The sequence below is a fragment of the Cygnus olor genome, chromosome 2, assembly GCF_009769625.2.
Source record: "Cygnus olor isolate bCygOlo1 chromosome 2, bCygOlo1.pri.v2, whole genome shotgun sequence".
NCBI classification, from domain to species: domain Eukaryota; kingdom Metazoa; phylum Chordata; class Aves; order Anseriformes; family Anatidae; genus Cygnus; species Cygnus olor.
In genome coordinates this window covers 26,116,308-26,188,396 of record NC_049170.1, presented here as the reverse complement: position 1 = coordinate 26,188,396, position 72,089 = coordinate 26,116,308, and the positions used below count along the sequence as shown (strand labels likewise).

At 40.4% G+C, this 72,089-nt stretch overlaps 2 protein-coding genes and 1 long non-coding RNA gene across 5 annotated transcripts in view; 1 reads left to right on the top strand and 2 right to left on the bottom strand.

Moving 5' to 3' along the window:
* Positions 1-15,425, bottom strand: part of CASD1 (CAS1 domain containing 1) — a 33,230-nt gene extending 17,805 nt beyond the window's left edge. Inside the window, exons 1-5 of one of the 2 annotated variants that reach the window (XM_040549606.1) lie at positions 14,177-15,425; positions 4,426-4,522; positions 3,718-3,838; positions 2,507-2,551; positions 685-747 (exon numbers count right to left, since the gene is read on the bottom strand). In XM_040549606.1, coding sequence (XP_040405540.1) covers positions 685-747; positions 2,507-2,551; positions 3,718-3,838; positions 4,426-4,522; positions 14,177-14,309 — 459 coding nt within the window. In that variant the 5' untranslated portion in view covers positions 14,310-15,425. The remainder of the gene's footprint in view (positions 1-684; positions 748-2,506; positions 2,552-3,717; positions 3,839-4,425; positions 4,523-14,176) is intronic. The other variant, XM_040549607.1, reaches the window with a different exon arrangement.
* LOC121066198 lies at positions 14,506-18,091 on the top strand. Its single transcript, XR_005817567.1, has 3 exons — positions 14,506-14,628; positions 17,273-17,426; positions 17,903-18,091. It is a non-coding gene; the product is annotated as an uncharacterized LOC121066198 (long non-coding RNA).
* A 9,396-nt stretch (positions 18,092-27,487) lies between these two features.
* On the bottom strand, positions 27,488-64,501 carry COL1A2 (collagen type I alpha 2 chain). Of its 2 annotated transcripts, none has more exons than XM_040549604.1 (52): positions 64,276-64,501; positions 62,410-62,420; positions 61,771-61,788; positions 61,081-61,119; positions 59,471-59,554; positions 58,072-58,128; positions 55,776-55,820; positions 55,630-55,683; positions 55,260-55,313; positions 54,835-54,888; positions 54,234-54,287; positions 53,900-53,953; positions 52,233-52,277; positions 51,935-51,988; positions 51,779-51,823; positions 49,844-49,897; positions 48,025-48,123; positions 47,898-47,942; positions 47,695-47,793; positions 47,106-47,159; positions 46,897-47,004; positions 45,979-46,032; positions 45,777-45,875; positions 44,905-44,958; positions 44,414-44,512; positions 43,629-43,682; positions 42,862-42,915; positions 42,682-42,735; positions 42,530-42,583; positions 41,673-41,717; positions 40,705-40,803; positions 39,873-39,980; positions 38,921-38,974; positions 38,293-38,346; positions 37,717-37,770; positions 37,572-37,625; positions 37,360-37,467; positions 36,304-36,357; positions 36,158-36,211; positions 35,128-35,289; positions 34,092-34,199; positions 33,550-33,657; positions 32,878-32,931; positions 32,671-32,778; positions 32,403-32,456; positions 31,951-32,058; positions 31,294-31,347; positions 31,060-31,167; positions 30,383-30,629; positions 29,763-29,953; positions 28,467-28,709; positions 27,488-27,907 (listed from the first exon to the last, which is right to left on the bottom strand). In XM_040549604.1, exons 1-52 carry the CDS (start codon positions 64,343-64,345, stop codon positions 27,761-27,763), a joined length of 4,095 nt encoding a protein of 1,364 aa, XP_040405538.1. In that variant the 5' UTR covers positions 64,346-64,501; the 3' UTR covers positions 27,488-27,760. The 2 variants fall into 2 exon arrangements, with proteins under 2 accessions (XP_040405538.1, XP_040405539.1); XM_040549605.1 differs by having other exon boundaries at positions 61,081-61,116.
* Positions 64,502-72,089: the final 7,588 nt, after the last annotated feature.

Sequence of the window (72,089 nt, the reverse complement as noted above, 5' to 3'; positions counted from 1 at the left end):
AAGGTGTCTTGAGGGAATTACAAATAAGGTAGCAAAAGAATCACCATTGGCCATTATTAAATAAAACCAAGCTATTCAGAGTCCAAAAAAGGAAAGAAAACAAAAAAATGAGTTGCCATTCTGTTAACATTTTATTCTTTATCAGAATTACATAATCTTACGCTGAATAATACAACCATCTATAAAATAACTGCAAGACACAAAATAAATACTACATAATTTGCAGGTAATATTGAAAAAAATCAAGACATTTTTAATTTTCCAAATTGCCTTTGTCCTTCAGTTTATAACACTCAAACTAATGCAAATATCAAAATGTCTCGTAACAGAAAAACATAGCCACAGAAAGCACAGACCAAGACAGCCACCAAATCAGAGTAAAACCGTTTCAGCTCCTACTGGGATGAATCAACCTGCCCCTAGGAATTTTTTTTTCCTCCTTGTTTTGGTGTTTTTATTGGCTCAAGCAAAGCCATCCATGGGAGACCATGAGATGCCAAGAAATACATATGACAGCAAACATGCCCCTTTCATTTTCATGTCAAATTTCAGATCCCTGGTACATAACTGACTGAATATAATGTCATACACTGCAGTTGTTGACCTCTAATTAATTATAATCATGTTTCTTAAAAAAAGAGGTCAGCTGCAATATTTACCTAAAATACACAGTTTAAGACCAACCTCAGTCCAAGATTTGATGCGCTGCCTCATAGAGCCATTAACTTCTGGATACCACAAGAAATCCTGTAAAAACAAACACAGATGTAATCTGTGAGCACTGAGACAAGCATTAGACTAACAACAAAAATTAAAAAAAAAAAAATTAACTAATTGCCATCAATTCAACTGTGAAGGAAAACCACATAACCCAAAGTGAGATTTCCTTTATAGTAAGCATGAAAAGTCTGATAATGCTGTTTTGCCTTTTTTTTTTTTTCCTGCCAGACTGCATTAGTCTCTATGGAAAATAAAAATTAAAAAAATTATCCCGTAGTTCAGGAGGCAAGAATTCATCAAGAAAGTAACTTTCAGCCTCTGGCAAATGGAATGGCCTCACAGGTTTCCAAGGCAATCAGGGCTAAAACCAAGGTCACATCTATAACCTATTTAGTACAGCTTGCTTTTTGCTAAATTTCCCACAGTTTACTAGCAAAAGATTTTTCATTTTTTATTTGAGATTTCAAGAATAGTGCCCAACCCTTTTCTCCTTCATTAGTCAACTATTTTCCACATTTAGGTCACTGGGTCACAGCCATTCAGAATGTAAAAATTCACCTACGATGCCAATAATGTCAACAGCACTATGGAGCCCAAGCAAGGAAGCACAGTGTTGTTCTTGCAGCAGCAGAGTACAAATATACACTTAACTACCCAGGCATCGCCCAGAAGCCCAAACCTGCCACCTGAAACCTTAGGGGTTAGACGCGTACCAAGGCTTAAGGAGTTTTAAAGATGTAGCTCTGCCCCAGCCTAAGCCAATATAAACACCACTGCCATTAGCCCTTTACTCTGCTTTGTGTTCTGCCCCCAACTTTCCAGTACTCAGATAATCACACGACGAGCCACATCAGACCTGACCAAAACCAAACCCTACAAGGTAAACTGGCTGAAACGACTCCTAAACCAGCCCGCTCCACAGCATTACCAGGGCTAGTTACTGTATGTCCCTGCGTTCATGCTGTAAGCAGCAACAGAATGGGACAGAGTAGGCTTAAACTGCCACAGGCTCACATCCTAAAATGTTATTCTGTACCCTAATCATACCTACGTACACAGGTACTGAAAACTCACTTGCAGACAACTCAGCAAGTACACCGCTTCTTTGGTGTTCATGAACAGCGAAATAAGTTGCCTCCAGGTGATAAACAAATACATGACTAGCAGAGTGCCAGCACTACCGACAGCTGTCATGGGAAGCAAGTAAGCTATTGAGGACACCCTTTCAATTGCTGGGGCAGAATACAACAATGCCCTTCATAAAAGCTACCCTCAAGTACTTGTTTTTATTTATTTTTTTAATATCCACATTGTGAATAATGTTGTGGTTATTTCTCTATGCAGAAACAGAGGCAAGGATACTTGTTGGGATAGCACAGACAGCTCAATGACAATTATTGCAACTACCACTCCAAGTAAGTTAATCCAATACATATTCCTACAGCTGTGAATGAGTAAGCTTCCTGGCAAAAAAATACTCTTGGAAAGGCCAACTTACAAGATCTGACAAAAAGAAAAATTACACACACTTCCAGAGCTTATGCCCAAAGCCATCACTCAATACAAGTACTCAAAGCCAAAGTCTCTCAATCTTATACAAAATATAACGTGTTGAGATACACTCCGACGTATTTTGTTCAAGATCTATAAAGAATGTTAATACTCTAAAACTTCTTTTACTTTTCAACACTTGTGGAAACTTGAAAAATCCATCTCTGACTGCAATTTGTATGAAATTATATATGCATTATTATGACTTGCAATTTAATGCCAGATAAAAGCTTACCACTTTAATTGAAGCAGATTTATCTTCAAAAGGGATATTTCCATGCTGTCAAAAGAAAAGAAAAAAAACACCACAATACAAAGTAAAACAACCTTTGAGAAGAAAAAAATTACATTCGTATGTTAATTTGCTCTCACCCAAAGCGTTACCTTCAATAGAAAGGATTTTTCTTGCATAAACTTGTCAGTATACTCATGCAAAATGTTTATGAAACAGATCTTGATTTTATAAATGTTTGACAAAAGATACCTCTCAGCTTGAAATTAATTATAGCACTCTAACATCTCACAGATGCTGAATTCACCCTAATTTTTAGGCAGCAACTTTGACCTAACAAACAGACTAGGGAAAAAAAAAAAAGAAAAAAAGTTTTTCCATCAGTCAAATGTCTTCTTTTGAGAAGTCAAAGAGGCTGCATGCTGTCCACTGGCCAAGGTGCCAGCTTGCACTTCTAAACCACAGAAGCAATAGCTAATTGACAAATCTGATCTACAGTTAAAAGCGGAGTGTGTCTTTTCCAACACATTTATGCATACACCCAAGAAAAGAGAGACCTAAGAAGCATGATATAACAATGTAAATCGGTATTCTGTTCAGCAAGTGGTACAGCTAAATCCTTTCCTACTGCTTCCACTACAGCAGGCTGTAGTTTACATTCTCCATCTCGCAAGAATCTCTGCGGCAGATATCAAAACAAAGGTGAGACCAGAAGCTATTTTTAGTTTTAGCCTCAAGTTAGACCTGGAAATCTGTCATTGCCCCCAAGGAATTTTATGGGCAGATTACCTTAGCAATTTAATTGACATAAAAAATGACAAATTGTAAACCATGAATTACTACTATTTCAAAACACACAATGAAACAATCATTTTCTCATCAAGAAGCCAGACACAAAGCCTAAATTGCAATAGGAGAAGTCAGCTTCATTTATTTATTCCCAGACTGCCACAAGCTTTCTCTCAAGCTTGACAGTTCATTTCTCAGACTTCCAATCATCTCATTAGTACTCAAACAATTATCTTAGTCTAATCTTGCTCTTCTCCAGAATGCCATTTTATGGTTCTTCTTCTTGGTGGCTAGGCCAGCAAACAGTGCAGTTTCTTGCGTGATTTTTGTGGTTATTAATTTTATTTTTTAAAGTTCAGAGAAGAATTAAGACGTGAATCGGGAATAGAAGAAAGAAACAAAAACATCAAAATAAACCACCTCACCTTATTTCCTTCTTCTTTGACTTGGGGATTTATGATTTTTATAAATGAATAGAACAGCTGTCGAATTCTAGAATCTCCTAAAAACACGATATGTTTGTCTATGAGGCAATTTTTTGCTTCACTGTAAAACAAAACAGCAAGACTTGTGTTACAGGAAATTTATAATAGAAAAAAAAAATTTTCAGAGAAATCTATAGAACAATATAGGGAATTGTATATATTATATCCAGCTCTAAGGTATGGTAAGTCTTTTTAACATGATGAAATAATTAAAGGTTTACAGTAATTTGCATACAGATTTTTTACAGAAAAACAAATCATACAATTCCTCAAGGGAAGATTACTTTTAGTACACGTTTAGCTACTTGGAATTCTACAAATCAGGACAGTATTTTCCCTTCCAGTAATCTGAAAGGGACATACAAAGTTATGCCATCTCTTGCACTGTCTGACAGCTCTTCATGACAAGTATCAGTACTACTACCAACAACATTTATTTGTATTTTAATATAGAAGCACAAATGTGGTAGACACTATAGATACACAGATAATATACAACAACAAAAATTTCTTCTGATAAATGTTGTCTATTTGTGAAAGCCTAGATTATTAGCCATAAATCAAAAAACATTTGAAACAATTTCAACTGCAGTTGAACAATAATTACTCTTCTTTCCAGGGAGATGAACCAAGGAAGAGTTTCCTTACCTATTTTTATACTTGTGCATCATACAACTGTGGGGCTGCCATACTTTTTCTCCAAGAAATCTTCCACTGGACAAAAGATACTCACATGAATCATCACCTTTAAAATATTAAAAAAAGATTAGAATTCAGTCACATGAAAGTCACAAAGCCCCACGGCTACTAAACATAAATAAATAAATCTGACAATATTTGAAACACAAAGGAATGGAAGCAAGCAACAGCAGTAACCAAATTTAACTTACGAAAAGGTCTTGCACAATTTTTTGCAAATCGCCTTCTCCCTTATTATACCACACTTCTCTGTAAAAATATTCCTCTGTCCACAAAATGTTCATGATCCCATTTCTGCTGTTGGAAGGAAGTTGTAACCTAGCGTGGTGTTTCCACTAAAAGATGCCAATCAACTATGCTATCTACTCTCTCTATATATGAAATTTTATTATATTAAGCTGTTAATTCTTTAACATTCTACACAGAATTACCATACACTGCATATTGTACAGAACATGGAGCTCAAAAAAAAAAAGGAAAGTCTATTACTTCTTGTTTAAGATGCAGCTGTCAGCTTGGAACAGCTGAAATTACACGCTGGGTTAACAGGCAAAACAAAAAACATTTACATAAGATTTTGCTGATGATTCTGAATTGCAGCTACCATTTCCAGTCCAGAAGTTTTACACTAACTACAATTAATCACCTTGTGGGTGGTGATTTCAGGTCGCTTTTTAAAGTTCATATAAATAAAATACCTCATTTATGAAATCAGTGACTATCTCCCAGTAAACGTACCTCATTCTGCTGCCACATAAACTCAAGGCAGCTGAACACTGCTCACTGCAAGAGGAGTCGCCCTCCAACATTTTTGTCATACTTGGCCTTTCAGAGCACAACAAACAGGAAAACAGTGGTGAATGAAACACGAGTACCTGTGCTAGCTTGTGCAGAAACTCTGTGCCACAGCCCCTAATCACGCTTCCTGTCAAAAACTGACTTCCAATAAATGCAAGTCTGCTCTTTTACTCCACTGTAACCTGCAGGCACTAATTCTAAAGAAGGGAGCATTTTCTATCAACTTTTAGAGCTGCTGGAAGCCACACATAATGAGACAGGCAGACTTTCTATCTCAATTATTAAGAGAAAATCTGAAGCTTTATCTTGATCTGCGAATTAGGGTGAACAGAAAGAGACAGCAGCAGGGTGATGTCTGAGGTCTGTCGGAGTGGGAATTTATGAGGCACTGCTGACCCCATTTCAGCACACAGTCCTAAATGTAAAATATCAGTGGTACTACAGTAACATTTTCAGGAAAGAGAGACAGAGCCATGGTATCACTTATCATGTGCTTAAACAGTGTGCCCAGGTAGTCAAGAAGGCCAACGGCATCCTGGCTTGTACCAGGAACAGTGCAGCCAGCAGGACCAGGGAGGTGATCGTCCCCCTGTGCTCTGCTCTGGTGAGGCCGCACCTCGAGTGCTGTGTTCAGTTTTGGGCCCCCCACTACAAGAAGGACATCGAGGCCCTGGAGCATGTCCAGAGAAGGGCTATGAAGCTGGTGAAGGGCCTGGAACACAAGTCCTGTGAGGGGCGGCTGAGGGAACTGGGGTTGTTAGTCTGGAGAAAAGGAGGCCCAGGGGAGACCTTCTTGGTCTCTACAACTGCCTGAAAGGAAGCTGTGGGGAGCTGGGGGTCGGCCTCTTCTCACAGGTAACTAGTGATGGGACTAGAGGGAATGGCCTCAAATTGCATCAGGGGAGGTTTAGTTTGTAAATGAGGAGACATTTCTTCTCAGCAAGAGCAGTCAGGCATTGGAACAGGTTGCCCAGGGAGGTGGTGGAGTCACCATCCCCGGGGGTGTTCAAGGAAAGGCTGGACGTGGTGCTAAGGGACATGGCTTAGTGGGTGACATTGGCGGTAGGGGGCGGTTGGACCAGATGATCTTGGAGAGCTTTTCCTACCTTAATGATTCTGTGATTCCACATGGCCACAGCTCAACCAAGAAAGAAAAAGAATAAGAACAAAATAAAAGTACACTGGATAAACAAAGACTTTCTGTGCAAAATTCTGATAAGAAAACGTAGCCTATGTTACGGTGATACCATCACAGTCAAAGCTATTTAATTTTCATATGCACTGAATCAACTTTTTTATTTTTTTAGTTACGCTTAGGATAATTGCTACAATGACTTCTTATTTTCATAATTTCCCAACACTAAGAAGAAACTGTGATAATAATGTCTATATTGAAAAAAATTTACTATAAGCATTTACATTTATGGGTAAGAAAACAATCACTTGATACTTTTCATCTGTCCTGCTACTTAACTAAAGGGATCTCCCTTCCTCAGGAGTAAAATCCTGAAAACTACGCAATGCCTAGAAGCACAAGAGCAGGGGGCAGAGGCTGAACGAGGTGGGACAGCCCCTTCTGGGGGCTAACGCAACCGTCTGCTGGTACTGCAGTTTCTCAGCAGTCTGACTCTGGCCTGTTCGTATCTACAGAAATACTTTACCCTATACACTAAAGTTTAGGGTCTACGCTGACACCGTAAAGTTAAAATTATAGTTTATAATATCGCTGCTTCAACAGCAACAAAGAGCGAGATTAACAGTTGAAAAGTTTCCACTCTTGGAGTTTGAACGTTCACTGCTTACACTCAAAGCACTGGCTTTACTGAAATACAATTATTTTAATGTTTTCCACTATGTTCCATAAAAGTATATTTCCCCCATAAATATCCATGAAATTATTTAAAATATTTGGTCTGTGAAAGCAATGAATTGCTTTCTACAGCATGCATGAAGTATTAAGGAAGGCATGAATCCTCTCTTGCTTCCCCACGAAAAAGTTCAATAAAATACAGATTAATAAAACTAACAATACAAATTAATAAAATGAACCCCCATGGACATATGAGCCCTTCTCCTTAAGTAACTCCTCAAACAGGGGTGATGAAGAACACGGAAACCCGGGAGATGACAACACCAACATTTCCAATGTGCTCGAGGGAATAACTACAAGATAAAGAAGGTAGTGCCCGGCAGGCTTTGCTCTTGTCACTAGATGACACCTTCTTCTCTTCCTTCCCCAACAGCATTACCTTCCTTTGTTCCACAACTATTGAAGTTAAAAGGTTAACAATCCCTCTTCCAATCCCAGTGTCTGGCAAGAGACTTATCAGCCAGCAGAAATAAGCCTTTTAATGTGACAGGGCAAACCAGCATTAAAGAATACATGAATGATGTGAACATCTGTATTTCCAACAAATACAGACCCAGGATCACAGATCTGACCAGAAATCTCTTGCATTAACATTGGCGATGATGATTTGTAAGCTGATTCTTAGCTGCCTGCTCCTTCCCAGTCCTCCCACAAAAATAAAAGGTAAGGTTCCCATCTATGAAGCTGAAAAGCATACAGCAAAATGCTCATTTGAAGTGCAGCTGACACCCAAAACTCTTGAGTTTTCTGACTCCAAAATTCTAACTCTCTCTTACTTAGGATGTGCAAAGAATATCTCAGATGCGGAAGTACAGACAACGCACCTCACATATGCTGCTTCTTGGAGCAGAACATAAAATTAGCTTGAGGGAAGGAAGAATTGGCAGCTGAAGACATCTTCCGTCTTTATCTTCCTCTTTGAAACTCCTTCTATCCAATTTCACGAAAATCAGAACACGGGAATGTAGAACAGACTGTCTTTCAACTGCTACTCCTTGCCTCACTTACTCAACCAAATTCAGTGATGGTAACAAAATCAAGTATTGTAACATACAACTATCTAAGGCTCCTCATTGCCTTACTTCAAAATGCAACAAAACAGGCTTCTTTCCTTTCCTGGCCCTTCAATTACTTACCACTCCTAGTGCATCATCACTACTAAAAAAAGCTGGAATAACATGAAGAATTATAATAGTTTTGGAAAGTGTCTGGGTAAACATCTCAGAGTCATAGCTTTGGGTTTATGTCGGTTCTCCATGAGCAACCCACACATAACACTGCTAACATGCACGATAAACTCTTGGTCAGGCAGATTTTGAAGCATAGGAGATGTATTTTAAGATTTAAATTAAATATACACATTCAGTGATAAACTCCTAATTTTTGTCATGAAAATGTCACTTTGTCAAGTGGCCATTACTTGTCCCAGGGTACTTCCTGATTTCCCTTGAATTCACCAACAACCTCTCAAGCAAATCCTTGAGGTACCACAAATCAAATTGACACTTCATAATCACAACGCACATGCACTATCCGTGTCAAACTGATTAATTACCGAGCAGCAACAGGATGCGGTAAACTGCCAGACGCAGAGGACCACGTGCCTCTGAACACCTCAAGGAGCTCTCCGAGCATAGTGAGACCTAGGCTGTAGATGTAGGCTGATCTCAGAGATTTCCAGAAACACAGTCTCTATCACTCTCCTGTTTTTCAACCAGTACAGGTAGCTCCAGGTCAGCAACACAGGTTTTTTCTTCCAGTCGGCGCTCGTCTCACTAGTCAGCACGGTGCCGTTGCAGAGCAGATTAAAGAAAAGATCTTCTAGAAGCAGTTTATCAATGCATTTCTCCTCCTCTTCCAACCATTGCTACTTAACAAGACAGCTGCTGATCCTGCTGCCAAAATTTCTGCAGAAGTAGCTCTGAACGCAGCAGATGACGTGCAAAGCTGAATCTTTACCTACTTTTAAAATACGTTGGCATAGCTCAGATTTGCTGCATAGTTATCTTTCTAATAGAAACCACGAACTCAAGATGACTGGTTTTGCTTTTTCTTAATCACGTCAAATAAAAACCTGTTTCTGCACATTGACTTTCAAGCAACAGAATTTGTGTCTCCAACGTATTCACTTCTTTATACCACCTCATTTCTAGGAAGTTGCTTAAAAATGAAACTGTCATGAAGAATTTAAAAGCTACCAAGCTCATGTGGCTTGTGATTAGATTATGAGAACAGGTGACTTACAGTTACTACTGTTACTGCCATAAGAACCTCAACTTTGCACATGATGAAAATTACAAGATGTATCGAAGTGACATAAGAGTGAGGCATGTAAAGGAAAAGCCACCACTAATTCCACTCCCTCTGAAACCCATTAACTGACACTGAAGAAGATGCAGAGGAAAATAAAGATGGTATTCATGGTCAGACCGGCCTGGTATCCTGTCTTCCGCAGAGGCCACAAAGGATGAAGAAGAGCATACATAATATTCTTGCCTAATTTTATTCCAACTATGTTCAGTCCAGGAACTTCCTGAGCTAGAGATGATTTCTACATATTTTATAAAACCTTCAACAGATTTATTTCTGACAAAGTCACATTATCTTCTCTTCAATTTTTTATCCTTCACAGCATCCTTCTACAGGCATTTTCCATGCCCACAGCTGCTGCTCTAAGAACCACCTGCCTTTCATTATTTTACATACATGGTTTCTACTAGTTTATTCGGTCTTGTACGGGAAAGGAAAGATCACGCTCACGTCCATCATGATCTGTAGACCACTATCAATCCTTCCTAAGCCATTTGTTTTCAAGACTGAAGAATCTTAGTTTACTAACTTTTCACAGCAGAGCATGTTCCTTGTCTTCAGATCATGAGCAAAGCTTAGCAGCTCTACGCTCTGCCGGAACTGCCCACAAATGAAACTATGCTGCCTTACGGGGCTTTTACTGAAGTTGCATTCCAAACATCACACATCGTATAAAAATTAATTTTAAACATATAGAGGTAATATTTGAGGGCATGGAGGTATGCTTTCTTTCCCGACTCTAGATACTGCACATCTTACTATTTCCCCAAGCAACACAGAAAGTTTCTCAAACCCATGAGGAGCATTACTTATGTCCGAGTCTTTCTTCAGACAAAACAGTAGAATTTGAGTGGGGGGAATGGAGGAGCCTAAAACAAGATGGAAACAGCAGCCAGAACCATAAACTGGAGGTTACACACCAGTTGGTGCCTCTGGAAATGCACCTTCTTCTTAACCATTAATGAGATCTCACATAAATAAATAAATAAAATTAGTCATTCTACACAAAAACCCCAGACTGTTCTTTTTAAGATCTTCTTTTGTGTTTTTTTTTTTTAAGCTATCCTCCTAAAAATCACATTTTCAAAATCATGTTTTTCCACTGAATTTGTGAAATTTCAAATTCACACTACACACCAGGACTGACAATACCTTCTCTAAAAGGCATGCTCTCTATTTCAAAGAAATTGAAATTCTGAAATATTGAAATATATTGATAATTACTTTGATATAACTGATATAATTATTGATAATTGATTGATATTTGATATAATTATTACATTGAAATAATTTCAAAATATTGAAATATTGAAATATTGAAATATATTTCAAAGAAATTGAAATAGTGCCCAGTTGTGCACTATTATTCAAAATAAAAACGTAGTTTAAAATCTGACCATTCAATGATGATTCTAAGAATGCAAACATTTAAATAAAACATATTTCCGTTCTTACAGCTGTAAGACTGTACCTTTGAAATATGCTAATACCTGAAAAACGCACAGCCCTAACTTTACTGGATATCATGTATTTAGTCTAATTAACTTTTTGAAGAAGCTGTATGCAAGTTAAAGACAGTTTAATTCCTCCTAATTCGCTTAAAGTTTTGCAAAGAACGTAGGTGACCCCTAAATGCAATAGTCTCCCCGATCATGAATTTGACCTACCACACCTACAGTCAGACATTTTTTCATACAAGTAGCGTTCACATGAGCAAGTTTTCCTGAGAAATACAGTGAGCTGCTCCTATCTAAAATATGTATTTGCACAAGAGGCTACAGTTAGCCCAAACCATTATACGTAAACATAATCAGACAAAACAAAGAAACACTAAGTAAAGTCTTGCTCTGCCAAAGGAAAGCAGAACAAAAACAACCACTTCATAAAGCGTATGCCTATTCTTAACTTTAATTAATGCCTCATGAACTTTTCAAGATTACAGTCGGAGAAGAAAAATAGATGCCAGTCTGCATAACAGAGGTTTCTAATCTGAGCAGAATAAACTAGGCTAACTACAGCATCCGATTGTCACAAATGAAATCTTAGAATTACAGGCACACTACGAACACACAAAATCTAAATATTAATTCTTTCACTCCTACTTTGGAGCAGAGTACTGCAGAGTGAGAAGAAGGAGTATGTATGAAAGGAGCAGTCTTTACATGCCTTTACCAATTTCAGAATGTCTTCCTCCACAAAACAATAAGGAAATAAATAAAAAATCCAGTTTAAAAACAACTACCATCTTGTAAAGAAGCTTAACATGCCCTTGCTTGTCCCACAGAAAGGATTAATTACTGACCAACCTTCTTTGTGGGTAGCATTCCCTGTCTGGTTATACACATTATTTGTGATTTTCTCCCTTTGGCTGAATTGTCCAAAAAATGTCTCTCTCGTTTTCTCTGTTAATCAGGAAGGTGCTGTTTCAACTAATGTACAAACTTTAATACCCGAAGAAACTGATAACCTAAAGATCCAACTTCTTGGGGGAAAAAAGCAAAACAAAACAAAACAAACAAAAAAAAACACCGTATAAGCTACCTCCCACAAAACTGATTTCACCAATTGTTACTTATACTCAGCTCTCTTTCATTTCCTCCATATTCCCAGGCATCTACAGAAAAGCAACAGTATACACACACGTTTAATTCATTATTAATTTCTTTGACGCACTGTAGCAGAACATATGTTCACATGAAAGTTTGTCTTTCTGCTCTCCTCTTCCTGACAGCAGCCAACGACAGATGCTCAAAGACCCTGTAAAAAAGCACGGCAAGTAGCGATCCCTCCCCTGGCACGGCCCAGCCTCTCTTCTAAAAACGGCAGCAGGTTTGCAGCCACCACCTGATTCACTTTCCACAAATCGGTATAACCCTTTTGGGGAGGGTTTATAGTATGAAATCTTGGCAGCATGCTTCGAGATGTACTTATGTCTTGTGTGGAAAGAGTGCTTCATTCTGATTGTTTTGAAAGGTACTACCTGCTAATTTTGTTTTTCACTTGGTTCTTTTCGTGTTATGAAACAAATCACAATTAATTTACCTTCCCCATATAATTCAGAATATTAGAAACCATTATCAGCTTACTCATTTTCCATCCAGGCTACAAAACTTTCATGTTTCATTACTGCCATTTCAGTCTTCTGATCATTTGCATGGCTTTTTTGTGTATGTTTTCAATTTCTATTATACCTTTACTAAAAGGTGGTGACCAGCACCACAGACAATTAGCAAGACACAGGTTAGCTTTAGCTACACGGTATCACATTGAAATCTTCTGTTTTTTCATGAATTTGCTGAACGTCAGATGTTCAAGATCACTGAAGGGTTGAAAAATTCTCTCTCAACCACCTCCGCTTCTACCTACCCCAAAAACTTTTGTATCTGCTATAAATGCCCAACCCTCCTTTTCTAAACCATTTATGTGCTTTGAATGCTATCTGCTCAAAGAGACCAAACTGGATAGCTCTGTATTCTCTGTTGTTTCTTTCTTAAACAGTTATTAGTCAATGAGAAAACCTCTCACCCTATAATAGCTTAAAGAAACTAAAAGCTCTAGGTGAATGAACTTCCTGAAATCTTTGTGAAAATCCATACCGACTGTATCAACTTATATAAAGGCCTGTAGACCGCTATCTTTTTTCAATTTGTGACTCAACAGCCTTATTAGGTCTCCCATCATGTATTACATTTATGCGTAGTGTGCCTTCCTGTTAATTTGCTTAATATGGAAGTCCTCGTTTTCTTAGGTCACTCTAGAATTCCCCCTTTAAAAAAAAAAAAAAAAAGTATCATGTTTTGCACCCTCCTTCCATCTACTTTTGAGACTGACTTAAGCCACAGGGTACAGAGCACAACAAGCAAGCTTAGTTTTGTCACATCTGAGCTCCTTTAGCTGTCAGTACATACTTCAATGTCTCGCAACTTAGCGCTCTTCAGTTTATTAGCTTTACTGACGTGAGCTGGAGGGTGAATCTTGAGAGCTGTATCCATAAAGGCTCCCTAGCCGCCTTCCCTATTTCCACAATGAGCTGTTTCAGCCTTGTCTTCCTTGAACAGGGGTCAGGAGCGTTACGATACAATGACACCAGTTGTCCTGCAACAGAACCGTAGCCAGCTGTCTTCAGATAAACTTTTTGATTTAAGCAGAGAAACATGCTCCATTTCTTCAGAACCAGGAAAGGATGTCCGGCAACAGCTCTCATGTTATTTGCAGAGCTCACCAAGTTGTCAGCTGTGGCACCACCACCACCCAAAGCGCAGAAACCCAGCACCTCCCTACCCACCTCGTCCCACTCACCGCTTCTCCACAACCCCTAACGACACGTAAAACCCAAAAGGCATCGCCACCTTCACCAAAAAGAGGTATACAGAACCTTACACCATTTAACATTTTAATGGCCGTAACTGCTAGGTAAAGGCTATTAATCTTCATATAGAGGAACGCAGCATGGAAGAAGCTGCTCTGTCCCCTGCAACTTCACCTCCACCAGCTCAGCCGCCACACACACACAGACAAGGCCCCAGCATTTCGGAGCACAACCCTCGCATCCCCACGGGTCCCATGCCCGACCCGGAGGTGCTGGCCCAGCCTGCGGCAAGCCCGGGGGGGCCGCCCGGTGCTCCCCCGCTCCGGGACAGGACCCGTTCCTGCCCCGACCCCCTGCCCGCATGGCCATCGCTCCCCACCGGTCCCCGGCGGTCCCCGCGGCCGCCCCCTCACCTCGGTACCGGCGGGAGGCGGCGTGGCAGGCGGTGAGGAGCAGGACGGCGCCCAGCGCCAGCGCCTTGGCGCTCCTCACGCTGAAGTAGTAGTTGATCTCCCGCTTGCCCAGGGTGTAGGCCAGGGCCGCCATCTTGGCTCCTCCATGACAACAGTGCGCGGCCGAGCGGGCGGGCGGGCGCGACGGGGCAGCACTGGGGCCCCGCGGGCGGCCGAGGCAGTCCCCGCCGCCGGCTGCCACCGTCCTCACCGGCACGGCGGAGAAGAGCCCGAACCCCCGCCGCCGCCGGGGCGGAGCTGCCGCTCTCCTCCTCCTCCTCCTCCTCCTCCTCCTCCTCCTCCCGGTGTCGCCGCTTCCCCTCCTCGTCCAGCGGGCGGCCCCGGTTCTCGGCTCCCCGCCCCGCGGCGCCGGGGCTGCCTCAGCCCGCAGCGGGGCTCTGAGCCGTGCCGCGGTGTGTGGCTACCCGACGATTTATTTAATTTTATTTTATTTTTTGTAGTTGCCCGCCTCTCCTCTCTTAGCTTGTGTCAGGACGTTCGGTTATCCGCAGATAACGCTGCGCAGGGAAGCTGACGCGGTTCAGATCTACCAGTTTCACGAGGGAAAGAGGAGTGTGTTGTGAGGGGAATGCTGAAATCTTACACACCCGTGTGCCTCCACAGTGAGCTACCTCAGTCATACCTGGAAAAAGATGCCAGGGAGCAGGTCAAGTCCTGAAACAGGGCTGCGGTGAGGCCTCCTGCGCAACCTGCAGCCACAGAAGCTGCGGTTACACAGCACGGAGTGACCAAAGTTAGGAGGAACAGAAATAGAAACTCGGGAAAGCATTCAGTACATGTCTGCAAAAATGCTGGGAATAAACATGGAGCAGTCATCGGGCCTCAGGTTCATGATGAAGTACTGCACTCAGCTGGTTTTGACAGTTACTGTCTCATCTCAGAACCCTTGCCATTAGCACTGGCTAAAAAAAAGTTACTGGAAATGTTTGTTTATTATTATTATTATTAGTTTGTTTTTGTTCTGTTTGTTTTGACTGAGCATGTAAATATTGATGATGAAATACTGGGATTTTGAACAGCGACAAGTACGGTTTTCATTTCACCATCCTTCCATTTTCCTGTCATCCTCCAAATGCTATTCTGGAAATTTTGCAGCTTCATAATTCATAATTGGTAATACATGAAAAAATTGGAAAAGAAAGCAGAATTAATGCTATATGGAGAACAAAACAAAACAAAACAAAAACATGAAATTAAACAATTAAAACCAGGACGTCTACACACTGCAAGCAAAATTTTATTTTCAAGTCTTACCTGAAGAACAGAAGAACTTCAAGCATCATGCGAACATAAGTTAATGCACATACAAGATTTGAGTTCTAACTATTCTTTGAGTGGGCACTGTTAGTATATACTCAATGTATATGCCATTTCCACCCACCCAATACTATCTGCCAGCATGTAATTTATATTTTTTTCTGTTCAACTCAGTCTGTTACTTCATTTAGTTTCTGAGCCATATTTTAAAATATTATATACGCATTACTATTTTAGAATGCTCAGATTTATTCTCTCAGGGAGAGAGGAAAAAAAGGGTACCAGGTAAACTCCCAAGTGGACAGATACTATCAAGCTGGTGATGGTATGGATCCTTTTACTCCACAAATGAAAAATTCCAATTTGTGTATTATTTTTTTGGTCATGCAACATTCAAAAAGCCACGTTTTCAAAGCTTTCTTACTGTGAGTAAACCTTATTATTTCTTAAAATATTATTCTTAGTTTTAGCTTTCCTTGTTCTCATTGTTTCACATACATTTAAGTGGCAGATGCAAGCATTTTAGACTTCAATAAGCAATTTAATCTTTTTAACAGCGTCTGTAACTTTTTGCATCGTTACCCAATGATTCTTAACAGTCTTACGATGTGCATCATTCCCTGCTGTCATCTAGGTCCACAGATATTCTTCTTCATTTATTTTCGTAATATTTTTCATGTTCAAATAGACCTTTCATCCAACCAAACCATAGGTACTTCAGCCTTTGTCTTTTTTTGGTATAACTGTGTTAAGTTTCCTGGCTGTATTGTAAATCTGCATGGTGCTCTTGTTACGGTGAGTGCAGCTTCTCAACATGCTTCAGTCAGCCCCACTGCTAAAAGCAACGTAGATGCAGAAAGCACAGAGTTCAACTGGAGCTCCCAGAGCGCTAGCTCATCTTTTCATTTAGGGTCGCTGCAATGCCTGAACAGGGAGATTTAATTTTTTCTCCCCAAATTAAAAAAGAATTCATCTCTTACTGCACGATTGTCTCTCTGGAGAATTTCACCGATCTGCAATTCAATTAGCTTCTTATGAAAGAACAGCAGAAATTAGAAAGGTAACAAAATAAACATGCTTTTGTTTATAAATATCTCAGAAGATCACAGCAGACAGGAATAGAAACTCTGTCCCACGGCCTTTTGAGGGCTGTTTCAGATTGGCCACTGGCCCCTGAATGTAAAATGGCAGTCCTCACCTGCTCTAAAATACTAACACTTTCTTCATTGATGCCCCAAAACCCTGCTTGTGGATTACGTCTCCATTATTTTAAGACTGTACCAATGAATACTGAGACTATTGAAGGTTAAATGTCTTCATTAAGTCTATCCACCTGTTTATATTAACTATTGAAGTGCATTTAAGCAAAACATCTGCTTTTGCTTCATTGTTCCTTTGTAGATGTTGTTTGACAAGAGTAATCTTCATTTCAGTCAGAAGCTCTTGGCTAAAGTGCCATGACTTCAAAGTGGTTTGCGTGACTGCAGTTTTTCTTCTTACAGGTACCTCCCTTGCTTCTCACAAGCTAGTTGGATTTGGAATCATTGCATATAATTCACACCAAACCCACTGTATATAAAAGGCGTGATTCAAGAGGCTAATTAGGGGTTGCTAACTACCCCATGAAACAGACTCCAGACATGAATTATCTAGAAGAAGCTTTATAATTTCCATTATACACCTACTTTATTTTCCTGTCTGCTGATAAATTTAGTATGCTGGAAGTGAACCAGAAGTATGCTAGCTCTTCTTAGTCAAACCTCATCTTTTGTTTTTCAGATGCTTAGCGCTGGCTTCCTGCTTGTTCTGGTGGAAGCATCCAGTGTCGTCACAGGGAGGGTAAGACCTGGAGCAGTCATGGAGAAAAGACTCAGAAACTGAGCAGCAATTCATTTGAGAGCCAGAGGAGGTGTGACACTGCTCCGTAGATTGGGTAATGACTGTGAATATGGAGAGTGAACAGCCACAGGAGAGATTCCATATTTCTGTTTTCTACAGATGTAGAAGCTTTGGCTTAACTGAATTTGTTATTTTAATAAGAGGCTGTGGTGTTATGTGTGGTCACTAATGACAGAAGCTAAAAATGTTACTGTGGTTTACCACAGCACTATTTCCCCTATGTGTCAATATAATAAAACAATCAGGAGAGATGAAGTTCATCTCACCTAGCTCCAGCCACTTAGAAAGAATCAATCAGTTTTAAACTCATTATCTGAAATCCCGCTGTAGGAGTGGTGGAAGAAAGTCACCAGTTACTTGTAGATTAGAATATGGTCGATGACTTACTATTAGGAATGACTGCCCTCTGTTGAATTTAGATAATTAGTTTACACTGAACAGATGTCATTTACACAGTTGTAATCTAGGTGAGATAATTCTTACCTTACTGCTTCCTGTTTTGCTTGGCAGGCTCAGTGCTAATGGAAGAAGAACTCCGTGCTGCAGGTTGAAACGGGCATGCGCAGATGGGTTTGCTGATGAGCTTAGCTCCCAGAAGATCTCGTTCTTTTGATTCTCCTGTTTTCAGCATTACAGCCAAGTGTGGCTTCTAGAGAGAGCTGCTGTCCTCAGTCAGTCACAGGGCAATCCCAAGGATCTGAGGCATGTAAAAATAGATAAAGTGGCTATATATTATTGAGAGGTGGTATTTAAATGTTCTCCCATATGATATTTTTGCTTCAGAGTTTTTACCTGTTTATAGGAGTGGAGTTAATTTGCACAATTTTTTATAGCAAGTAATATAGACAAGGAAGAAGAATTATAACACACCTTTAGATATAAGTATCATGTATCATTCTAGGAATGCACCACTTGCTACATAGTAACTGGAAGATCCCGTATGTTACCTTATAGATTAAGAGTTGAATAATCAATCAGTAGGATCTGCCATGCTCCAAACTATATCAGATTTTAATTTAATTTGTGCATCACTGTCAGTTTGCTCTGCTCTTGTTGTAAGTCCAGAAACAAAGCTGTATCTCCAACAGATTTCTGGGAAGAGTAATACTTTCAGAAGTGCAACTTTTCCTTCAGCAGCTTTTGTGTACTTGCTGAATGACAACATCAAACATTTTAATTACTGAGTTTTCAACCTTGTAACAGCAATCAATCCTTCCATAAGCACCCAGCTTCCATGTGGCACGTGAATGCATGGTAGCCATCTATTGCAAATATTTGGTTACATTGATGAAAAGGGAGTACAAAGAATAACAAGACTTGTTCAATCAGGCAGCATACCCCGAGTACTGTCTCAACCAAATGCTGAAACTGATACACCACCAGCCTCATAAGATCTTGGAATTCTATCACAAAATACTGCTTTTATAGATTTCTAATTTTATAAAACTCATAAAGTTCCTCAATAGTCTGCACTACATGGAAGCTGATACTAAGTCAAGTAGTTTTGAAATCACATGCAAAAAGGATATATTTAGCTTTATAACTAAGAGAGAAATGCATCTGCAAGTCTATAACATGAGGATTAATTATGTTTCATTTCAGGTTTCAGTGGATCTGAAATAGAAGTAGATTGGAGGGATGGAGACAGGGAATGGAAATAGGCGAATTTCAAATCTTTGAGTCATTTCTCCTCTTCCATTAAGGACAGTCAAGAGGATGCACCTTTCTGCAGCATGGAATGTGGTCATCACCAAGCTATGCAGGCTTGAGATCAGATGGGAACTCTGCATGCAAATCAATTTTAATTTCAGCTGCGTAGATTCTTATCCTCAAAGCCTTGTATTCATCACTATAATGGGTTCAGAATTTTCAATTTATATGAGTTTCTTGGTAGGAGGTACTATTTTACTCTTCTATTTTCTCCTTCTCTTTTCTTGAGTCTTATTTCAGAGAAAATGGCAGTCACTTAGCTCATTGTCAAGCTGAATTGTTCTTTTTTCATCAATGTTTCATTTTCACATTGTTGTTCTTCCTGGTTCCCCCTTGTGCTCCCAGATGTGTCTCTGTAAAATTCAGAATTTTGTATAATTATGGGGCAGTCTTTGGAAGCCTATGCAGCTACTGTCCAAGCTGTGTCATGTTTGGGGACCATTAGAACATTTTCTTCTGGCTGCTAGCAGTACAGATGTCATCCTGTAATCACCACATTCTCTTTAAAACAGAGAGAGAGAGTATCATTTCCAGCTCTATCAGGGTAATCTCTAATAAAAATAATTAACACTAATCATCATTAACATTCTGTACAGTGCATTAGTAGTCTGTTTGATACTGGTCCATTAAAAAATACTTAGCCTTGAGTTCAAAAAGTCCTACATCACCGTCTCGGGCAGCTTATGCCTGGTGCGCAGCCATAACATGTCCTGCTAAAACGGCCGCTGTTGTCACGGTTGTTAGATAGCTGAACTCTGGGAAAAGGCTAGGTACCTGTGTGAGCAAGAGGAGATTTTCATCTATCGATTAACCTGACATGAAGCTGAGAGGCAAGAGAATTCTAGGAAGAACATTACAGGATGTATTAATTGGGAAATATAGCGAATGAAATAAAATAATATAAAAATATAATAATCATATAATAAAAGATTGCATGAAGGAAAGAACTTGAGGAAAGAGCACAAGCTGAGGAAAAACAAACGGGAAGAGCGATATCAGCCTGCAGATATAAATGCTGGTTGAAGGTATAGCATCTCTGTAAAGCAGTTCTCCTAATTCCCTTATTTTTTGAAGAATCACTTCAGTTTTAAAAGCCTGGAGGCTGTAATGGGGTCAGCAATCAATATAGGGCAAAACATACCAAAGAAAAGAGTATGATTGACAAGAAAACAGACAAAACCTGGAAAATGATCAAAGGAACATCATGAAGAGGCTCAGGTAATGAGGATGGCTGGATTTCCTGGCAAAGCTATGCTCACAAGCACAAAAGTGGTGTAAGGAAGGAATGACATTTTGAGATCTGAAGGTGGGTGAAAAGGTGGAACAAGAAAGCAAAGCTTTTCTTTTAGAAAAGAAAACAAGAAGCACAGTAAATGCTACTGCTTGCAATAATGCCTGAGACACCAGGATAGCCAAGGAAAATAAATACTGTGGTCCTTGAGAATGGACAGAGGCAAACTCCAATGTTATAAAAGATGTTTGGTTAAAGAAAATTAAGGACAATCTAAGTATTGATGATAAATGAAGTAACATCTACTGGCTTTGAGAATTTGGAAGAAAGTTCAGAGCCCAGAGCTAGCCAAGAGGTTTCACTCATGTATAATTGCCTCTACTTTTGTGAAGTTCAGAGTTTCAGAACCTCACCTAAACAGAAACCAAAATATTAAATATACCTATGTTGCTTGGCAAATACTTGACCAGATTATTAAATATTGCTGGAGAGAGGCTGCACGGCGTTCCTTTGGCTGGCCGTGGAGAATATCTCCGGTCCACAGAGCAACTTTTAAGCTGTCCTCATTCAACAGTCTGCCCTCTGTGCTTGTTATCTGGCAATATTTCAGGCAGTGGAGCTGGGTGACTGTCAAACTGGCACATATTTCATGAATGAGCTATGGAATTTATCATTTATAAGAAATGTACAAATGAGAAGGTCTGACTATTTTATGGGACAAAAGCTGAAATGGAAAACTCAAAGCTTTACTGTAGATAAAAAATTGTAATTGACTGCTATGGACACCAATGAAAAAATACACTTTTTGGAAATTATTCTGTATCTTGTCAGGTCTGCTTTTTCTGAAAAATTAATGTGTATTCACTTGATATTGTAGCTGTATTAGAAATGGAAGAAATCAGTTAAAAAAAACTATCTCCAGAAAGGCATTTCTCACTGAACATAATGTAACTCTGGATCTTTAGAGTTATGGCTACTTTCCCCAGTTTCTTTAAATGAGTGAAATTTGGTGGAACTGGGCATGTTTGCCTGAGGTCAGGTAGGAAAATATACACAATATCAACTGATTTTGGTAGTGAAAGATCAGGCCTTTGGAGCAGGGCTCTTTTCCCACTACTAACAGGGATAACCTGCCAGCCAGTCTTATTTCTCCACTAAGAATGATCTTATTTCTTTTGCAATTTAATTTCTCGTTAGAATTTGCAGTGTGCTTTTGAGTAGCTTTTGCATTTAAACGTGAAATGACCGAGATATTATATGAAATAATCTACTACAATGAAATATTGTATTGTGAAGTTAGTTTCAGCAGCTTGAAACAGTCTATAGTTTACTAGGACTTAGTGCAGGGTATCTTGTTCTTGGATTCAGTGTTTTAAGGAAGATAATTTTATTTTAAGAAGGTTTTTTAAGTATTAGGATGGTAATTCTAACACTGGAAAAAAATTTCTGTATTAACCTTGGGCTCATTAAAACACTAGATTTCTCAAGTATCAGCAATAGATGAACAGACTAGAATATTTCCATGAGTCATTATTTAAAGACGAAATTGCGTAGAAATAATGTAATTTAAGCAGAATACTACAGAGCAGTCCTTAGGGTTCACACTGTTCTGCCATATCTATTTGTCTATATGGTTCTCTGTTGGGTTGCTGTGAGCTCCCACGAGTCTAAGTAGTTTTGTGATGTTAAAATGGAAGCACACACACTAAATATCAGCACAGGCTCCTATGCACCTCAGGCTTAGCAAAGATTTCTTTCATTTAGGAGTTAACAGGCAGCCACGTAGCCGTGCCATTCCAGTAAGATGTGTGTGAAAGCCTAGTGAGTTGGACTCTGTAGGGCAGCTGTAATTGTTTGCTTCCAGCTTTGAATGTCCTGGGCAGGACACACTTTAAAAATTGCTCTAATGAGAGGCAGATGGATCTAATTCTTTCGTTCAATGTCCTTGTTTATGCTTTAAAACCACTTGTATTGAGATGCTTCACTAACAGACTCTCCCCTTCCCTAAGGCCTAAGAACAGAACAAATTCTTATGCGTTGAATCCACTCTCTCCCTTTTCCATTTCACAATTGTCAGCCCTTTCTCACAGGGAAAACTGATATGTCTCTCTCTCCTCTGCTCATCTGTGTATTTTCATGATATGTGCAAGAATTTAATCTTTCTGAGATGTCTTCCTTTCTATAATGTCGGAAGAGAAAGATCTAAAAACTGTTTTCAAAGCTGAAGGCAAAAAGCTTAGAATACTGTCAGCTCAGAAGCAGACGTTTAGCTGGTAGAGAGGTGAACCAATAGCTAAGAAAAAATCCCGGCCTTGACCTAGGTGCAACAGAGCAGGTAATAAAACCAGCGGAGGTCTTTGGTCTGGTCTGTTGCCTTTGACAGAGTGCTTCTACTCTACGAGCAAAGCACAAGTCTTAAAAATGCCTCCTGTTTTTCGGAAGTTTGCTCTATGTCCTCAAAGCTGCAGAAGAGCACAAAACAGCTTCAAAATGGAAAAGAAAATCCCCCTTTCTCCAATTGATTTTCTCTTTTGAAAACATATGGTACACTCAAAGACCAGGGCCCTGACCACGGGAGTTGGGTAAGCATCTAACAACTTGCCAGGAAGACAGAGAAGAAGAAAGAGCTGCCTATGAGGTTTCATCTTAGGTTTCGTTCCTTTCCCTTCCCTGTGTCCTTATGAACCTCACAGACGTATTGGGGGTCTGGACAAACAGAAGGAGCCCAGTTCTGCACTTCCTCTGTAAGTCCTCTTAAATTCTCGTTGCTCTTACCTGTTCCAGATCGCTACTGAATATACTGCATACCTGAAATGGCAGAGTCTGCAGTATATTTGCAGAGATGGGTGCACGAAACTGAGAGGTGAGTTACAGAAAGTATCTAAACAGGCATTTAATTCATCCGGAAACTATCAATCAGATGAATTTGCTTCTCCTATTTTGGATTCATAGAAATCGACAACTAAAAGACGAAATTATTCTCATCTGGATTCCTTTCTACCCTGAGTGAGACTGCAGTTTGCTGCCGGGAGCTTTCCTGGTTCAGATGGGTGTACTTCTGATAAGCCAGCTGATTTTCAGAAAGAGTTGTGGCACTGATATTTTTCAGAAATAGCCCTTGGGACGTTCTTGGTCACGCAGGGCTCAGAAGATTTCAACAGTAACTGTGGCAGTGAAAGATCGCTCACTGAATTCAGGTACAAACAACGAAAATGCTCTTCAAAGGTCTGTGATTACCGTCTAAGCCAATAGGTGGTGCACTGCCCTCGTGGAAATGGTAAAGGATCACTTGCTGTTGTTTACTAAGGGTCTTAAAATTGGCATTTAGGAAAACTTGTTTCATTTCACACAAAGAAACGATTTCTGTAGTAAGAGAAAACGAAATATATATGTGTTTCTAAATGGTGCTGACATTGAAATAATTATTATATTGAATTATATATATTTCAAATGCTTGTTTTCAAAAGGGCATTCGTCTGTTGTATTTGTTTGGGTACTTAACTTTGGGTTAATGAGAGCCGTTGCTTCCTGATCAGTTGGAGGATATGCTTAAACCTGGAATCATGTTTAGGGAATTTTGCTCATGTACTACCCGCATTCAACCACCTATTTTCCAGGAAAGGACTAATTTATTCCAGCCTAGGAACGCAGAAATACAGCCATTTCTTTGGAAGGTCTTTGCTTATGCACCGCAGATTGCATTTGGATTGCATCTGAGATTTATACGGGAGCAATACAGAAAATTAATGCTTTTTTAATGTGCTGATAATGAAGCTTGTGTAAAGGGAGATGAATTATAGATTAGTTCTGACAGTATGTCTGAGAATTGCTTTATTTGAACTTGCCATTATCTCATTGTTTGAAATCCGTCTGTGTGATTCTGGTACTGTAAAACACGGGATCAGGTGGCTGTTAGAAAAACAGCTTCTAGGAGACCCTGTCGCAAACCACTAAGCACTGCAGCAAGGCTAACCACGTCACAAGTGGCAACGTAAAGCTGTGTGGAGGAAATGGAGATCTGTTAACAGGACTGTTACTTTGTCTCTTACTTGTGTTAAAAGAAATATGACTATTTGCAGTCTTCAGCACAGTATTCATATTTTAAACTGCTTTAAGGTAAGTCATTGGCCCATGATTTTCCTCCCAGTGAAGCAGCCGGGTCACTTAAAACTTTCCCTTCCACAACCGCTTTCCAAGGTTTTGAAGTTTTTCTCTCTGCGTTGGTTGAATTTCAGATGTTCTCACCACCTCTGGTTTTCACCTGCTTATGCCACGTTCATGCAAAAGCACGTGCTGCAGAGAGCCCGGCTTGCTGCCAGCGGAGCCTGCAGGGATGGCAGCAATAAATGCCAGCCCGGTGGTGGGCCCTGAGAGCTGCACACAGGAGGAGCAAGGAAAGGAGGGACACACAAATGTGTGACCAGTCCCACAGTGTTGCAGGGAGGAAAATTGGTCTGACAGCATCAGTACCGGCATTTACAGGCATATCACAGCCGAGCACTGGGTGTGTCGGTAGCTCCATGGTCTCCTTACCCAGATTCTCCAGCAATTCTGTTCCTGTGCAGTACAGCCAGGGGTTGCTGCAACTGTAATCTTTTGCTTGGTTACTGCAGTAATTTTTCTTTGCTTGCAGGTTTTTGTGTTGTTCCGAATGTCAGCTTTAATCTGTTTTAACCCTATTGTTTTAGCCACTTTATGCCAATGGTCTAGTTGTGTCACTGCTGATGCGTACCTGCCTATAATTAAATTGTCCAGAGATATTCCCTGTAGAGAGACAGACCGCCCCCAAAGACAACTGACTGAACTTTATCAAAAGTTTATTCATCATTTAATATTCCTGAAATGAGACAGAATGAAGATCCCCTGCGCCACCTGTAGTTCAACTCACGTATTTTCAGCTATGGTCCTTGGAGAGGAAATGCCTTCAACATTGTACATAGCGTAAGCAAAAGACTTGATTGTGTGGTAGTTTCTAATGAGCTCAAAACCCACGGGCCAAACTGAGTATCTTCTGGGTGCTAACACAGCTTGTGAGGTGGGTGCTATGTTTTTTCTTCCAGTTTGATTTCCAGATGAACCCACCTTGTTAGCAAAGGTACAACAACACAAGAGCTTGGATGTTACCAGGAGGCCGTCAGGAAGCGCCGTGGAAAAGATGAGAGAGAGAACAGGAGAAATCAGAAGATGCCAGAAGAGAGAGCATTTTCCCTTTGGAGTTTCCTTTCAAAATCTCTCTCTTTTTTTTTTTTTTCTCTCCCCCCCACCCCAAAGTACAGGCAGCAGTAGTCCACGTCCCAGTCCTAGCAATAACCCTTGCATACTTCCTAGTGAATTACATGGACTCAGGGAAGCATCTTTTCAGTCCTTGTAGAAAATTCCTGGCTTCTAGATAATCCAGGTGAGAAAACAAACTCTTAACATTTTAATAATTTAATTTTCTTTTCTTTACAACAGCAACAACAAAGATTTTTAAGTACCAAGACAATGATTGAAATACTAACGCTTGAATAGTCATCACGGTCCCATGAATAATAGTAGGTATTTACATGAAACTATGTTTTATTCACTTAAGAGAAAAAGGGGCTGTATTTTATTACGGCAATTCTTGTATTAATTTGGCACATAGCTGTAGGCACACAGCAGCTGCACCTAGGGCCAGGTTTTAATTTTTGCCTTTTTTTTCCTTAGTCAGTTGTGTGCAAGAATGAAAAGCTTCCTTTAGAAACAGTTTTTTGCGCTTATTCCTCCTTGCAACCTTTGAAGCTGCCTTTGGATTCTCAGCCACTAACCTTCAGGGGCTGTCTTCAGGCTTACAAGGACCTTCTTCTGGATATTTTCTTCAGGTTTCCCTTTAGAGGATCCTGCTGATTAAGCCTGCCTCGCCTCTCCCCCCCTTACCTGCTCTTGCTGTTGTCCTCCTTGCCTTTTGTGGTTTCTCTCCAGCACCTCTCAAGTTCTCTCTGATTCCAAACCCACAGCTGCTTAAACTACAATTTATTTAGGGCTTTCAGAAAAGCACTGGGTGATAGCAGTATCTTAACAGGATCTTACAAGCTCTCAGCAAAGAACAGTCTTTGGATCTTAGTGTGTTTCTTGTGATTTTAAAGTTAACAGTAGATGAATTTGAATCTTGTACACAACTGTATAAACTAAAAGGGCCTAACAAAGCCTGATCTTCCTGACAAGATGACCGAATCTAGAGATGCCTTGCTCTGACTTTTGCATATCATTTCAAAAACATACAGTCCTGCTGAATGTCAGCCAGCACAACTCTCTCAACAACAAACAGCTTTCAACAAGACAGAATCTTCATTTTCCTGCTACCCTTAAACAAGAGAATGATCCTTCTTTTAGACATTAATCTTGCTTGAAATTTGGAAAAAAAAAAGAATTACTTATGGTTTTGAAGTTCTTGTACAATGATGCATGACATTTTTAATTTTCTTGTGGACTTTTCAAAAGGTGATGTTGAAATGAAGAGTCAAGTAGACAACCACACCCTGCGTACAGCTGCGAGCAGTTTTTAAATGCTCCAAGCAAAGGTTTTACAGCAATAGGCTAAGAAAGATACTTACAATAATGGAAATGTACTTTAAATTCTAGCTATAAATATCTGCTGATGTATCTAAGCAAGTAACTTTACTCATTCAATAGTTTCTTTTGGAACACTGGACATGCTTTATTTCATTTTTTTTTTCCACAATTTATTTAAACATCTCACATATACAAAATACATTTTCTTTTTTTTGAGAAGTGATGATTCTTTTTTACCCATTGTAGAAGATGAAAATGAGATTTGAAAGCAGGCACACCTGATTTTGGAGGAAGAGGACAAAGATGAGGACAAATGATCCACATGCTTAAGCTGGGGTGAGACAGGACATTCTAAGCTTTGAGACAGACTTCAAAGAAACAGAAGAAATATTTTAAATGTTGTTAGCACCATCGAAGTTCAAGTATTGGAAAGATACTCTGTAATAATGAAATTAGCACCACTGTCTTCTGAGTGGAACTGAAAGTAACTCATATGATATGGAGAAGTGCCTACAAAGGATGTGGATCACACTTAGTTTAGTGTATGAGGTAGTTTAAACCTTTGGAAGTCATGGTTTTAAACTTCCTCTGTGGAAGATATTCAAAGGCCACAAGTGGTGCAAACTTTCATGATTTTTTTATTTTTTTTTTTTTCTTTACAAAGGTTGACATTTCCCAAAGCAAGGTGTTAAAATCTTGAAAGACTTCCAAGTCCTTTTGGGGCTGTATTAAATTTCATTGCACAATGCTCCAATCAATTCTTCTCCTTCTCTTTCGCCCAGAGTTTAAGCAAGTAGATGAACAGAAGGAATGGAAGGAGTCAGCTTTCATTATAAAGAGAAATGACAAAGAGAATAATTTTGGGGGGGGGCTTTAAGTTAATTTTAGTTCATTTATTTGAAACAGACTGGGCCAATGTCCAAACCGAATTCTTGGTCAGCGCCGCCAATATCCAAAGGTGCAATGTCGAGGATGGGCAAGCGAGATGGCTTATTTGTTCTGTATTCAATGATCGTTTTGCCCCATTGATTGTTCTTTTTCTGCAAGAGAAGATTCATTAGAGTTGTTATTGCATTGTTCATAGTACTGAGAATTGTTCTACCTGATTCGATAATTTCTGAAAGAAGTTCACGTTAATTTTGCTGCCATTGTTTGCAAGTAAGATACCCATATCAAACCATTCATATCTCTGATAAAGAGGAAACATTTACTTTAATCTTCTGAAGTAGTGTGTGATGCTCTACATTACCATATTGTTCACACTGATGCTAAATCCTCAGAGAGCCTTGCCTGAGATACTGAAGACTTAATCCTGCCCCTCCTGCAGCTTGTGAACTACTTTCTAAAGAGTCTTCAGTTTACACAGAATTTGGGTCTGGTCCCTCTTAAAAGCCTTTTCTTTCATGCCACGCTGCACAGTACAGGTAGGATTTGTTTGTACCCCAGTCCTTGCCGCTTGTTAAAGATCAGCAGTTAGTTCTATAGGCTACTTATCTTCAGTGGGTAAAATTTTGCTGATCTCATGGATAATCTAGTCCTGAACGAAAGCACAACTCTGTCATTATCGCAATCATGGTGCACATGCTCCGTGTTACTTACAGAGCAGCCATCCTCAAGAACGCTGAAAGTGAATCTGCTGTTGCCTTCAGCTCGTAGTTCAACATCATTGGAGCCCTGCAGTATGACAGCCTTTTTAAGATTTCCAGTCTCCTCGTCCATGTAGGCAATGCTGTTCTTGCAGTGGTAGGTGATGTTCTGGGAGGCATGGTTGGCCAGCAGACGCATGAAGGCAAGCTGGGTGGCCATATCCTTTGAAGTCACGCCTTCATCGTTGTATTCAAACTGAAAAAACAGAAAGGAAAACAGTCAATTGTATTGCTGGGGAAAGGTGGGTGTTCGAGTGTTTGTTCTAGGAACATAAAAATCACAGAAGTCTGCCTACTGCAACTGCAGAGCTAGAGAACACCAAATGAAACTACCAGGAAATAGGCTGAAAACCAGGCACGAGTGGATGCAGTTATGCTGTAGAGCTCTGTTCCAAAATATTGCTGTTGGCAGTTCATGTGGATTTAAAGATGAGATCAGACATTTGAGGATTAGAAATCTATTGTTTCCATAAATACACAGAAACAATTCCGGGATCAAGGAAACCCTGATTTTTTTTTTAGTTTAATAAAATAGTGTCTGTGGATGTTATGGATGTTTGTTTCCTTCTTATATTCTTTTACAGCATTTGCTTTTAGCCAGTGAGAGAAACTGGACTCTAGACTACCCCAGTGATGAATTTTATGTTCTTATACTAAAGAACTTGGGACACTGATTTCATCAGACTAATTCAATTTCATTTAAGAGTTACGTAGTTAGGTCTCCTTAATTGTACATAAGAGATTTTCAACAGCTGTTGTCTAACATGCAGGTAGATGTATTTCTTGGTTTTACTTAGACCAGCAATTCTGAGTGTTACTGTAGCATACACTTAGGATCTATTATGTGTCATAAAAATATCTAGGGACAGTGCAATATATCAAAAATAAATCCCAATTAAAAGGATAAGCAAAGATGTTTTTCCTTATTTTTTCAGACAGTTTCTGGACTGTCTTTATACCAATGTACCATATTCCAGTTCAGGATTCCCTTAGAAATAGCCACTTATACTGAATTGATCATTTGCAGACACCAAGAAAAGTTAGAAAAATACTAAGAAATAATTTTAGTGAATTGTGATTCAACTCAGAAATGGAACCGAGTTCCCTTGAGAGAAAAGGTAAAAAGGTAGTTTTTCCCCTTTTCCTGTTTTCGTCTAAGAGTTTAAGCCAAGTTTTGCTCAGAGAGACAGTAGATGGGGAATTCTTCAGACAGCACTGTTGGAAACAATCACTCTAGTATATCACTTACCTGACTGCCACCATTGATCGTTTCACCAAACCATACGTGCTTCTTGTCCTTGGGATTCTTGTTGACATACCAGTTCTTAGTGGGAATATTCTCAGGGTTAGCATGGATGCAAGTCTCACCAGTGGCAAAGTCACAGTACGCTCTAATGGCATCTGCAGAGCAGCCTTGGTTAGGATCAATCCAGTAGAAACCTGTAATTGAGGAAAGAAATATGAACAATAGTCCATTGAGGTTAACATTTGCATTCAGTTTATATTTCATAGTTTGACTATAGGAACTCAAGAGAGAGGTGATGAATATCACAACTAAGTAAAATATTAGGGTGTCAGTTGGGAGAAACACGTATTTTAGATTGTCAATATATAGGAAATTTTATTCAAAAACTAGGCTTAAATATTTTTGTATTTTGAAAAATTATTGCAATAATTGCACAACGACAGATATGAAGAACTTGTCAGAATGACCTCATAGATAAGTATTTTCAATGAAGGCAGACAGAACTTCTTCACCTGTCATTTAGTATTTTCACCTGTTGGCCAGGGATACCCTTCATCAAAGAAAGCCAATAAGCTGAAAGGACTCCCTGGGACAGAAGGGGCAATCATCTGGCACTAACGTACCGCTGCTCCATTCTGGGTGGCTAAGTCTCAGGTCACGGCAGGTGCGAGCTGGGTTCTTTCTGGAGCCTTCTGGGGTCAGCAGGGTCTCAATTTGGTTGTTCAATGTTTTCAGAGTGGCATCAACTTCGTAATCCTTGGGTCTGAGAGAAGGCTGATCAGCCCGGTAGTATTCTGCGTCGTAGCCAACTTCATATCCACCACCATTGGGACCAGGAGGACCAGGGGGGCCAGGAGGACCAGGGGGGCCCTAAAGTTTTCCAAAAGCAAAAGACAAGAAGCATTCTCTTATAAATAGGGTTCTCAGCTGACTGCTTCTACACATGCATTGTCCTACCAAAGTCCTAGCACTCTCAGCTCTTATCTGAGGAAGGATTTATGCACCCGTTGTGTGGTGACTACTATGAGCTAAAGCAGTAGAAGATTGACTGTGTAGGGCTACCACATCTTTGTGCACATACTGGCTGGCCATAAGAAATGAACAAGGACTTCAGGTTTATTAGGGAACCGTTGAGATGTTCCCTATTCAGGAAACATTGAATGTTAACTCACAACAGCATTTGGAAGTTTTTTTCCCCCCAAATGAAAACACGTCTCTCTAAACTATTAAGCTTTTGAAGTTATTTTCTTGTAACTGTGACTGAAGTGTGTTAAAACAACAAAATAGAAGTTATACTCACAGCAGGGCCTTGGCTACCATGAGAGCCACGTGCACCAGCAGGGCCAATAGGTCCAGGGAGACCATTGCGACCGTCTTTACCAGGAGGACCAGAAGGACCGGGAGGACCCTGAAAGGAAACTCAGTTTAACGACAGTAGAGAACACTACAAAAAGGGATTTGTAAATGGGAGCGTAAAAATTTATTGCATAAAACAATGGGAGAATTATTTACATATGCTCTTATATTTACATACCCTTGGGCCAGCAGGACCGTTGTTACCAGGAGGACCTTGATCACCATGTTGGCCCTATTGGGAAAGGGAAAGACAAATGCACCGTCATTAAAAAATGCAGTGCCACACATTGTATTAGCATGATTCAAGAGGGAACTATAATCAGCAGATGTATTTGGGTTCACAGAATGGAAATCTAGGGCTACTGGCATTCATTAGTGGAGCTGGGATATAAAATGCCTGTTTTAGGGAGGGAGGAGAGAGGGTGAAAGGATATATTTACAGGGATAACCTATATAAAAAGGTCTCTACATTGTTTCTTCAGATTTTCTCAGAAGCCTTTAAAAGTAAGAGTCAGAATTCCGAAAGTGGATACCAGAATTTAAATGGAAGACAATCTACAAATGAATTCTGCTTCTCTGTGATACAAAAGCTTTGCAATTTCTGAGAAAAAAAGGAAATGATACTAAAACAAAAGCAGAGCTTTTTAATTGTGAGTAGTCAAATGCACTTTAGCTTCATGGCTTACAGTATTCACAGTTCTAAGATCAACTATCAATGGCATTATGAAAACTTGACATTTTTTGTGGAGAGCATTGAATGTTAAAGAGGATCTAATGGCCTTTGACAGATGCTGCCGACTGGAGTAAGTCAAAATACTGAGAATCATTTACTTACAGCAAGACCAGGAAGACCCTGCAATCCATTGTGTCCCTTCAGGCCAGGCAGACCTCTATGACCCTTGTCACCAGGTTCACCTTTCTCACCACGTGGACCTTGTGGGCCCTAGGAAGGGATACAGATGTCAGAGGAACAGAACAGAAGGCTTCAAGTAGTTATTACTCTCAAAGCAGGAATTAAGAACAAGCATTCTACGTTACGGCATAGGTTACCCCTGATTTACTTATGTGCATCCTGTTTAAACACCCAGGAAACGTGTCAGTGTCAACTTCAAGAGCCTCAGGATTGGTCCCAGGGGAGAGAAGGCTGATCGAGATTCTAGGTCTATAAATATTTACATCTCTTTAAGCACTACTTTTTGGGCTTGAGCGCAGTTGTGAGCCCTTAATAATAAAGCACGTTTTCTCTTCTTGCAAGCATGTAGTAATGTACTTAGAAATCAGACTTACAGCAAGACCTCTTGGACCAAAAGCACCAGCAGGACCGACGTGACCAACAGGACCCTGAAACAAGAAAAGAAAATGCATGTCACTGCTGTATATTGTACATCGTTTTCTGCAGATATGTTAAGCATATTTTTTTTATTACTTTTTACTTTATTACATTTATTAAGTAATTATCCACATATTGCAGGGTTTTGATGTATAATGTATACACGTATGATGGACAAATGTTAGTCCTGTATCAATCAAAAAATGCAAGATCTCATAAACTTACAGGATCACCACGGTTTCCAGCCTTTCCAGCAGGACCAACTTGACCATGAGGACCAGGAGCACCCACGGCACCACTGGGACCAGGGCTACCAGGAGCACCACGCTCACCCTGGAAACAAGGGAATACAAGAGGAGAGACTTACTACTGACCTACACATATTGGAATACTTCTTTCATAAGCATGAAATAGAAGGAAAGAACACATTACCTTGAAACCAGGAGCACCATCACGGCCTGGAGGACCATCATTTCCAGGATTGCCCTGTTAAAATACCATTTAAAAATATTAAATTCCATCAACATTCATATCACACAGAACTGTATGTCAGCCTAATTGCTCCCAGTGAGATTGAGAAGACATTAAGGTGAGATAGCTAAAGTCTTGAAGATAACAAACCCTTCATTACAGATGACACCTCGAGTCCCTACATTCACGTTCTCAGAAAACTAAGACAATCTTCAAATATTCTAGGTTTTACAAGATCAATAAAAAAACTTTTGTTGTTGTTCTTTTATTTCTCTAAATGAAAAGTTAGTACTGGAGTCCTCAGATTATCAAATAAGCTTCCCTGATATAGCCCACAGAAAGCTTTATAATAGTTATCTGTACAGGATAAAATAAAATATGTACACATTATCTTTTAAGTGTTATGTCTAGCCATTGTATGGATACCCTTCTTAAAGGTGAACTACTAACCTGGATGGCTAAGTTAGATAGATAAATTTATTCACTGCTCTGAAGAGCTGGTAGCAAGGCCACCAAGATATTGGAAGGTACAAGTTCACTAGCAGAACAACCACCAGTTGCATCCAGATTTTCTGTGTATTTGTCTTTGGCTCAAAACAAAAGCAATCCTGAAGAGGAAATAAGACAGCTTACATCACGACCAGCTTCACCAGGAGCACCATTTGGACCAGGAGAACCCACAGGACCAGAGGGACCACGAGCACCAGGAGGACCAGAAACACCCAGGGGACCAGGTTCACCCTAATACAGGAACAGTGGTAATAAAATGTGACATAATACAACAAAAACAGTCTTATAGAACTTTTGGCCTGTATCTAAGAGAAACATTTCTCTGTGATCAATTCTGAAGTGAAACAAACAAGGAGACAAGGAGAAACATATCTAACTATAGAAAATGTTATCTTCCTTCTAAATTTTCTGCCTCTATGCCTTGCTAAGAACAAAAACCTCTGATGCCATTCAAAAATATGCTCACCTGCAGACACAAATCTTGTCTGTAGCAAGCAATAATTTCTGCTGCTCTAAGTCTGTAGGCTCCGTATAACTATCATCTGTTTGCATGAGCAACAGAAACAGCAGAATCTAGATCTCCTGTCCCATAGTGTTCCCTAACAGGAGACCTCATTTTTCTTTACACTAGCCCGTTTAAAGCAGTTAACTAGACATATACTCACTGTTGCTCCAGAGATGCCTGGAAGACCACGTTCTCCCCGAGAGCCAGGCAGACCAAGGATACCAGGAGCACCAAGAATACCCTGAGGACCTGGGGTACCAGGAGGACCCTATGACATGAAGACATTATTTATATTAACAGAGAAAAAATGGTTTTAAAGGCCCTTCACACTTCTCATTTGTTCTGCTCTGTGACTGCTTTCCAATGATCTCAATGTGTGTCAGTGCCAGTTCCCACACAGAAGAATTTGTAACCAAGGCAGAAAACTTTAAACTCCAAAGGTAAAGGTCTGTGAGGAGGTAATGCTGGTTATACACCTCCCCTCCCCAACTGCTTCCACAACAGTGAAAGTGCTCTTTCTGAAAAACTGTCATATGCTTCTCCTTTCTAGACAAGATCTGTTGAGTCATTGCCATTCACTAACAGTGAGTGGTGCATGAAAACTGGGGTATTCAGTACAGAGAAAATGACTGTGTGAGGGGAACTGTGTGAGGGGATTCCACCGTGATCATCTGATTCTGAGATAGCCTTAGAAGATACATAGGCAGTTCCTAACATCTCTAGACAAGTCTTAGAGCTCTTTACTGACCCTTTGAAAGGCAAAGGCTGTTTAGTTAAGAGATTTTTCAATTTCCTTAAAATTTGAGCACGTGCTACTAAACTTGGCCTAAATAATCATCCTGACTGATCACCCTATTCATTATTCTTCATTACAGGCAGGCCCTCTACGTCAACTATGTTTTTATTACAACATAAAACTAGAACATTTTTTGCTTTATACTGGACATTATACAGCAAATTTTCAACTGTCACCTACAAAATGTTAATGCATGTCTGACAAGTACACCGAAGACTTTACTCTTAGCTACATCTTTATAAACAATTTCTTGAGTCTCAGTGGAGCTTCTGCTTAAAAGCTTTGACAAATTTAAGGGTAAAGGAGAAAAGCCCTTCAGAAGTACCAAAATAGTCTTAGAAGCTGCAACATTTACTTGAAGAGAGATAGTTTTAATGAGATGTGATACTTAGTAACTTACAGGAGCACCAGCCTCTCCAGATGGACCTTTCTCACCAGCAAAACCAGGTGGGCCAGCAATACCTTGTTCACCAGTACGGCCAACTGGACCAGCATCACCACGCAGGCCTCTAGCACCATCTTTACCAGCTGGGCCAGGAGGACCAGGGGGACCAGTGATGCCCTAGGATTGAGTATGAACATGACATCATTACAATATAGACTAATTAACTGGGGATAACAGGTTTCATTTTACGTCCACGTACAGAAATGGTACTTTGCAATAAACCAGTTATCAGCTGTTCCAGAAAAGCAACTGCTACTACTTTTGTTAGCAGTGGATAGCTGGAATCAGAATTATTGAATATATATTCACTATATCTAGTGAATGTGGCAGAATTTATATGAAAATATTGATTGGCTTTGGAGACATTAATTACAACTATAAGGTCTATGAGAAAAAAACTTTCAACAGGATTGTTTTGCTTTGGATACTTGGATTTAAAGTATATTTAAATACAGGAAAGAAATACCTTTTCCTAATGGTTGGAACACCCTTGTGAATAGGAAGTTTTACAAAAGTCAATATCAAATAAGAATTTTTGGCTGAGAAATAAAGCAGCAGTGACTCCCTTCTTAAACAAAAGGAGAGGTTGCCCTGTTTCAGACAGGGGATGGAACTGCAGATACTTTAGAAAGCGTGGACACAAGGTAATCTCTCCATACTTTTTGAGGAAGGTCACAACCTTGTTATTCTACTCAGTGGTAATGTAGTTACTCTCAATGAATAAAAACAAAAGAACCCCAGATTTTTACAAATGTCTAGGTACTTCAAGATGCAGACAGATGCTTGATGACTAGTAAAAAACTATACTAAATGCATAACTCCCACTCTGGGAATTTAAGCAGTTAAGTGACTCTCATCCAGGTAAAGACCTGAAGTAATTCCAGTACAGTCAGACTTTGAGTCCACGTAACTAAGATGAGGATTATCCCTAACCAATCCAACTTTGGATTTGTCTCCCATTAAAACTTTTTCATTAGTTACTTACAGCAGGGCCTGGAGGACCAACTCTTCCAGCAGCACCAGGGAAACCAGTCATGCCCTAAAAATAAAAGTAAAAAGGAAATTTGGTTTAAAGGAAACAATGACTTTATGGAAAGCAACAACATTAATGTTAAAAGCCTGAGGACTTACAGGAGGACCAGCATCACCACGAGGGCCAGCAGGACCAGCAGCGCCAGCAGGACCCTATATGTGAAGGATTGAAAGAGACAGGTGATTCAAGCAAAGACTGCTTATATTCACAAAAAGTGGAAGTCAAGGGGTCAATTTCACTCTTACAAAAGTTAAGGATGATTTTGTTATTTACTTTAATGAGAGGAGTACTGGGCCCTAAAACAGAATTTATGTCCTAATATTAGGGGTAAGAAATTCTCATGTATGTTTTAAATCAATATGGCAAGGACTGCAAAGAGTTGCATAAGGCATTTGTGACTCCAATGAATCTCCCTTGAAATCTCTCTTGCCAATGCATATACATCTAAGCAAATCTGGAAGTAAAAAGGTGAAAGGTGAAGTAAGGCAAAAACCAGGAAGTCCTCTGTTTGCACAGTATGACTGCTTCAGCCATGTACTTCCAAGGCCTGGTATTGCCCTAAAGCATATGGTAAGATCCCCAAGCCATGTTATCTTGCAACACTTCACAGTATTTCAAAGACCAAGGCCTGACTTTCTGCATTATTTCCACCAATTCCCCAGTAATGGGCTGCATGCAGGTGAAGTAGTGGATACCTTTGGGCTATAAAGGTGTAAGCACATTAAAAGCCTTTTTGCAAGTGGGTGCACAGACAAATTTGCACATACGCTTCGGCATGACTGGGACTGAAACTCAATTTGCAACAGCATATCTTGTCTTTGAGAGGAAGGTATCAGGGTCCTCAGCTCAGGAACTTACCCACAAACACCCCCTGAATGGTCCAAGATAGACTGATTTTGCTGATCTTCAGGGCAAGTTGAAAATTATTTACTTATTTCTCTTCCTTTCAGTTCCAGACTCACGATCTGAGCCCACATAAATAGATTGACAAAGTTTATATAGTGGGTGAAAATCAGAATGCTGACTTTCCTCACAGCCTAGTTTGAAATTTTTCTTTTTTTAATTACCTTTTCAAAATTCAAGGCCTTCAGGCTAGCATATTTCTTGCTTAGCACAGTTAGGAACCACGCATTTTACAAAGACAGTTCACTTACTGGTGGTCCAGAAGCACCAACTGGCCCAATAGCACCTGTGGGTCCTGTTTCACCCTTAGGTCCTTTAGGTCCACGTTCGCCTTTAGCACCAGGCTGACCAGCTGCACCCTATGGGCAGAAAAGAAACACACACAATAAGGAGTTGGAAAAACATACAAAGAAAGTAAAGGAATGGTGTGAATCAGTAAGAGTAAGAGAGCGACAATACTCACAGGAGGTCCAGCAAATCCACTAGGACCTACGGGACCGGGCTCACCACGTTCACCCTAAAGAGAGGACAATGAATTGGCTTTAAGAGGGCATTTTTCTGAACATCATGTCTTTGACACAAGACTAGTGGAAGGAATTTCTGCTTACAGGAATACCACGGGCACCAGCAGGACCGGCAGGACCAGCAGGACCTCCTTCACCCTGAAACAGAAGGCAGAAGACATGATGTGGGGGAACACCACGCTAGTCAGAACACAGTAGACCCTGTGGTACAGATGCATAAGTAAATCTCCACTTGTCTCTGTTTTGACTTGCACTGCTTTAATAGTTTCTGATGACAATTGGACAGGGTAAAGAATCATTATGAGTTAATGCGTGGTTCTTCAACACCATATCAGAATGTCTTCCCACTGCATGAGCAGGATCATGGCAATTAGCCTCAACTGGAAGGAATTCTGATAAAGCCCAAATCAAAGTTTTCTTGCAGTAAAAACCACTGCCATATAGGTGTTTATCCCTTCCCTGTCCTTTTAAGGAGAGACATGGGTGCTATGGCTAAATCCCAGTAAGTCTTGCCTTCCAGATGTGAAAAACTTACAAAACTTACACTCTAACAAGTTGGAATTGTTTTTTGTTAGACTAGACACTTCATCTTCAATACTCCTGCTGTGGGTAAACTATATAAACAAGCAAGATTATTTTTCGTTCAAAGAATAGACTTACCCGATCACCAGCACCACCAGCAGGGCCAGGAGCACCAATAGCACCAGGGAGACCCTATAGGTCAAGAGACAGGACAACATTTCTGACAATATGTAAGCAAGATTGACTACTTAATTTTTTTTCCTCTTTTCTCCTGGAGATAGATATGTGATTTTCTTGCAGGTATTTTAATATAAAGAACACTTAATATAAAGGACACATGATTTTGTCAAATAAAATCTATGCCATTATTTTCTTCCCAAAGCATGCAATCTAGGACAGGCAGCCAAGATGTCAAATTAATGATAATTTTGTGTTTTTACAAGCTGCCTTTTGAATTGGTTGTCTTTGGGCTGAGCCTATAAACTTCCAGAGGACAATATCACATTGAAAACTGTCTATGAAATACATTGATCTCTGCTGATGTCATTTCTCTGCTTGTGTGCATGAGAAGTGATCGCTTTTCTCACTCCCCAGATTCAAACATCTCTGGATAAGGTGCTACATAATCATGCTAGTTTGCCTCAAAAGCAAACAGCTGTAAAAGGAAATAAAACACACTGGAAAATGAAAATCCTAAATATTCTTTTAGTCACTTAAGTTCTGAAGTGCAGCAAGGCAAACTCAAGTAGAACCAAGGAATACTTACACGAGCACCATCTCTTCCTGTGGCACCAGTATCACCTCTCAGACCTGGGGCACCCTAGAAAAATCATACACAGAGGAAAAAAGCAATTATATTGGCAATGAACAAAATAGTTTCTAAGAAAGAAGCCCTGAGCTGTTTGCTGAGTATACATGCATTACAGAGATATATATCATGGTGGGTTTGGTGTGAGAACAGACTTATTAACCTGCACGTCAGTGCATAGTATTTTACAAAAAATTGTAAGCAATTTTTATCCTAAGTTCCTTACAATTGCATTTACACTAAATGGCTATTGTTTTGACTGAAAAAATCTAAGTTCCAGAAATCTCAGTATACAGTTTAAATAATGAACAGAATAGAATTTAGAACAAGATGTACTTAACAAGATAGAAATCAATCAAGGATAATTATATGAATAAAACAGAGGTTGCGACAGGACTTGCACTTAACTAGACTTCACAGCTTTATAAAACTGCTTATGCCAGCTAAAATGGTTTCTGATTTTATTTATATCTGATATAATCACAACATTTTTGTGATTGATTTACATGTCATAGGCACTGCACCTGGAGTTGAACTGTTAGGGATTTGATCAGAGATTCAGTCCTTTGTGATCTGTAAGCCCATTCCTGCTGTAAAGCCTACACAAATTTAATATTGCTTTGGTAAAGGTAAGCTGATCATTACCCAACCCTGTGAAGTACTAACTGCCACTTAAACCAATTTGCAAAGAGCAAAGATCAAAATACAGCCTTAGTACCTCAAAAGATTGTCAGTCTGTTGGACCAACAAAACTTGTATTCATGGAGTATTAATGAAACACTGAAATACAGTTTCACAATATTTGAAAGTCATTTGGGTAACCTGCTTTTTTTTTTTCCAGCTAATGTAATTCAGGTATCTCCCAAACCTGCGTATGCCATAACAAAGCAGATTAGACCACCAATCTTACCTTCTCACCCTTGCCTCCTGGAACACCAGCAACACCTCTCTCTCCTGGGATTCCACCAGGGCCAGCAGGGCCAGGACCACCAGCAGCACCAACATTACCAGGCTCACCCTAGCAGCAACAGGATATCTTGTAAGACAGAGTGAAATAATTCATACAATACGGAACAAAATTGTTATTACTACTAAGACCATCATTCTGCTTACTCCTACTGAGTCTATTTAAAAGACTTTGGTCTCAAGCTATTGTATTTATTTTACTTTTTCAGCTAGTGAAGATGTCAGACATGAACCCTGACTCTGTGAACTCCTGAGGTTTTAGTCTGTCCCACAATCTAAAGTAAACTTTTGTAGAAAGAGTATATGTGAAAATCTTGAAAATTGAGCCCCACACTCAGCATCCAGACAGTGTTAGCTTGGTAGATGATCACTCATTATCATGCTAATGTTTTGGGGAAAATATTGCTTACTAGACTCAAGAACATCTTGCCCCAGGTGGGTATAAACAGAGCTTAGTATGAATTTTGGCCAAAATCTTCAACCCTGGATCAGAGTAACAGTATTCCTAGATGAGAAGCTGTATTCAAACTGATTTCAAATAGGAGCTCCCCTTCTATACTCTGTAGAGCTAAACAAAAAATCTGTTAGTGGGGACTATCTGTGAGCTTTACTACTACTATCATGGAGCCTTACTACTTGAAGTAATGGCCTAGTGGCTATGGTGTGGAGGTTACCCATTACCAGCAATCAGCTATGCTCAGTAAAGAAGGCTTTTGACTGCCCTCATCAGCAATTCAACAGTGAGGCAATAGCAGCTAGAAGAGACAGAGACATACCTTGTTACCATCAGGGCCTGGTGGGCCAGATGGACCACGGCTTCCAATGGGACCAGCAGGACCAACAGCACCACTTTCACCAGGAGGACCACGCTCACCCTGCAAGAGACAGTCTGATTGGAGATTTTCCTTGAATTGGTCTGTAGCTTAGAGATTTAAAAGAACTGACTGATAGCAGTGACATTATGATGCATTTTTAGCTGAAAAAACTATTATTAATATTAAAATTATGGACATTAACTAAATTGGTCAGAAGAACTGTCTCTAGCTTTTGACACAAATATAGCAAGGTACCAAAGTCTTGCATCATAACAGCTGACAATTAAATTACAGGTACTTCTTGGTCATGAACTTTGGCTACTGCGCTTACTCTTGAATAATGACTTGAATACTGTTGTCAAATGGAGCTTCTGATATCAATTTGAGGGCAGATAATTGCAAGGGAGTGAAGAGAAGTGAAGGCAGTATCTTCTAATGACTATTCCAGGCTCTGGATTCTGCCCACCATTTGTTTACAATGACATTACATGGGAGGCAGGAGCTGGCTAGCAAGGGATGGTATCACTGAACTGGTCAGGATTAAGTCGACCTACAGACAATGGAGCTGAAAATTCTCCTATGTACCAGGCCTCAGAACAACACTGTAGGACCAGTCTTTTGCCATCCACACTCTCATTGTGAAGACTGTTAATGCATAAAAAATAAGATCAGCTCATCAGGACCTCATTACTTGGATAATATTTGTATTGCTTGTCTAGAAGTTTACTAACACTGGCGTGTATTGTATAATCATGCACCCTGACAACTGGAAAGAGCAGAGAAAGTTCTCTTGCCGGGTAGTCAGTCTGCTGTGTTCTGTACCCAAGAAGAGCTGTTTGTCTTGAGAAACTTGTAAAAGTACATAGTTCATATTATTACTGAACACTTTATTAAGACAGTCTCTACTAGATTTCAGATGAAATACTCACTCTTGGGCCAGCAGGACCAGGGACACCAAATTCACCGTGAAGACCCTAGAAGAGAGGAGACGGATTGATGAAAGTTATTTCAAAAGCAAAATTATTAGTTTAAACTGAATGTTTCTTAGCAGTAAATAGAAATGCTTCTCAAATTGCAGCAGTATATTGAAAATCTTCAGACTAAAATGAATCTTTTAGATACATAAATGCTTTTCATATAACTGCACAAAAATCTCAGAGCATACATGATAATAGCTGTACTTCTTGTGTGAAGAGCTACTGAACTCCAAGCTCATTTGTAAGGCACATGCAATGTAAATTCTTTTACAATGGGACATGGAATGGTGTAACTATAAAATTTAAGGGTGATTATGATGCATAGGATGCACAATTTGCAGATTCCACCACACATTAACTGTGCAGAACTTGGTGCATGAATTATCACTGTTACCTCAGTTGTACGCCATTGTAAAACCACTGAAATCAGTTATGTGCAAAGCCATACAACTGGAGTAATGCCAATTAGACTGAACCTTGTAGATTTCAAGAGAAATTTGGAATAAAATATTCATGTACTGTCTTGTCTTTTGTGGGGGATATTGTTGCTTATTGCCCAAAAAGCAAAGGATTGGTTTTATTTTTCCATACCAGAACTTTGAAAAAAGGAGTATGTTGCAAATGACAGAGGACCTTCTCCATTTATGGCTACCTTTAACAAAAGGGACTATTAAACTTTACATATAACACAGATCACTTTGTTTTGCGAATGGATTCAACAAGCACTTGCTTCACCACATGTGCAGTTGTAAACATAATGCTTATGCAATACCTGCCCATACTTGTGAAGTACTGTGTATGGCACTCACCCTTTCACCGGGTTTACCAGCTTCACCAGCTGGACCTGAGGGACCTGGCAGACCCTAAGCGTAAAAAAAACAAGGATACAAATAAAGTTAAGGCAGAAGCACTTCATGCTTTGTAAAACAGATAAAGTTGGGCAGAGCACATAGTTACTTACCTGGAAGCCAGGAGGGCCAGCTGGACCTTGTTCACCCTTTGCACCTTGGTTGCCCTGGATAGAATAAAAAAAACAAGGGATTAGTTTGGTAGCAGAAATACAGAAAAATGGATTTGAAAATGGGAAGTCCCATTGATGAAAGAAATCAGCTATTGGATCTGTGTGGAGTCTATTACTTACAGTGACACCAGGAGGACCTTGAGCACCGTTGTTTCCCTCAGGACCAGGAGCACCCTAGATGTGTTCAAGTAGAAAGCTGTTAAAGTTTTGATTTGTTATAACTCTCTTAAGTACCTCTGTGTCAAAAACAAAGGTCTCTGGCTGCATCTTTTGAACTCACACTGGTACATTTAAGCTGAAGTCTTAGGTTTATTTGACTTACCTATTTGCTTCTAAGAGCTTCACTGTCAAAAAGCACTGGAGATGCTTATACATTTAATGTACTAGAGATGCTTACACTGCATTTGTTTTAGTAACTGCAGTGCCTTCATCCTTACAAAAACTTCCTTTGGAATTATAGATATAGGAACCTGGCTGAGAGACTGTATTTTTCCCAGAACAAACCAATTATTGAAACCCTCACATGGAAGATTTACTAAATTACAACTATCAGTAAGAAAGTGCTGGAAATTTATAGAATAAATTAGAAACTATACACTCTCCTCAAAAATTTGCACAGGAAGTGCTATTTTCTCCTCTTAATAGGAAGCTAATACCCCATAATTAATTACTAAATTAATACCCAGTAGGGATAATTTTCATTTACACTAATATTAATCCTTAAGTAATAATCCCCACTGACATGAAGCTGTATGAATGAGTTCTAAAGTGCTTTTCTGTTTCATCACCTACTCATGCTTGCACAAGAAAGTGTTATCTTATTACAGAGGCTTTGAAAATCTATGTTTTTCTCTATGGAGTTTCATAAAAAAGACATATCCACATACCCGTGGGCCAGCAAGACCAACATTGCCTTTTTCACCAGGTTTGCCAGGTTCACCCTGAAGTCAAAAAGAAAAAAACACCAAAATTTAACAAAGACTTCATATTAGGTTCAGTCTAAACTACTGGATAGAGACTGATACTCTCCTTGCTGAAAGATTTACTGTAACATTTCTTTAACCCTAATGAAAAAAACAACTGACATCTGTCCTGTTTAACCAGTTAGATAGAATAATTATGCAAATAAATGTCATCTTTTCAAAAACTCCAATCATTTATTTTTTTGAGATAGTAATCCAAGCCCTTGAAAATCCATGTAAATTCCTATTTCAGACACTATACCTACATGTGCATGTGCATGTAAAGCAACACTGAAAATCCAGGAGATAACTATCATTACTTGTGGGACACGTCAAAAGCCCCACTGAAATCACTGACAGCTTTTCTTCTCAAGTGAGTGAGCTTTGGACTACACCTTGAAATAACAATCCCCTGGAACTGAAATTTAGGCTTTGTGTCCAACTTTTACAGAACTTTTACTGAATTGTATATACAGAAATGATAAATATATGTAGCTACCATCACTTTAATGTCCAAATATTCCTAAAAATTGTTTTTTGTTTAATCACATTTTAGATAGTTGGAAAGCAATTTAAGATGGAACTCTTGAATGTAAGTGAATGCCATCCAGTAAACAGTACAGGACACAGAGAGACGTATTTGATTGGGGACCTACGACTTAGTTTGGAAATAGTTTCATAGAAATAGGAAGTTTCTCTACTGTACTTACAGTGGGACCTTTTGGTCCAGGGAATCCAATGTTGCCAGGCTCACCTCTATTGCCAGCTGGACCAATTGGTCCAACTCTACCATCTGCACCAGGGAAACCCTAGAAAAATAAATAATACATGTTGAATGGCTGGGGTAATTTAGTTGGTTCTGAGAGTTCAGTTTTAGGAGAGAAGTGTACTGACAGGAAGCAAATGCCATTTAACTTTTAAACACTGTTTATACATCACATGCACCTGCATTCCTCCCTTTTTCTCCTTTTTATAGAGCTGTGAATTTCTTCTTCCTCTCCCAGAACATAGTCCTGATCTAAGACCCACAGAAATGAATGGCAAGTGTTTTATTGATCTTCTGAGTAATATGGTAGTAAAGTCTTACTGGTTTTACATAGTCATATTAGACCTCAGTGTTGAGACCGTTGCTTCTTAAATCTTAGTTTATGCTTATGCTTTGCATGCACTGGAAAAACAGAATTAAAATCAGAGTACTTACAACAGGACCTTCCTTGCCAGCAGGGCCTGGGCTTCCAGGCTGACCTGGGAGGCCCTAAGAAAGGAAAGATTTCATGTCTTTAGAAGGCGTCCAACATTTAATCAGCTTTTTTACACACACGTACACACACAGATGCCAAGTTGTTGATATACATTGTGGAAACAGGGCTGCATGTCCTATTAAGTTTACATCTAAACTGAAGTTCAGTTGGGTGGTGTGTGCCTCCATGTGGCTGAAAATGACTGACAGGTAAGTACCCGTTTCACTCAAACTCATTTAGGCTCTACTTTAATAGAGAGTTTGAAGATGCTTAATAGTTCACACATGCATTGAAAGCTTCACTTCATGGGAGGTGGGATAGGAAGGGAAAGAATAGATTAAAGAGGACAAAAGTCATTGACATAGAAATAGTCTGGCTGGATCTAGCACCACCGAAGTAGATGGCTGTTTTCAGTGAAATCATGAGCAAAATAAAATTGAAAGAATTGAGATCAGCCATCTCACATTATCTCATATTTTAATAGAGTTTGCTCTTCTTTTAGTTAGTTACAGAGGACACACTACAATTGTGATCTTAATGATCACATTGTGTAAATAATCATAAGCAGAACCCCTCTTGTAAGTCAGTGCAGTAGCCAGTATAAGTGAATACTGCTCCATGATCAAGGCAGTAAGATGCTACCACATACAAAAGAAAGGAATTTCAATTAACATTTTGATGCTGCTTAATCATTTCCTCACGGGTATTTTTTCCATGGACTGATGGAAATCCCCTAACTGTGGTTAGCAGAGACTTTTTTTGCAGTTGGAGTTCTGAATAATTTTATCCCCCCAAATGCAAGCGATTTTCTTTTTGCACAGTTCAAACTTACTCTTGGACCCATAAGACCAGGCTCACCAGGACGGCCACCATCACCATTAGGACCCTTAGCACCAACAGGACCACTAGCACCACGGTTACCAGCAGGTCCCTATCAAAATAAATACACAAAATTAGGCAGAGGTAGCAAAAAGCACCATGTGTCTGTATATAAAAAGATGGTTTGGAAATAGTGACTCTGGGAGAAGTCTTACCATGACACCAGCTCTGCCATCAGCTCCAGGGAGACCACGAGATCCAGGCACACCCTGCAAGTGAACACAAAACAAATCAAGAAAGGGAAAGAGAAACCTATTCCTGTAAGGTGGATAACACTTATTAAATTTCAGCTCTTCAAGCAGGTATACTGACTATAACATAAGTGCAGCTCTAAGCATTCACAATACACATTTGCAATGAGCAGTGAAGAAATCTCTCACTTTAAACTCTAACCTGCTTTAGGAGAGCATTTTCAGTGTTCAGTGTAATTTAACAGTTGGTGTGGCCAACAGCTAGGATTCCACAACCTGGCAGGTAGCGTTTCACCTTCACTTCTCTGCAGAGCATTACTAGCTTATCTGACTCTGCACAACCTACATGAGGTGCAATACTGAATCCTGATCTCGATCAAAAAAATGGTGGAAACACTGCCTTTATTTCCTAGCCTTTTCCACTGAATTCCTGCTCCTGCATGAAGCCACATGCCTCCTGAAAGTCACTGCATTATCTCCTCCCCCAGCAAAACAGGTGCTAGACATCCATGAAGACACTGAATTGAAACCTTTGTCACACTATTTGTGAGCCAATTATCTCTTTCAAGCAGTTAAATCCCATCATGAAGGTTTATAGAGAAATCAATAATGATTCACTAAATGGATACACATCACAATGGATAATACAAAGCAACCTATAATTAATTCAGGGATAAGATAGCAAACAACATTAATGCAAAGCAAAAACAGGATTGTTCCCAACTAATCAAAAGGCTCAGAATGGCAAGTGAGCTTTGCCTAGCTGCAATAACACGCATTTAATGACTTTAAATTATTTAAATTGCCTTTGTCTAGCAAAGCCTAGCTTTGTTTCTTCTTTCCTTTTTGTTTCTACTTCCGGAACATGAAAAGAGAACTTACTCTCAGACCAGCAGGGCCAGGGGGACCAGCAGAGCCAGGTTCGCCATTGCTGCCTCTCTTGCCTTCCTCACCGCTTGGACCAGGAGGGCCGGGAGGGCCAGCCGCACCCTATTTCAACCAAACAGAGAAAAAGAAGAAATCAGATGCTGTGTTGCAGGTATTATGAGGCTTTATTCATTGAAACAACACTCACACATTGCCATACTTACAGGCTCACCCTTGTTACCGCTTTCTCCCTTGGCACCAGCAGGGCCTGGTTCACCCTAGAGTCCAACATAAAAGAGATCACAGAATTACATGCCATTCTAAGAATCTTTTTCTACCTGTACAGCTTTCATGAATCAAAAATATCTTTCATCATCCAATGTCATGCCTGTCTCTATTCTGATAGATGGTCTATGAATGTAACTTTATTTTTGGCCTAATGGGCATGAAAACGAACATGTTAAAGATGTCTAGAAATGACAGTAATGGAAGTATGAAGTGTTCAGGGCTGGTTCCTCCACTGAGGATACCCCCTAAGGGCCTGATTGTGAGACTGCTGTCACATCTCTTGATAGCATCAACATGGACAGAGCTTAATAGTTCTTGCACTCAAAGGGAGTACAGAGTTAACCTCCTCAGTCTCAGTGTAACACAAATGAGCTACAATGCCTAATTATAGTGAAGCCCTAATTACAGTGAAGCAATCAAAGTGTCTGCATTAAATGCAAAAATATATCTAGAGGAAATCTTTTACAATGATGGACACTGTGTCCAGCTTTCAAATGAAGACATGCAACAGAGAAAGTCACTTACAACAAGTCCTCTAGCACCACTTGGACCAGCGGGGCCAGGAGGACCAGGAATACCACGGGGACCAGGCAGACCAGGAGCACCAGCAACACCAGGAAGACCCTGTCCAACAGAGGGAGAAAATGTATGGTGAGCTCATTATCTTTTCTGTTGCATTTTTTTTTTTTTAATTTAAAACAAACAAGTGGAAGTATGGCTGTACTTACAGCTGCACCTTTAGCCCCAGGAAGACCATTAGCACCAGGGTTGCCCTAGTAAGGCAGAAAAAATGATACTGGTTAATTCAGAGTCTCAAATGCACCATTCAACAATGAAGACTAGCAAGCTACTCACTGGAGGGCCAACAGGACCGCTGGAACCAGGAAGTCCAATCTCTCCTCTTGGACCAGCAGGACCACTAGGGCCAACATTACCAGCAGGTCCAATTTCACCCTGTTTGAGAAAAGGATAAAGCTCTCTATCAGTATGCACAACGTTAGGGCAATAGCAAAACAATCCTTTATTTGCCTGACATTAAGAACACAATACAATACAAGTCCCTGTTTCAGAGACCAGGGAACCAAAGGACTGAGAGCCTTTATTGGATTTCGAAGGCACTGAAGCCCAGGTAGACCCCATTGAAGCTGATGGTTAACATGAGAACAACAGATTATCAGCATATCTGTGTTATTATCAAGAATTACACATCAGGTTGACCTAGAAAATTCGGATTAAGATTGCAGTCTTATCTGCAGCCATGTGTCACCAGCAGTGGCCTAAGATGCCTTTCAGTGTTTGAGACCTAACTGACTATTATCTTGCATCTTAAGCTGCAATTTGAACTGATGCAAAGTGCAAAATGTTGGCTGATCAGAGTACTGTGGAACAGTGCTCACAGTAGTGTAAATGATAGGGGAAACTGTTCTAGGTACCACTCTCAGAACTTTGTGTTCACTTAGTCTATTACAAAAGCCTAAACTGAATATAATGACAACTTCTAATGAGAAATTCTGTAAGTATCCAGAGTCCACACCCTGGATATGTAGGTGGTTTTCTCTTGAAATTGCTTGCTGTAACCACACTGACATCTGTATCAGAACAGATTTCATGATTTCCAGAAGTCTTGGTTTTTCAGAATAACCATCAGAATAACAAATTTTCCTCATCTTCCATGCAGTTAATATAAAGAGGTCTAGCAAACAATATTCTATCTTACTATAAAGGGAGATCAGGATAAGAATTTTGTCTATTGTGACACAGAATTTGTGTACACGTGTTAAGGATGAAAAACGGTATCACACTACATGTGAGTGTACGCAGCTCTTCTGGACAAATAGTGAAATTTGTAAATGCAGTGTATGGACACTTGCCTAAAATCTTATGGACAATTTCAGTAAAATTCAAAATAATGAGCCTTGCCCAGGTAAAAATGCTAAGATCTGAGCAATAAACTGAATTATGTAGTCCACAAGAGCAAAATGGCATTGCCCTAAACCTGGAAAGTTTGAACGCAGTTTCTGCATCGTAACTTCAAGAATTCAGGTTAGAAGGAGCCTGAAACTCAACTGCAGCTCCTTTGCCCTCTACTACTTATTTAAAGTGACAAAAACTGCTACTTCGCTTATTTGTCATGATCCACGTCATCTTTCAAAGGTGCATAAAACAGCAGCACCACATCGGATGCAGTGAAAAAATTAGGTTATATGTCTTACTGAGCCTGTCTAGCATCAGTCCTCTGAGTCAGCTCCCACCTAACTCATTAACAACTACAGCTCCCAGCCATGACTTGCTGGCTGTGCAGGCCTCCTGAGCTTTTTTCTACATGTTGTTTTGGATGTAGAACTGCATCTGTCACACAAGACAGTACAGTCACTTCTGGAATAGAATGGGACCTGGATCCCAAAGTAAAATCTTTCTTCTGGACATATAACATGGTAAATAACTTGTTAACACCTCAGTATGTGTGTGTATCAGCTGTGAAATTAACCGCTGTATTTGTTATTAACATTCATATATCAAGTTCCCCAAGTACTGTAGGAGTTCATGCTCATTCTGATCTGTAACAGTTTGATAAGACAGCACTCCCACTTCGAAGAGGGTGTATTTTTGTTGCCTGTCAATACTAGTAACTATATTTTACATTCATCCTATCAGTAGAAGGAGATATTCATACCTTAGCACCAGGAGCACCTGGGAAGCCTGGAGGACCAGCAGCACCAATAGGGCCCTATGAAACCAAGGGGAAGCATATGAGTAAATGCATTCTGTGATTACACAAATACCTTGCTTGCTCAAGTAAACAGATTCTTTTAAATGCACATTTAGACATTTCTGCACATTACCACTTCAGAACATTGGTTGCCTTTTGCAACTCCAAATGGACAGATTTGGTTCACTACAAACAGTTGATAGCATGGTCAATGGTGAAAAACATTTGTAGTGCAGTTAAAAAAGTGTAAGTTAAGCAATGACTGGTAAAACCTTGCCTTGAGGGCAAACACCTGAGAAAGAATAAAACAGAGGATGGGCTGAGACAGGCATCTGCGAGGAGAGATGTCTTGCTGTACAGTCCCAAGATGGATGAAGGAGAGCACTGCACCCTGCAACTGCAGTTCTTAGGTGGCTCTTTCCAACACATTTACTGTGCAGGGACAACTGTGTACACTTTCACAGCAGTAATTGTTCTGGCCTATCACAAGAGCTCATTGTCCTTCAGCATTTGTCCTTCCTCACACATCAAAGAGGATTGGTGAGATCTCTGCACCACTTTACAAGCCAGTGCTTGACCAAACTTTTAATTAAGTCAGTAAGAATGTTTACTAGAATTTGGATCAAGCATAACAGCTGCCGAGGGCAGGAGTTGATTCTAAGGTGTGAACAGATTAGCAATCTTGATTTATAAACAGAATAATTTTTGAGGCAGCAGGTATGGACAGCCACAGTGCCCTTTCATGTCAGCTTGCCAAGGACCTTCTACTGAACGTAGCAACTGTTGTGAAATTTGATTGTGATAGGACAAGTTTCCTAGCATACAGTAGCCAGACACCAGAAGAGGAGATACATTGATGGATTCATAGCCTTTGTTATTCTTTAATGTACAAAAATACAAAGGGATAGTTTTTCTTTGATTATTAATGAAATATCCAACTCATTCATAGCTATCGGAGATTGACATCTGCTTTTGTGAGCTCACATCTTTGAATTATAAATACCTTAGTTCTAAGGAATTCAAATGGGTCAGCCTATATGGCAAATAGGAATTGGCTTTTGACATTCTATAACCTACTGTGGTCAACTGGGTACCTGGCATTCTCACTGGTTTTGCACAAAGAAAATGAGACTAATTGCCCTGTAAAATATGTATGAAAATATCAACTTTCTGAATTTCCATTATAGTGACTCTTTACATTTTAAATTCCTAGAGGAATGAGAATTTAACGGTATTTTTGTTCTAGTTTAAAAAAAATTGCTTTACAGAATGTTTGCAGCATCATAACTTAAGTATATGTAAAATAACTTCACTGGCATAGACACAGTGACCCAATGCAAACCCCTGCTACTACAGGTTGTCTGTTTGTCTGTTTTAAATGCCTAATGATGTATGTTTTTAAATACTGTGTGGGGGAATTGAAGTGAAACTCATACTTCTGTAAACATTCTGTTTTGCTGAAGCATGACAGATATTTGCTGTGATGAGGAGTATTAAAATCAACTTCTGGCAAAGTAGACAGGACCAAGTTTGGCTTCATCATTGACCCACATTTTGAAGGCAAGAAGGAAGAACTATTCTGGGCTATTCCTGATTTTTAGATCTGGGATGATTATTGTTCTGTTACACTAGTGCAACTGAGGATTCTGTTCGTCAGCTGTTTCCCTGTACGCTGGTGTCAATGAGAGAGTATTTTGTCCCTTTGACAAAGATGTGTTTAATATAAAACATGAGGATATTGTCTGCAATGGGCTTATACTGTTGCTTATCAGACTATCACAGAAAAAGACCTGTGTTAAAAACATCCACAGAATCAACTTCTCTGAAGCCTGAAAAGTCCTATATAAAGGGAGTAATGGACATAAGGCCAGGTTGTAAAAGATCAAGAACGAAACTTACAGCAGGTCCAGTGGGGCCAGCACTGCCATCACTTCCACGAGCACCCTGTGAGCAGAGAACACGGTAAGTAGAAACTGGAAAGAGATTCAAAGATCAGAGAAAGCCACAATAAGCGGCTGTTCATGACTACAAACAGGCAGATAGAAAGCCACTTACAGCTGGTCCAGGGGCACCTATTCTTCCTCTCTCACCAGGGAGACCACGAGCACCCTGAAAGAAAAATTAAATTCATTTATACCTGTTCACTATATATATATATATATATATATATACACACACACACTTCTGCTAAGTCACTATATGAAGAAGGGTGCAGCCAGACAATTCTATTCCATATATTCATAGATTATTACATTAGAACATCTAGCTAGCTAGATTGTCACTGATGGTAACTGGTCAAAACATTGGCTGAGCCATATCTATCAAATTTTTGAAAGCAGTACTAAATACTTACAGGTTGTCCTGGGGTACCATTTTCACCAGGGGCACCAGGTTCTCCCTAAGAAAGAAGAAAATTCACAGATTTAAATTACTCATAGGATTCCTTGGACAGACAGCACAACACCATTGAAAGAGATACTCAATTGCTGTATTCTACTGTCCTTGTCTTCTGTAGCACTCACATCACCACGCAGAATAACAGCACGTCATCTCCTAAGGATGCAGAGGCAATGACTGTCCCTTTATATACTGGAACATGGCAAGTTGAAATCACCTTAGAAGAGGAGGCCCACAGCAAGTTGCTTCACTTGCCAATCTCTGCTTTCTTTATCCCCTTTCTTTATTCTGTGATATTTATTCTGTAGCACCCATCTAAGAGATAAGGCCTAAATAATCAACTAACAATTCAAAGCAAATGGCAGGTTTATTTAGCTAGAGGAGAAAGAGAATGATACTTTATTTTGCCTTAGGTTATGGTGACAAAGTTCCTAACCTGTGCTGTCAAACATCTGGAAATACAACAAATATCTGAGGTAGACCCTTAAGACCAGTACTACTGATATGAGTGACAGACACTAAAATATGATTTATCTCCCTTTAGGACTAAGCTCTCAACAAGCCCACAGATGGTCTAGACTGGCCTATAATGACAGGATCTGTCCTAGAGCACTGGTATCCTGAACATATCTGAATTCACCCAGTCTTAAGTGTTGCAAACTCCAGAAGTTTTTGCTTTAATCACAGTTATGAGTACCCTTGATTCATTATACTTGTTTTCCAGTCAAATTAGCACTCTTACTAATACCTATTTCTTTGTTTATTTATTTACTTTATCTGCTTTTAATCTCCAAGACCAGAGAAGTGATTGTTATCTCATTCCCAAACTTTTTCTGAAGGTTAAGTTGCACTGATATGGGAAATCGCTACAATACAATTAATAACTCTATAAACAAGTAGGTCTAAGCTTTTGGAAACAAGCAATAATGAGAATTAGTACTTGACCTTTTCACTGTTACATTACAAGTTCTTGAATACAAATCTACCATGAATAAGTCAGCAGCATTAATGTTTCCTACAACCCAACAGTGCAGTAGTGTTTAAGAACACCGCCATTAGATACTGAAGCGGAATAGGAGAGATGAAGAAATTAAGAGAGAAGAGTTTGCCAAACATGTTTCTAGACCATGTTTAAAAATACTTTAAGCAGAGTGTTCAAATATACACCAAGCTGAGGAAGGTAAAAAGGAAAAAGACTGAAGATCAAGTAACCTTAACTCAGAAGAGCACTGCATTTATCCAAAGTTTTAGAAGGAAACCTTAAAATAAAGCAACATATCTGAATTTTCTAGAGAAGTGAGATATTCTGATTTCAGTGTGCTTTAGAGAAAAACCCCGATTACATTCCATAGAAAAGCAGAGAAAGCCAGCTATTAGCAGCCCAGTTCTGCAGCTCTTACTCATTAAAAGTAATTTATTCACTAAGGGCTTAAGAATAAGGCCCCAACATGACTTCTCACGTTGAGGTGCAAGTATTTGTCTTACATGGATCTATTGACTTCTTTATCATTGCTACTGAGCAACGTTCAATGACAACATGAAAGATCAATTGGAGAGGACTTCATATATATTTCCCTAGAAAGAGCTAAAAATGCACCCTACATTTACAGATTTCATCTTTACCTTGGTGCCAGGAGTACCAGGTTGTCCTTTTTGACCATCCAGACCATTGTGTCCCTATATTGAGTAGAAAAAAATACTAAGTATTTTCTCAGTAACTGTTACACACAAACTCAGTCTTAAAAGGTAAAATTCTTTCCATACAAAATGATTTTCTAATATAATCTTACAAGTTTTTTTTAAAGCATTCTCTTTTGCCAAGCGATATTAAAAACTTCAAAGATATTGAAGCATTTAGAATATATACTCTCAACTTTGAAGGGATTTCCAGGTGTTTTCAGGATGTTGAAGTTTTGTCAGTTTTAACTATTCAGAGAAAAGGTATGTACAGACTCACCCTAATTCCCTTAAAGCCAGGCAGACCAGGAGTTCCAGGGAAACCACGAGCACCCTAAAAACACAGAGCATGAATGATTATCTCATGTTTTATACGGCAGTTAAAAAGAAAGAAAAAGCATCAGTCTTTCATTAAAATTAGTGAGTATATTGGGGTCATGATCATTCAAGTGAGGACCCACAATCATTCAAATGAGGATCGCAGTCCACTCCCAAACCTCCCAGCATCAGATGTGTTCAAAGACTAAAAATAATTAACCTGATTTTCCAGTTCTGTATCCCAGAAATTTCACAAATTAGCCTGTGATAACACAGCTATTTTAAGTTTCTATGCCAAGGTACCTGCTCACCACCTATGCAGCTCCTCACTATGTTACCTCTATTACTCTTGCTTTACTGGGGGGTAAGAAGGTGGGGGACAGGGAACAAAAGAAAGACATAACTATATGATAGCCCTGAAGGTAAGAACTACAATGGAGATATTGAAATTAATCCACATAAGGAATATTGATGAATTGTTTATGGGGTGCAATTCAGAAATGTCATTAGGTTTCATTGCTAAAAGCACTGTTTTATATACCAGACAGTAGATCAATACTTACTTGAGGGCCAGCAACACCCCTTTCACCAGGTCTTCCAGGTTTGCCAGGGTGACCCTAAAAATGCAGTAAAAATGCACTGAGAGGAAAGCTCATTTTACAAAAGAACATCTTTTTTTTTTTAAGAAGAAAAGACATTAGCAAAGCTTTTCCTTTTTGGTAGACAGAGCTTGTTAGCTTCCCTTTTCCCGTTTTCAGAAAGCTAAATAATGTATTTGGAGAGATTTTAAAGTTATCTATTTTTCTGTACATTTCCAACAGACAGCATCTTTTGTACTATTAAATAAATTTTCAGGGTCTTATTTATTCTATCGGATAATAAAGAACAATATAAAAATGATGGCCAATAGAATGCTTAGTTTAACAATAATCTAATGTTCGAGTTGAATCATAACCCTCAAAGAGAAAAAGTTTTAATAACAACTTACATCTTCACCAGCCTTTCCTGGAGGACCAGGGGGACCACGAGGACCTTGGGGACCCTGTTAAAGATAGATTAAGTATTACTTCGAGCACCTTTCTTCAGGTTAGTCTCTTCCCTGGTTTCTCAGTAGAGTTTGGTCATAGCTGGAGCATGAACTGAATCAAGGTACTTCCATCCTAATTGCCTTTGCACTTCATGAGTTTCCAATTGGAAGGAGTCTGAATCTGAATGTTCAGCTGTTTCTGTAACAGGATCAAGCAATTCTAACATTCAAGAACAAGCATATGGATAGGATTAACAGGCCTAAGCATTACAGGCCTATCTTTGCATCTTATTTCTAACGCTCAGTGTCTGTACGGGAAACCTGTACTTACTGTTTGACCAGGTTCACCAGGCTCACCAGGAACACCCTGAAAACCAGGAGGACCCTAGAAGAGAATGGAGATTGTTAGTGTTTGAACTGGCTATTTTATAGGTATGTCTAAATCCTACTACTGACTAATACATTGAGTGTACTTACAGGGGGTCCAGATGCTCCAGGTGGGCCTCTAGGTCCCATTAAACCCTAGGGAGGAAAAACAAATATTGTTTTGTTTGTTTAAAATCATTATTACCTAAACTCATCTATAACACCAGTTCCTGGTATTCCTAAAACCTTGGTAAAGGCAACAGTTTTCATTGTGCAATGTCCAAATGAAATTTGAGGAAATTAAGAGATCTGCATAGGCAGTCCAAATACAAACAAATCTGAAGCCAGTGAGACGATTTAAGAATGTACCATTATGGCTGAGAACCTTTTGATTAGGCTTCTTATTCTATTCTGGCTCATTAACAAGTGCTTTCACACAGTGGCTTAGTCCTCTATGTACCCATTTCTTCCCTGTGCATGAACTTCCAGAGTTTAAAGACAGTCATAACACATTAAGAAGGGTTGTGTTTTGGGCCTGTCCATTTTATCATAGTTTTCAGGAATAGATATTGGAGAAAAGGATCATTAAAATAATAGAGAGGAAAAAATGAAAACAAATGTATGCAAATGGCAGTGTTACCATGAACCATGAGGTTCACACGTCATTTTGAAAAATCAATTTCCTCTTACAAATATTGAGCACACATCTATTTCAAATAATGATCTAACTCTATTTAATTATTTCAATTTGCTTGTTTTTGACTAATTTCTCTTCATTTCACCTCCACAATAAGTCACTAATATACTCTCATTAGCTGATTTTAGAGATTTATATACAACTTGAAAAATTTGGTCAAAAATCACTCCCAAAAGGGATTTTTCCATAGATTAGTGCACTTCCTTAACAGCCATCTTAAGCTTTACTAAGCAGGCAAACAACTTTAAACTGAAATTTAATTTAACCTTCTGTTGTCCAAATGGATGTTTCATGAGACGTTTTCAACAGAAGCTATTATACTTTTATCTGCTTTTAAGATTTCATTGGGAACCCTGTTAGGTTTTTCTCATTACAAGGGGACTAACAGTTTTTCAATGGCTTATATACCATTCCAATGAGACTGAATAAGTTTTCTCAAGGAGAATAAATGTATATTCATTACAGGCATTAACTTATGGAAGCTAATGCAATCATATGGCTATAACAGTATGCACTAATTCTAGGAAAAAAAACAACAGTTACTGGACAGTCTGAATCATATGTGCTGCATAAGCCCTGTGAATCTTTTCAGAAATTATATTCCATAACTGTTTGTCCCTGCTCTTCTGTGTTCCCAATCTCTCACATTTTCTTTATGGAACTTAATGCCTCACAGAAGATAGAACTTACTGCTTTTGCTGTCAATGAATCCTCATTGAGTCAACAACTGGAGCTTTTAGAAATGGTGACATGCCATATAAATCCTCATCTACATTTTCTAATTTATTGTCAGACACCGAAGGCCAAACTTGACTAAAATAATCCCGTTTTCTTATATTAAGGATCTCAACGAATGCCAATGTATTTTCAAAAATTAATCTGATGATATACTACTTTCAGGAATGGAAAAAAGTATTTGACCCAGAATATGACCCAGACTAATCCTTGGCAGCCTTCATCCTGCTGTTCACCCATCAGATGCATTGTCTGTGATGTCAACGTGTGTGATGAATTTAACCCATAATCTGCTATCTACATGCACTGAAAAATACCTGCTATCATCAGGAAGATTTAGAAATTCATGTAGAGAGGCAGAAGACTCATGAAATGTCCATTTGAAAATAGTATACTGGGAAAGATTCCTCCTCAGAATAACTTCATAGTAGCAAGTGCTAGCTTTTTCACTTGCTCAGAACCAAATGTAGTGGCCAGTGTTCTGCCAAACCTGTACAATACCAGCATGCCAAAAGGGTTGTCCAGAAGGGTTGTCCAGCCATGCAAGATAAAACGGTCACTGACTGGAGCTGAGATACTGAGTTACGTTCTAGATCTGTCTGCTTTAGAAAGCATCTCTACAATTGACCTCATTCCTACAATACAAACTTCTTCTGTCTCAGAGGTAAAGTAATACTGTACCAAAGCAGATGTTCCATCATTGGTTAATGAGATTCACAGAAGTGTGATCAACAGACAGAATTAAAGCTCGAGACCTACTTGTGCTATATTCAAGTTGAAGATACAGTCCTCAGACTTATTTCTAGCACTTCACATTGTGCTATGTCGAAGGATCAGTTTACAATCTGACTTAATATATGATCAAAACACTGATTTTAAAACTATGCTTTGAATTAATACAGCTGGATTAGACTCAAAAAGAAAGTGCGAAATACATGTTTATGCAAGTTACCAAGTGTTAAATCTTATACTTACCATAGGTCCTGGGCCAAAGTCAGCCGCTTTAGATGGATCATATTGAGCAGCGAAATTCTGTGGGCGACAAAAATTTGAAATTAAAGCACTAACTTTTTTTCTTTAACAAGTATTGATAGTTATCATTCTATATGCAACTGTCATTTGACTTGCTATATGATATGTTAAAGGAACATACTTAAAACTCAGTAAACATGGCCCATTTATATTTGCTTCTTTCCAGAAAGACTTTATTTCACCAGGAAGACCCTTTTACACTTTGGCCTCAAATATCTACCCAGTAGTGAGAGAGGCACTGCAACAGCCTGAACTGAAAATTAAGGATGTAGACTTGGTGCCCATTAAAAATTGAAAACATTCCTGAATCTCTCAAATCATTCTGCTTAATTTCTAATGAGGGTAGTTTTGCATACATTTTACCACATTACTTAAGCAAAATTCACAGCCCAGCCCCGACAAATTATTGGATGAGGTGGGCCCTTCAGCTTTAAAGAGATCTGAAGAGCATGCCGCCTCAGAAACACTGCACTGGATTTCTGATCTTTTATTATGTAAGTCTTGTAGATAAATATACCTCTTGCTTTGTAGCATATATTTTCACTAAAACAGAGGAGATCTATGCAATACAACCAACAATCTTATTCTTGCTTGTTTCATTAGTCTATTAAAATAATAGAAATTAACAAAAACAGTTTTTTGTTTGCTAATAGGAAAATAAATTATTGCTGTACATATTGAGGGCAAGAGTCCGTTCAAGAGGATTTACTACACTTGCTAAAAAGACACTGTTTAATGTCTTTATGTTCCCAGCCCAAGCCTATGTCAAACAAAGAGTTAAAACAAGCATTTGACAGAGCATACATGATGGACACTTCTGCAGAAAGTGTGTACATGACAATCCACTTGTGTTCTGCAGCATTCGTGTGGATAGATGAAAAATTCTAAAGGAAAAGAGGTACTGACGTTTAATTATGGACTTCTAGCTTAAGGGTAGTTTTCTCAAGCTTATTCCAGTACAGCTGCTTTCTCTTGAACACAACAGCGAAGTACTGTTTCTTTCATCCATCCACTTAACAGCACAGGTTTCCTTTAGTTGACTCCTAATCCATATATATTATGTTAGCACAGATCTAATTAACGGGGTTGATTTGCTCCTCTGCATAAGTCCCTGTTGCACATAGAATCCAAAGTTCCTGAGGAAATCCTAAGGAGTGTTTCACTGGAACTGGGACCACAAGCTTCATGCCGACTCTAGTGGTCGGCATGATCTTCTCTCCAGAGTATGCTTCCTCTACTCTCCAGCAGAATGTCAGTGTTTTCCAGCAAATATACATTTAGCCTTTGGATGTCATGAAGCTCTGATTATCAGTTTCAGTAACATAAAATTTGGATGCCTTACTCCGCCAAGACCTGGAGGACCAGGGGGGCCTGGAGGACCTGGTAGACCGTCTTCACCATCTCTGCCTGGTGGACCTGGTGGACCCTACAGGCAAAAGGAGGGTTATAACGCGAACATTAGAAGTAGCTCATAAAACCTCTAAAGTGATGAATTTATTAACAACTGGGAACCTACAGCACATACTGCAGCACTGCTGTACATGCAGTTTCAAAGTATGTCCAACTTCAGAAAATAAGCACAGCCTGAATTTACATTGCCTTGCCACTCCTCCATCAGATACGCACTGTAGTTTCATATTTGAGAAGATTTACGAGGGTAATATTGCACTATGCTACCAAAGCACAACCTCCAGATTGAGAAGTTTCATTTCAAGCAACTAAAGCTTGGACATGAACCCCGGGTGACCCATGCAGACCTACACAGCTTCTGTTTGTGAGAGCCAAAAAATTTCTGACAAGCCGAGGACTGGCAGGTCAGTCTTACTGCTATGAACTAACATATATCCAGAAAAAGTCAAAGGCCAGTTTTTAATCAACCTGGATTATCTGCTGCTATAATCACAAATTTGATGACAATGGAACAGTACTTTTCTACAGGTTTTTGGTTCCTTTTGGTACCGCCACTTTGCTATCACTGTCATAACCACTCCTACAACAGCTTGAAGGGATATGTTCAGTCCAGAATATTTGCTCTAACATTCTATCATCCTCAACACACAAAGCTGATCAAGGTTTGCCATCACAGTATTTGAGGTGAGGCATTTCATTTGGTCTAAATGAAATCCGTAATAAAAATCTTAAGGATTCCTAAAGGGACAGGATTAGGCTTGTTGTCTTCAGGATAAAGCATGTATCTTACTTCATTAAACAGATGTAGATAGTGGCAGCCTAAAGCAAATATCAGCTAAGGATGTGAATTTCAGAATACAACTCTATAAAAAGCAGCAGTGATGCAGAAGTAAATCAGAAAAGCAAATATCAACAATATGAACATTACAATTAAATACAATTTCATTATAACATTATAATTAAATTATCATACTAACTGTCTTAATCTACGGTTACATTTAAAACTGCCTTTAACAGCACAACGTCTGCTCTGACTAACAAGATGTAGATGACAAATGCCTAGCTGCCAAGAGGAGAGCTTTTTCAAGCCACCTTTGGAGGTACAGGTATTGAATGATCCTCTAGGCTACCTTTGTCTATTTGGGTTTGATGTAGAGAGCTTATCTTTACACCATCCTGTTCAAAGACTATGTCTTTACATGACAACTTTCTCTTTTGCATTTTGTGTCCAGTGCACCGTGTCCAGTACAAGAAGTCGTAAAAAAAAAGTTTGCAACCATCATCTGGAGTGCTAGGCTGTTCTCCGAACCAAAATCACATCTGATTAGGTACAATGACCATAAGTAGGTTGGGGTGGTATTGCCAGTGGCAGCATCGGTACATAGAAAACTTGATTTCTTTTTAACGAAATTGTACCTGTAGAAGCTTGCATGTATAATCACTTGATCTGTCATTAATGCCTACACTGATTTTTTTTCCATACTGATTTTCCTACAACTGTTCAAAGACCACAAATAAATAAGCGTCAATCTAATTCCTTACCCTTTCTCCCTGTGGCCCTTTGTCTCCTCTGGGGCCCTGCTGGAAGAAAAGAGAACTTAATGAGTTACCATGGAAATTTTCCAGGACGATACAGAGAAAGAGATACATTAAAAATAATTAGTGTTCATGAAAAAAGAGAAAGAAGACTGCATATAGAGGTCCTGTACCTATTTCCATGGTATATTGTTTTTTCTTCAATACGCTATTGAAAACAGATTAGTCACTATGATCACTATGTCAGTCAAAGTATCACTGCACAGTCCACAGAAGTACTTACACAGTTTGTTTTATACTCATCTGAATAACTGGCTCTAATTTAACAACAGTGACTTTTAGAAATAAAATGGAATCTATTTAGCCTTTTAGACCAGTATGGATATTAGTGTACGGTTCAATTCATGAAACCTTTCTAAAGGAAATCTTGTTGAACAAGAATCCTTCCTTGAGGCAGTTTTGTTCTTGGTATGCTTAGTTCTGCTCTTGGATAAAGCAGGTTAAATCCAAAATTTGAATTTACCATGGTGTTAACATGTTGCACCCACTATTCCCTCCTTTTTATGTCCAACTCATCTCAGTGAACACTGAAAATGATTTAGTCAATATTCTGTCAAACATTCCACAAAATATTACTCTGCCTGGGAATATTTGATGTCATCTACATTTCCACGAAAGAAAAATGAAAATGCTTACCCTTCGCCCTGCAGGTGCCTGGAAGAAATAAAGCAGAGAATTAAAAAAGATACAAGTTATCCCAATATTTTAAACTAAACAAATGTACAAATTTAGGCTCATCTTCTTACAACTCTGTAATTTATGTCGGTACAATATATGTAAGTATACCCTATGCTTTTTAAATTACTAGGAAGGCTAAGAGTTTATTATCTAGTGAAAATATATGCGCCTACATAAGAACATTCTATTGAAGACTGTCAATTTTATACTTACTAAAACCTACAAATATAACATAAATGGAAGTCACACCTGAGTTCTTTCATAATCCTTCTGTGCAATGCAATTTAGCCTCGAAGACTGGCCTTAAAGTACAGTCATCTCCAATCCACACTGCCAGGTATAATGTCCGAACACCACTGCTCAGTTATTTTTCTCCTCATGATCTTTACACCTACGAAGGCAGTCTCTTAAAAAGGCCAGCCCACTTGAGAAATTGGGGTGGGTACATTTCCATGCAGTCCCTTCAGGATTTAATTGGTACCTTTCCATGGCCACCTTGGGAATTAAGGTTAGTAAATAATACTGCCCTGAAAGGGTAGCCTAGCCTGTTAATTGAAGTTGAATATTATATATTAGATGAAAAATAATCATACTGACCTCACTCACATCTGTAGAAAGAAGGGAAAGGAAAAAAAAGATAATTAGATTGTGGATTCAATGGTTTTAAAAGGTTGACATTTCAGTATTTTAAATAAAAATGTATTTTTTTTAAAGCAAAAAACATTTTCTTAATGCAATTTCTCTCTCTTAATGTGATTATCTTAAACTGTAAGGACTCGCAAGTGTGATCACTATATATTCCAAGTCAAAACAGATTTGCTAATAAAATAAAGCAAGTAATTTGGTTGATACATAAAAAGACAGGTATTTTCTATAAGCCTGTTGTAAATACACTTAAAAATATCTCCCTGGAAAGAAATACATGTGTTTTCATGTATGTGTACATGCAACAGATTACTAAAGCCGGGCATGATGACACATGTGAAGTCATTAATTGGAAGCCACAACTTTAGGTTTTAATATAGATGGCCCCTTGCACTTTTTATGGGGAACGGTTCTACTCAAATGGACCCATTTCTAAAATGTAAAATGCCATTGTGTAACCAGAATAGCTTGAAGCTATTATCCACCAAATAGCAAGAAACTCTATTTCTGTATGTTACTTCCTTCTAAGTATGCTCTTGTTAATTAGATGCAGAAATCAACTTTTAAAATCTGTTTTCCAAAGTTCAAGCAGTGAATGATTTGGTTTTGGCTGAAACTTACCATGGTAAAGGATGTCTTTCACCACACTTCAATGCCAACAATCTGACATTTTACTAACAGGTTGTTGGGTGTGGCGTGCCCGTCCCCCACAAAAAGTGTCCCTTTGGGGGTGCTTGATGGCACTGAGTTCAAATGGTTCACACAGTACAGCATGAAGTGGTGTGGGGATGTGTGATGATGCGCAGAACATCATCAAGCTCCAGAACAGCGAGTGGGCAGAATACCGATGGCAACTCAATATAAAAGTTCAGAAAGCGGCTGTCTGCGGGCGCTGGTGACACGGAAGACCCCGCTGTGTTATCTGGGGAAAGGGCAGGGGCTGTGGGGACGTCGGGCTTCTCGCCCGGGCCTCTCAGCCCCTGCCGCCGGCCCTCAGCGGCCTGCCGAGGGCGCTGCTGCCGCCGCCCGCCACAGGGGGAGGGAACGGGCCGGGGGCCAGGCCTCAGAAGGGGCTCCCCGTGCTCGCCTCGGGCCTCGGCTACCGGGCTGAGGAAGCCTCGGCGCCGGCAGCGGGGGGCATTGGGGGGGCAGCCGGCGTCCCCCCGGCGGCTCTGCTGCCCCCTTCAGCTAAGCGCGGAGCCTCCCCGCCGCCCTCGGGCCGCCTTCCCCCCTCGGCGGGCGGCTTAAAGCGTGCGGGGAGCCCCGGGGAGGGGCCGTGCGGTGCCCCCCGTCGGCTCGGCGGGGCCGGCTCGGGACGCTCTCCGCTTCGCCTCCAGGGGGCGCGGCGGCGGCGGCCCGCGGGGAGCCGCGGAGGGAGGGGGGGGGGCCGAGACCCCGCTCCCGTCTCGCCGGGGCTTTAAGCATCTGCTCTCCTTTGGATGCGAGTTTTTTTTTTTTTTTTTCGCCCTTTTCTTTCCTTTTTTTTTTTTTTTTTTTCTGTTTTTCCTTTCCTTTTCTTTTTCTCTTTTCTTTTTTTTTTTTCGGAGGGGCTCCTTGGGCTGATTTTACCTCCTTGGGCTTTTGCCATCCTTTGCTAATTCTGGAAGGAAAATATACCCTAACCAGGCTAGACCCTGCCCTGGGACGGAGGTGGCACTGCTACCAGATGCTCTCCGGGGCGCCGAAAGCTGCCGCTCGGCACTCGCCGCCCCGCGGGCTGCCGTCGGCGGGGAGCACGGCGGGCACAGAGCGCGGAGAGCCGGCCAGCCGCCGCCCCCTGCCACCACCCCGGCCACGAACACGCCGAAAGCAACTTACGTTGGCTCGTCGCTAGGCACGAAGTTACTGCGAGCAGCAACACAATCCGCGTATCCACAAAGCTGAGCATGTCTACACGCTAGACATGCAGACTCCTTGTGCCGCAGAGTCCCCCCGGTCGGTGGCTAGCTATTACCTGCGGGACGCAGGCATACAGTCCCGAGAAGTTACCCCCCGACCTCCGCACACCCCCGCTGCCCGGCACGCTCAGTGACCCCGGCCCCGCTCCGCCCTACTTATACCGCAGGAGGGTCCCGGCGCCGCGAGCCGCCGCTGCCGCCGCAGCCAATGGGCGCGGGGCGGGCGCGGGCCCCGCGCGGCTCCCAGGGCCGTCACGTGCCCCGGGGTCGGCGGGGAGGGGTGGGGGGGGCGAGGAGGCGGCCGGCAGGGAGGGAGGCAGGGAGGGAGGGAGGCGGCCACGCTAAATTGGTTCCATGCTTTGAGGACGTGGACACTTTGAGGCTTTCGGAAGGAAAATCTGACTCGCCGTCTGATTTTTTTTTTTTATTTTTTTTTTTCAAGACGTCCCCCGCCCCTCGCCCTGATTTTTTTTATTTTATTTTTTTTTTCCCTGGGCTGCGCGGCCCCCGGGGGCGCTCCGAGGGCTTTCAAAGCGGGAGCTGTCCAGGGCCTGGTGGGGAGGCACCGGGGGCGGGCTGCCTGCCCTGCCCCTGCTCACCCCCGTCGAGCCGCCCGGCCCCTCGCATCCCCTCGCCCTCCGCATCCCCTCGCCGGCAGCGCCACGGCAGAGCCCCCCTCGCTCTCCCTCCCTTCCCCGTGTCCGCCGGGTTCCCCCTCCCGGCTTCGCAGCCGCCCCGGCAGCGTGCGGAGGTCCCCGTGGGGGGAGCAGCCCGGGGTGCCCCGCAGCCGCTGTCCCCAGCGCCGCCCGGCTGTGGGGGCACGGACGGGGCACGGAGCCCCAGGGCGGCTCTCCGCGGCCGGGGGAGGGAGGGAGGGCTCCCAGCTTGCCACGTCTGTCCGGTAGCGGGCTGCTGCCGTCGTGGGGTGTGGGTGTATGGGGAGGGGGAAAGGGGGGGGTCTGCCCCGACCGCCCCACAGCGCTCGGGGAGGTAGGGGCGGCTGAGAGGAGCCGCCCGCGTTGCCCCTGGGGGTGGCAGGGCCCCGTCCTCCCTCCCCGGGCTGCAGTCACTCGGGGTCGCCCACCGCGGCCCCGCCGGCCGCTGGCCCCCGCGGCTGAGGGGAGCTGACGTGGTGCCGCCGGCCGGGCCAAGCCGCAGCCAGCCCGCCCGCCCCCGGCCCGCCTCCCCGCCCAGGGGCTCCTCAGAGCAGGCGGCCGTCCCCCGCCCCGGCCCCCTCCGCTCGCTGAGGGGAGTCCCGGGAAGAGGCGAAGGCGAAGGGGAGCTCGGCGGCGGGGGAGTGGGCCCCCTCGGTCGGGGCGGGCTCCGCTTCCCTCCCCCGGCCCCTCGCCCAGCAGGCGGGTCCCGCTCGGGGCAAGGCTCCGCGCTGCCGGGGCGAAGGGGGGCCGCTCTCCCTCGGCCTGTCCTCGGGGAGGTGCCGGGGCGTACCCGGCCCTCCTCTGGAAACTGCCTCGGTTACAAGGAGCGTGGGGGCTCTGTTCGGGGTGTCCGTCTGAGGGGGCAACCCGCTGGGGTTGTTTCCCGGGGCGCAGCCCGGTGCCGAGATGAGCCCGCGGGGCCCCGGCCGGGCTGAGGACGCCTTTGGGTACCTGGCTGGCAGCTGCCACGAGTGCTGGTGAAATGTGTGACAAACGTGGAATTTAACCCTACCTCGGGCTAAAAAGCGGCATCGGCAGAAGGTGGTGGTCCAGCAAAGTATGTCTGGCCACAAAACGGGAGCCCAACAAGTGATGGTACCAACGCTGTAATAAAAGTATACCACATAAACAGCACATGTGTACTCTTTCAGATCGTATCATGTCGATGGTATCATTTTAAATAGGATTTAAAACTGAGCTGGGCAGCAAAGTTAACTACTTCAAAGTTTGTACCAACATAAATCTACAATAGCCCACTGAGCTTCCAAACAAGTTGAAATAATGATTGAAATTAGACCCAAAGCGCTGAGGCTGGAGTCCAAGAATGAGTGTTTCCTGACACCTCTGCTTCCACCGAATAGCAGGGTTTTTAAGACTTGTCCCTTGAAATCAATCATTTGACTCTATAGGAGTTTTTCTTCATTTCATCTTCAAATTAATTTAGTCTCTGTTGCACCAACAGAACGTTCATCATCTGCTTATAATAATATTTAGAGTATTTTGTGATGAAATCTGTTCTAATTGCATATGCATAATGTCAGGCAACTACTGCTTGCCTACTTAAATGCATGCTTTCAAGAAATGATAGCCCTTCTCTACTAATGGAATTCTCTTGGGGGTGCAACACTGTGGATACATGTCCTGACCAAACTGAACTAAACCATCATTTCCCTCCCTCCTTCCCCTCACATTTTACACAGGAAAGACAAGCCCCCAGCTCCCCCCAAAAGGAAGAACACCCCTCAGACACAGATTTTCAACCGCCTCTTCTTCTACCATGAAGTGAATAGGTGAGGGAGAGAGAGAGACAGAAGCTCAGCAATGCATGAAAGCTCTTGAGATGATCAACTACGGTTCCTAACCTTCATAAGATATGTTTTTGGTGTGCTCCAACCATTTCAGGATTGGAGCATGTAGGTCAGTATGCCCTTGTTTAGAAAAAAAAATAGAGATGGAGATAAAGAATAATAATTCATTGGTATGGCTCTTTTCCTTTGACTACAGGTTTCTGTCAAAACCCTACCATGCTGAAAAACCCATTAGTGAAATTCTGTAGGACTGGCAGCTTTGACATAACAATCTTGGATGTATACTTGACCTTCAGAACCCGTGGAGCCTTTGGTCACTTTGTTCACTAGTACACATCCATTGTCTTTTTCCGTATTTTTGAAGAAAGAAGAATCCCTTTTTGTCTCTACCATCAGCACTGATTCAAACAACACTAAATGAGTTTAGGGTAAGTGACAAAGGCCTGTTATGCTGGGTATCTTTATTATAAAGATACTGTCACAGCTTCCATTGTGAAGGTAGGTTACATTGCTCACCTACTCTGTCTAAGCAAGCAAAAGTCTTATTAGAAACTTCAGAAAAAAATCAAAGTATATATATAAAAAAAATGTGCTCACTGAATTTGGACCTATAGTGTGAACTTGGAGAATATATTTCCTCAAACTGCAATTACTGCAAATGTTTGCTGTCATGCAGGTATCTTCACTAGTACAAGAACTCTAAATTAACAGAAGTAACGTGACAGCTTCTGGAGCCATTAGCATAACAGAAATGATTTGATCAGCCAACTTTAACAAGGAAACATCTGAGAACTCATTTTCTCTTTAAATCGTATTTATTTAAAGGAAATATTTCACACTGAAGCCAGTAATGCCTACGGCACAATTTAAACTGAAACCAATGATAATAAAAAAATAACCCTTGGAAAATCTGATGTTAAGTCAAGCTTTGAAAGAGATGACGCTCCAGGTGATGTCAAAGTAGATTTATTTCTTGTAATTTTGAACAATTCATTAGAATGCAGACCTAAAATTCCAAAAGCTGTAACAGTTTTTAATACACTGGGAAGCATTTGCCTTGCTTACTCCTTTAAAACTTATCAGTCATCCATCCATCCATCCATCCATCCATCCATCCATCCATCCATCCACCCAAAGAGTCTAATACTCTTTGGCCAGTAGCATAGTACAAGAACACATGGAGCAATGCTAGAGCTCAGAGAACGAATCTACATCTTTTTAGGCTCTTGCCAAACCTCATACCCCAAGATGGGTAGTCGGGTTTGGCATGCTCTCAGAACCCAGTTCTCCTCAGGCTGATATGAATGGGACAGCCAAAGTATTTGTAATTGTTGCAAATAGTTATTGATTTCTCTGCTTCTATTTCAATGCAAAGCTTCACACATTCGTTCAGATAATGGATACATGCCCAACTATATAGCAGTAAAGGCTGAGCAAGAAAGCTACATAGGGGAAGTAGTTTCCCAGTGATACTCCTTTTAGTGGTGGGGATGGTTAAGCGACACAATCTGTCTCTAGTGCAGTGCTCTCGTCTTTCTTTTGTAGGATACATGGAGATATGAGTGTCTATACAAATTAATGCAGCACAAAGCTGAACCCTGGATAGATTCTACTTGGTGTCTGCTTTGTAGACATATTAGCTTAATTAGATCTAGCTTGAGTGAAGGTGCTTATGACTCTGTACTTCACATCTTAGCAAGGTGCAGTCAGTATCTTGCTCTGAATAACAAGGAGAAAAGAATCTCTGTCGGTGGAGAAAACACAGAAATGGTACAGCACATCCCCCTCCCTGCAATTTGTTGTTTCATGTTGCTTTTTTATTCCTGACGGCTTAGTCAAAACAAAACAAAACAAAATAAAGTAAAACAGTTGTGCTAAATCCTTATAGGAACAGCCAGAGGAGAGATGAGAGAGTGCAAGGAACTTCCACCAGCCCTCTGCACACTGTGTTGAAGGACCAGGTACACAAAGCCTCTGTGGTCAGGACGCTGCTCCCTTGTAGGACTAGAGATATACAGAAGTCTAAGAGCATGGCACAGGTACATAAAAGGAGTCTGTACTGGTCCATGGACCAGCATTTAGGAGTCTGTACAGTGCCACTGAAAGGTATGGAAGAGTCATAGCCATTGACTCTTGATACTTCCTAGATATTCTAAGACAGTTCTTTCATAATCATCTAAAATGTCTTTTGAGAATAGTCCAGCAAATTGACTTTTAATGAGAAACAAGTAGGTTCTACATTAACAGCTATAGCAGCTGCTGCCTTTAGTTCCTGTTCCCTGGGGGCTGTGGACACTTGAAATAAATTATCATTCGTTGCTCTCAGTGGGAGCAATGGTCATGGATTCTCAAGAAGAAGCTGCTGGTGGGCATGGGGAAGAGAGTTGCAGCTCCGCATTCCATGTGGGAGCGCTGTTAAAGGGGTCAGTAGGCAAATTTAATGGAAAAATTTCCTCAGTTATACTTCAGACAAAAAAGAGGATTACTCAAGTCTGTTTCACTGAAACTGAGATGTCTAGGTATACTTCTCAGATGGGATAAACTTCTGCAGTCACAGTCACTGGGCTCTCTGAATACTGTCTACTTATGTAGAATATATATATATACATATATATATGTCTTTTTGTTTGTTGCTCCTCAAAGGTTACATATTTAGTAATTGAAGAGGTCAAAAAAAAAAGGCTTAGTCCACACATTGATAGAAAACTCAGTTGATCTTTACCATAGCCAAACTTATTTCTCAGGCTTAAGCAAATTCAGGACACATAGACTACTTTTAAAATCATTATCAACTTGATCTATTGCTCTATGACACTGAAGATCATCCAATAAAGTAACACAATAATAAAATAATAGATTAATTTGCATCTGAAAGTTAATTTTAAAACTATTTTTAGGACCATTTGGTCTTCACCTCCATTCCATTTAATAAAGTATGTCTGCACAGCTATTATAATAAGCCCTACACACTGATTCTGTTCTTGCTCAGATAATAGAATGGAAATTTCCATTGATTTCAGTAATAACAGAGCCAGGCCACTATTCACTACAGTTGCAAACCTCACATGCTTGGAAAATCTCACAAGCATCTAAGCCATATCATAAATATTTTGGCATTTTTTGTTTGCTTTAACTATCTTTCGTTGGCCCATTCCATTTGCCAGCATTGGAATTTTGGCATAAGGCACAAACAATTCTCATCAGAAACAGAAGGCAAAATAAAATTGAGGCAGGAGGTCCTTTTAAAATGATCATTGGCCTCAGTGAATTCTAGTAAAAGCAACCTAAAGTAATGCTAAAATAAAGCTTATACCACCGTTAATCAGCACATTGCTGAAATGGAGATCAAATAACAGAATTTAAAAGTTCCATTGCATCTTTGTAGCATAGCCCTGTAGTGACAGCTACAGAGACCTCAACTCGTGGGCACTTTCAGAGTTCCCTTTTCATCACAGACAGAGAAAAGAAAATGAAAATGCAATGAATCACTTGTAGCAGACGTGTGTAGATCCATTCCTTCACATTCTTGACAGCGTTGGAAGTGATAAGGTCAAGGACACAGAAGTACACAAATAAAATAAGCACTGGTAAATGTAAGAGAGATGTATCAGTGGAGTAACTGAGCATAAGCAAACATGATCATGGGCTATATTTGGTTTGTATGAAAATGTATTTGCACAAAAGGTTCTGGATGGTACCATATAAAGCTCTAGTTATTACTTGTTATGCTTTTTACAACAATCAAAATCACACATGCAACATTACAGGAGACTGCCATATAATGGTACTTTGCCTTGAAATTAACTACTGAAAAAGTTCACTGCACAGTTAAGAAAATAAATAATAATAAAAATACAACCAGAACTGTTTATAGCTGGTCAAAAAATAATCAGTCTTTTTGTTATTTTCAGATTCTGAGTTTCAATGAACATGAATAGATGTTAGTTTTCCGTAGCAGGCAATAAATTCTCACTACAAGAAAGGATACATAACTGATGATTTAAAGGAAAGAAATATGTCTGAAGGAAGCACTTTCAAACTGATCCTTCATTATATGGATACCATTTGGTATGCATGCTGACAGTCTAACATAAGCAGCAGTGCAAGTGAAGGCTTGTTTCAGACAGCGCACATCACTAAAGCTAGCTTCTGAAGCAGCTAAATTCCCACAGGCAGTGGGTGTACTTTTCAAATACAGCTAAATCCTGCTTTGAAAGATGAGGAAGCATCCAGATATTAGTAAGACTCAGAAACAAAGTTGCCCCGTCAGTCCAGGCTTTTCCCTGACTTTAAAACATTTCACTCCTTGTCATCCCACAGAAAAAAAAAAAAATTAAAAAATCCTGCACAGCTCTGAAATGCTTTCATACCCTACAACAGCTATGGACAGATGTCAGTTCTGCTTTATGTGGGGTTAGAATCCCTCATTCTGGTGTAGAGATTCAGGGGAAATCATCAGAATGCTGATCACTTTCACATGTCCTTCCCACAACTTTCTATGCCCCATTCAATGAAAAGACAAGCAAGATCTCCTGCTGCAAACTAGGAAGAAATCTTAGACCATCTGAATACAAGGGCTGATGGCATATGCTCACATCACAGTGGCAAATGTAAAATCTCTGCAGATGCAATCACTCGTGAGGCCCGGCTGAGCACAGTATCTTGCTATGTCCCATCATTACTTGTATACCACAGAGTTCCCTTTTTTAAATGGTAGAATCAATGAGTGGCGTACAGCATGGCATCTCACCCTACAAGAATTTTTAAAGCTGCTTGTGCTTTGTTAAAAGCTTTTATAATGCATTAATGGGTCATCATTCATTGTAATAGCAATGAAAAAAAGAAAAAAAAGAACACAAGACAATCAGGCGATTCCGTGAACCTACCGCCAGTTTCATGAAACTTGCAGAATTTTGGTATCTTCTTGGCTTCTTCCATCACTTCTGCTGGAGTAGGCTACAAGGGGAAGCAATGGGCAGGCAAACAGGGAGAAGAAGTGTTCCCTTACTCAGGTGTGTCACGCCTTCAGACCAAAAGTACATTTGCTAAATGTTTCTGACACTATTCAGCACATAATACCTTCTTAGTAGTACCTTTCCTTGTTACTAAATACTGCTAATGGGGACAGAGTGGTAGCTCTCCATTCTTTCTCCTAATTTCTCCTAATGGTTGCTACTCCTTGAGTTGTTATATTCGTACATAGCCTTGTGAGATATACGCACCGTTGTTGTAACAGTGTACTCGACTCTTTTCACAGAATGATACTTTCA

Excerpts from the sequence above, each read along its gene's own strand:
- COL1A2 (XM_040549604.1), bottom strand. The coding sequence starts at position 64,345 with ATGCTCAGCTTTGTGGATACGCGGATTGTGTTGCTGCTCGCAGTAACT. Across the intron at positions 47,794-47,897 it reads CTGGGGCTAAAGGTGCAGCT|GGTCTTCCTGGTGTTGCTGG; the intron begins GTAAGTACAGCC and ends TCTGTTGGACAG. Across the intron at positions 37,771-38,292 it reads CTGGTGGTGCTGGTGATCGG|GGTGAAGGAGGTCCTGCTGG; the intron begins GTAAGTCTATTC and ends CTTCTGTTTCAG.